Genomic DNA, 72,089 nt, shown 5'->3' with positions numbered 1-72,089 from the left:
AGCCATTTACCACTGCACTTCAGTAACTTATAAGTCACCTATATGTCTAACCTTCACCTGGTGAAGGTTGGGTGCTAAGTTACTTAGTGTGTGGGCACCCTGGCACTAGCCAAGGTGCCCCCACATCGTTCAGGGCAAATTTCCCGGACTTTGTGAGTGCGGGGACACCATTTCACGCGTGCACTATACATAGGTCACTACCTATGTATAGCGTCACAATGGTAACTCCGAACATGGCCATGTAACATGTCTAAGATCATGGAATTGTCACCCCAATGCCGTTCTGGCATTGGGGAGACAATTCCATGATCCCCCGAGTCTCTAGCACAGACCCGGGTACTGCCAAACTGCCTTTCTCGGGGTTTCACTGCAGCTGCTGCTGCTGCCAACCCCTCAGACAGGTTTCTGCCCTCCTGGGGTCCAGCCAGGCCTGGCCCAGGAAGGCAGAACAAAGGACTTCCTCAGAGAGAGGGTGTTACACCCTCTCACTTTGGAAAAAGGTGTCAGGGCTGGGGAGGAGTAGCCTCCCCCAGCCTCTAGAAATGCTTTGATTGGCACAGATGGTGCCCATCTCTGCATAAGCCAGTCTACACTGGTTCAGGGATCCCCCAGCCCTGCTCTGGTGCGAAACTGGACAAAGGAAAGGGGAGTGATCACTCCCCTGACCTGCACCTCCCAGGGGAGGTGCCCAGAGCTCCTCCAGTGTGCTCCAGACCTCTGCCATCTTGGAAACAGAGGTGCTGCTGGCACACTGGACTGCTCTGAGTGGCCAGTGCCAGCAGGTGACGTCAGAGACTCCTTCTGATGGGCTCTTACCTGTCTTGCTAGCCTATCCTCCTTCCTAAGTAGCTAAACCTCCTTTTCTGGCTATTTAGGGTCTCTGCTTTGGGGAATTCTTTAGATAACGAATGCAAGTGCTCATCAGAGTTCCTCTGCATCTCTCTTTTCACCTTCTGCCAAAGGATCGACCGCTGACTGCTCAGGACACCTGCAAAACCGCAACAAAGTAGCAAAGACGACTACTGCAAACTTGTATCGCTGATCCTGCCGCCTTCTCGACTTTTTCCTGGTGGTGCATGCTCTGGGGGTAGCCTGCCTCCTTCTTGCACCAGGAGCTCTGAAGAAATCTCCTGTGGGTCGACAGAATCTTCCCCCTGCAACCGCAGGCAACAAAAGACTGCATCACTGGTCCTCTGGGTCCCCTCTCAGCACGACGAGCGTGGTCCCTGGAACTCAGCAACTCTGTCCAAGTGACTCCCACAGTCCAGTGACTCTTCAGTCCAAGTTTGGTGGAGGTAAGTCCTTGCCTCCCCACGCTAGACTGCATTGCTGGGTACAGCGTGATTTGCAGCTGCTCCGGCTCCTGTGCACTCTTCCAGGATTTCCTTCATGCACAGCCAAGCCTGGGTCCCCGACACTCTAACCTGCAGTGCACAACCTCCTGAGTTGTCCTCCGGCGTCGTTGGACTCCCTTTTGTGTCTTCGGGTGAGCTCCGGTTCACTCCTCTTCTAAGTGCCTGTTCCTGTACTTCTGCGGGTGCTGCCTGCTTCTGTGAGGGCTCCCTGACTTGCTGGGCGCCCCCTCTGTCTCCTCATCCAAGTGGCGACATCCTGATCCCTCCTGAGCCACAGCAGTATCCAAAAACCCTAACCATGACCCTTGCAGCTAGCAAGGCTTGTTTGTGGTCTTTCTGCATGGGATCACCTCTGCAACCTTCTACACGATGTGGGACATCCATCCTCCAAAGGGGAAGTTTCTAGCCCTCTTAGTTCTTGCAGAATCTACAGCTTCTACCATCCGGTGGCAGCTTCTTTGCACCCTCAGCTGGCATTTCCTGGGCATCTGCCCACTCTCGACTTTGTCGCGACTCTTGGACTTGGTCCCCTTGTTCCACAGGTACTCTCATCCAGAAATCCACTTTGGTTGCATTGCTGGTGTTGGTCTTCCTTGCAGAATTCCCCTATCACGACTTCTGTGCTCTCTGGGGAATATAGGTGCACTTTACACCTACTTTTCAGGGTCTTGGGGTGGGCTATTTTTCTAACCCTCACTGTTTTCTTACAGTCCCAGCGACCCTCTACAAGTTCACATAGGTTTGGGGTCCATTCGTGGTTCGCATTCCACTTTTAGAGTATATGGTTTGTGTTGCCCCTATACCTATGTGCTCCTATTGCAATCTACTGTAACTTTACATTGCTTGCATTACTTCCTTTTGCTATTACTGCATATTTTTGGTATTGTGTAAATATATCTTATGTATATTTGGCATCCTCATACTGAGGGTACTCACTGAGATACTTTTGGCATATTGTCATAAAAATAAAGTACCTTTATTTTTAGTATATCTGTGTATTGTGTTTTTTTATGATATTGTGCATATGACACCAGTGGTATAGTAGGAGCTTTGCATGTCTTCTAGTTCAGCCTAAGCTGCTCTGCTATAGCTACCTTCTATCAGCCTAAGCTGCTAGAAACACCTCTTCTACACTAATAAGGGATAACTGGACCTGGTACAGAGTGTAAGTACCCCTTGGTACCCACTACAAGCCAGGCCAGCCTCCTACAATACCGTTTTAGCATAATGTTCTGGGCTTTTCCCAAAAATTTTTTTTTTTTTACTTTTCGCTGATGTTGTTTTCCAAGACTGGAGGTACACACAAGATAGCATGTCTCATTCGTTCAAAAATGTAAAAACTGATAAACCTACAAGCAAATAAACAATATTCCATTCTTATTAAATTAAGGGGCAGTTCTGGTAAAAATAGTTTAAAAATTTGAATTTAATTATTCTGTAAAATTGAATCCTAACAATTGATCTAAAGTTTGGGCAATTCTGTCACTGATACTGTGTCTTACAATATAATCAAATTTGTATTAACGTACACAAGTTAATTATTGTTTTCTACTTTAGGAGACATCACCTGCAAGGGCAGGAATGTACTTACTGGTACGGGATGCTTCCCTTAAATAGGAAATAATAAATGGACTAAAATAAAAAAATGAAAGCTCTCTCTGAACCAAATCTTTTTCCTTGGCCTTCACCCAGTTATACTACTTTAATACAAGACAGACACACGATTACTGCTATATGTCAGCGCATAGATAGGTATTACAAGACACAGAACCATTCAACGCTAAAAGGGAGGTCATTCTTCAATTGGGTGACAGAAAGTATCTGCATCTTCCTGAAAGGGGGTCACAGGGGATCACACTCACCTAGAAAATTGCTTCCTGATATTCCTGCTGCAAGGTTCAAGGTCATGGGAAGAGCTTTTAAAAGTACAGGAGTGGCTCATGACATATTTAATCAGGTCAAGCTGGGTTCCACCCTAGAATCTGAACAACAGTATAATGTTTACTATTATCATAATTTGCAATACATGTACAGCCAAAGAAGGGTTCCCTATAATTAGCCTACAGAGACCTTAAAAAGGCCTCTGGTGCAGTGGAGTCTAAGAAGCTGCGTAATGCTTGCACTCTGGAAGGTACACGGCCACGAATTATGGCTATCGGAGAATACAGAAAGAATTTGCTTTTGGACTCTGAGAAACTTCATGTGATTTTTCGGCACTAAAAGATATCTAACAAGGAATTGTGCTTCGTCCGATGCTGTTCTACCTATTAATTTGTTGAGGAGCTTCATTCGTTATTATTGGAATTGACAATCAATGTCACTGTAATGGATATACTCAGGTGCCAGTTTTCTGTTTGACAGCCCTGTGCTGTATATATTCACCAGGACAAGAGGAGCCTATTCAGAAGTTTCTACTCCCTGCATATAGGAAATACTTCCTTAAGATGCAAATCTGGGATTTTAGCATTGGATACTTTTGCAACATTGTGGAAGCCTGCGCTGCAGATTGATTACTCATATTCTGAAGGCTATTCAACTGATTGAAAGCAGGACTCTTGCTTGAGTGCCTTTATTAAAAGCGTATGAAGACAGGAAAATCCCAGGTTGTAGTACATGGTATTGGGATGTGCAGACAGATCTGTCCCTAGCGGGATCAACCAAAATCTCGATCACCTGATTTTCTGTAGCCCAATGGACTAGAAGGGCTTAGTAGCATCGTAGGAAGATCATCATGTGAGAACTACTGTAAATGGTGTCTTAACTGCTGCATTCATTTTCATACTGCACATTGGAATATCTAGTATGTTTTTAAGCTATGATGAATTTGGCATTGATGTTGATTTTTTAAATGATGTGTAATGTACGACCCTAAATTTTCACAGCAATTGTCCTGGACGGTTAATACCTTGGCTAATATGCACAAAAGGCTTATTAGATGTGAAATACTCAGAAAAACAGGATCTAGGGATTGGGGAAAGGGCAGTAGATAAGAAGACAAAATAAGAAAGACAGGAATAAGGAGATAGAAGACCAGAGAGATAGATAAAGACCTCAAAGAAAAATGAGACGAGAGATAAAGACTGAGAAAGGAGAGAAGGAAAACGAGGAAGGACAATACAAGTAGTCTATTTAAAAGAGTGTTGAAGAGGGGTAGGGAAATAAAGAAAGAACAGGTTAAGGAGGACGAAAGTGCAGTTACAAAATGAGAAAGGGGATAGAAAGCACATGCCAGAGAGAAGGAATGCATGCGGCAAGGGAACAAAGGAGAAGGGATAGGACGGAAAGTGGGCAGAGAATGAGAGAAATCAAAATGAGAGAGTTTAAGAGGGATAGAGACGAAAGAAAGGACAGAGAGAGAGAAAGGGTAAGAGAGAGAGCTAGCAAAAAAGAGTAGGCATCTTGAGTGAGAAAGGGATGAGAGCAGGAAACAAGCTTGTAATTTAAATGTGGGGTAAATAATTCCACATTGTCATGGAAACGAAGACACAAATATTGGCAGACGCTAGGCACAAACCTTTGTGAGAGTTTATGAATGAACCATGCCCGGGTATGTATCTGAGCGGAAGCGTACTGTGGCACCCTGTGCCCCTGAGCTATTCACTGAGCGTGTTGGGTCCAGGCATTTACTGCCAAGTTTTGTTCGTGTTTGTACAGGCAACTTGTTAATGCTGTTCTCAGGATTCAACACAATTGTACTTTCGCTTTTCTGGACGATCTTCTTTGTAGTGGCGACAATTGGCGTGTTTTTTTTTTTTAACAAAACAGGAAAAGCGAATCTTTCCCTTCAGCCAAAAGGCAACTTTCTGTTTCTTGCTCGCAAATACTGAGGGCCAGTTTACAGGGCCCTTGTGCCCCTTAGCGCCACATTTGCTGGGCAATTTTTGCCGTAAATATGACGGTAATGGGCCACTACCATAGCGCCATATTTACAAGCTGGCACAAAATTGGTTTGTGCCACCTTGTAAACCCTTTGTGCTACATCATGCATAATATATGCCTGATGTATGCAAAGGGGACCTTCCCCTGTTAGAGGGTCGCTAAAAAGTGTGCAATGGAATCTACAAGATTCCATTGCTCCATATCTAGCATCATTTTTTATTCAAAATGAGGCTCCCATTGATTTCAATGTGCCTCTTAACACTATACTGGATTACCATCCTTATTTTTTCGCTAATCCAGTATAATGTTACATTAGCGCCAAAAAATGAAACTATTGCCCGTAACATGCGCCATGGTGTGCCGTATTGTAAATACGCCGCTACCATGGTGGTGTTAGGGGACGTAAGGGGGCAGAATCGAAAGTGATGCACCACTTTCTTGTCAATATGGCCCTCAATATCCCATCCCCAGAGAAGGTGATCTAGGGTATTTGTTTTCGCAGCCACATACATTTTATCCAAATGGGGGCATTTCACTGTGTTGTAAAGAAGAGAAAATTGTTGCTTCTGCAGGACAGCCACACGTGTGGCAGATCGAGGCCACAGTGGTTAATGAGCAAAAGTACAACATGATCCTAAGCATGAATGCATGACCTCATCCACTCAGTAGACCTCTGTGTGCTATACCAGGATAGTGGTTACAAATAGGCAAGATACTCCAGGTTTAATTTACCTGTAACACAAGAAAAGAGTCCAACTGGTCAATCGGAATAGCAGGACACTTATTACAGATCGGTTTATTTAAAAAGCTTGTAGAGCTATGGAAGGGCTACAGATTGATCTTCACATATGACTGACTATTGCAAAGCCCTTACCAGACTTCCAGAGGAACCAGCCCAGCGGGAAGGATCCTCACATCCCTCAAGACTAGTCTACCCATGCAGATGATGTACAATATGGAAGCCTCGGTCAGAGCCAGTAGAATGAAGCTTTAACAACTTGGAATGGCTGGGGGATGAAGATATCCACTGTTATTCATACCTCTCTTTCGCTTAAAGAGGTCTTCTGTATATTTCAATGGTATCTGACCATCAGGTGACCCCGTCTCTATCTGGCAAGATTGCTTCTTACTTTTCTCCCATTATTGGAAAATAAATTGTCTTCTAAACAAGCAGATCGCTGGCAAGCACCACATCAGCTGCTTCTTAAGACACTTGGTTATTGTTCAGAGCTACATATGAGCAGCAGTCTCTCATGCTTCTGCTTTACTATCTTGTTGTTTTGAGGTGGTTGCGTCTTGGACTCACATAATGACATTTGACTTGGACAAGTTCAATGAAGATGCTGGAAATTCTTGCTGCTGTAGCCTATGAAATCTTCACTTACTTGGGGATGGTTCCTTGTGACTTGAATAAGACGCAAGTGACTCCACTTCTCAAAAACATCTCTGTAGGCCCCAGTGAGCTGGGCAACCATTACTTCTACTGATAAATTAGCATCAGAGTAAATAATCTGTTTGCTCTCACTCAGGCGCAGGGTTACATTAGGTAAAGGTACGGAATCGATTTTGATTAACCTAACAAATTAATTGTGGCATCTGGCTGACAACTATGGCCTCTGCCTCATAAGTCTCACAGATTCTTTGTGGTGTTCAACATCATTGATAATACCATCCTTTGCCACCACTGGCAAATGTGCAACGGAGATATGGTACACATTGTTTATTTCAGAATGTGTAGCGCTTCTGCTCTATTCCTCGTGGTCTTTCCCTTCCACATGCAGTGTTTTTCAATGATCTTTTCAGTTTATATTTCTAAAATATTGCTTCTATTATTTTCTCTGTAGTATGTAGTACTTTGCGTACACTGATAACACCCATATCTTTCTCAAGGTTGATGGAAATAATCTTTTATCTGTAACAAGAAGCATGATTGTCTCCCTTATAAACACAACTGAAATCTTTTGATGTTTAACGGAAGTAAAACAGAGGTTATCATTCATTGCGGCAACAAACAGCTCTTGTCCTCTGACCTGGGATATTTGGACCACTGGGCATATCTTTCCTTGTTTGTCATGTTTTTCATTGTGTCCTTGCTGTGCAGTTGTGCTACAATGTTGCTGCAGTCGGTGCCTTGCTACTTGGATTCTGGATTTTGTTTTGCAAAGAACAGCTGTGTCCTTGAGAGATGTTTGGAGGGCAGTTTGTGAATACAGAGAAATATTCTGAAAATCAAATCTTGTTGAGAAACAAACATTTAACTATTTTTGAAAAATTGACTTTAAGCACTGGTAAAGACTTTACAAGTTGCAGCATTTAAGCTTGTGGTTTGACTCTGAATAGGAACATACAAAGTTCTTTCGTAAAAATAATGTTTATACATGATATGGATACATGGTTTTGAGTAAGATACACGTTCTTAACAAGTTTTTTAGGCACTGATAACAATTGGAAAGCCAAAACATTAATACCTGTTCATTGGTACAACAGTCAAGTAGAAACCAAGCATATAGTTATGAAGTTTGAAGTAGGCATCTTACCAAATGTGGAGAAGTGGTGATAAATGTATATAAAGGTACTTATCTCTGGTAATGCTTTAGTTTCACGAATAGAAGCTTCATACCTGAATGTAGGGAGTTGGTTGCATAGAGAAACAGTTAAGGTATATCCCTTTCTCTGTTAAGGATAGATGCAGACCTTTCTAGTCAGGCTACTAAGATAAGTTCTATTGCTTATAGATACCCAGTTTGACCTGCAAACGTCAGTGCCCTGTACAGTGACTATTCAGAGTGGTGGTATCTGGTGTCTCTGTTTCTCTCATATCTCATTCCCCAATTTCCTGTTGCTATTATGGCCTCTCATGTTCTCATTGTATGTGGCCATTTGTGGAGGCAGTGAGAAGTGGCTCACTACTCCCGTTAGATCAAGAGTACAAGGCTAGTGCTTTCTGACAGATTACCTAGCTCACAGATCCTGACACTACACTGGTCCAGATATCATTAGGTCAGTTCAATTAGATCTAAGAGTAAGGCTCTGCATTGCAATCTAACTCAATGAAACAAGAGAGACCTAGTGTGTTCAAATCAGGGACTCAAAACACTAGTTAATTGCCTTTGCCCACTTATTCCACAAATATTGAATCGCCGGTGTTACCATCTCCCTTTAGAGACAGCAAGTTGTTTGAACATCCCTGCTCTTTGTTGATTTCCAATCATACCCCTTCCACCTCCGGAAAGGTTTTCTGGGGACCTAAAAAAACTTTATTTATTAATCAGTGTGTACATTTCTAATGTAAAGCTTCAGCCTATCCCGAAAATCAAACTAATGTAGCCTTACTTTTCTTTCATTTAATTGGGAATGCTGCAATTTGGAGCATTCCATTAGTGGGCATCATTAATCCCTTGTGATAAAATAGTCTGCCTTTGATCAGATGTGGAAATTGTTTGACAGGAAGTCACAGCCTCCTTCATTAGATAATGAGTTATGAATCTTGAAACAGGGCTATCAAGGTGTGTAAAGCTTTATTACTAGGTTCAATAGGATGGTGGTTGTTGGGGAAGAAGGAGAAATAATATCCTTATCGTGTCAAGAACTATGAAACAACTTGAAGCATGTCTTGGCAGAAGTAATACATTTCTCTACAAAGTGAGCTCCACTTATATATTTAGTTGTTCAATAGATCATGTTCTTATCTGGATACAGTTCAGAAAAAGACTGAAGCATTATCAGTCCAGCCTAAGAGGAAAATAGAGTCTCATAACCTTCTGAAACTGTGCAATTAGGCAGTGTAAAATAATCAAGTCTTGGTGACGTTATCAAGTGAAAGGCAGTGACATGCAGAAAACTAGATTTCTCAACAATTAAAGGAGCTGTTTTTTTAAGTGAAGAAAATAAGTCACTCCCCAAAAGGGCAGTGAAAACGGTGCAGGCAACTGTAGCTCATATGAAAGTTCACATGGGAATGTCAGAAGAAGGTGGTTTGTAGGATTTAAGATTCTGGAGCTTCAGCTAATTTTATAAACATTACATTTCTCAATCTGTTCAGATTCCTGCAATTAGGAAAATTATTCCTGAGAAGGGAAAGGCTGTGGGCCGTTCTACTCTGTTCTCAGGTCTGCTAGCATTTCAGACACACATGCTTTCTTTGGTCTGGAAATCATCATGATAAAACAGTTTGGTTTAATAGAATCTCCCCAGTTCAAAGTACTCATGGGAAAGGCTTGGTTCACTTTCTATAACCCTTATATTGATTAGGCTATAAGGGCAGTACAATTGAATTCTGAATATTGTCTGGTTAATTGTTTACCTACATGTCAATCTGTAAAGAGTCATCCTTCTAAATAGCTTGCAGGAAAACAGTATATGCCCAGTTATTGATTGTACAGTAACTGGTGACTCCTAGTTACTGGTCATTTACTTCAGTTTGGGCCTAAGACTTTGACTGATTTCCCATAACAACCAATAGAGCCCTATGCAGCTGGCTACATACATCAGTGCCCAGTACAGTGACAATTCTGAGTGGTGGTATCTAGTGTCTCTGTTTTCTCTCATATCTCATTCCCCCATCTCCTGTTGCTATTAAGGACTCTCATTTTCTCATTGTATGTGGCCATTTGTGGAGGCAGTGAGAAATGGCGTCTCCTTTTATTCTGTGGTTGAGGTTTTGTGATGAATTTGATAGAAAAATGCAAATGTGTTAAGCACATAGAAGTTAGAGTTGTAAAATCAATTTGGAATCGGGTGTACAAATAAGTCTCAGCTGAGGGTATGCTCAGTGAATCAAACACTAATGAGATGACATCCTGGTCGGTGAGTTCAGTAGTCTCTCACAGTTGCCGCCTTCTTTTGTTCGTTCCTTGGCAAGAGGTTGAATTGAGAACATAAGTAGATTATAGAGCCCTCAGACGACTCTCACTGGAGAATCATTACCCATTGACATTAATATCTGTTTCAGTAGATCAAATATAAAAGTAAAAATGTGCACAAAGCAGCTTACCATGTAGTCAGAGTTGGAGATGGTGGCAATAGAAAATCATATTCTGCACTAGGTTTGAGTTGTTCAAATACAGGTCATGCCTTTCGGGCTCTCTAACGCGCCTGAAGCTTTCAATAGTTTGTTGATAAAGATAACGTAATATGAGTTGTGTTTGATGTGTTCTATGTTGTCTCTTTGGATGATATTTTGATGTCTTCATGCTCCTTAGAAACTTACAGACCACATGTTAAGACTGTTCTACAACAATTGAGAAAGCATATCTTTTTGGTGACATGGATGCAAAGAAAGTGGTAGCAATTGTTCAGTCACCCACACCCACTTCTTGTAAATGTATTCAAAGTTATTTGGGCTTTATAATTTTTCTAGGAGGTTTACTCATCAGTTTTCTAAAATCAAAAGACCCATTTTCAAGTTATTATGTGGGGTAGCAGTTTTTGTTTGGTGAGAAGAGGACTTTTTGTTTCTTAAAGGCTTATTTTTCTAGTGCTCCTATTTTGTTATATCATATAGTGAATATCCTTTTTTTGTCAATACGGGTGCTTCGTCTCATGCTGTGTGGGGTGTTTTACTTCAGAAAACTCCAAACACTGGCCAGGTTCACTCAGTAGCTTATTTTTATAAAATAAATTCACGAGCAGATTTAAATTACACAATCACTGATATGGAATGTCTGTCCATTAAAAGGTCTTTGAAGGAATTGAGAAATTACTTGTTGGGGGCCAAAACACTATATAGGTAATTTCTGATCACAGAAATCTATAGCTCCAGAAATCAGCATGATCACTTACTCCTAGGCAACGCAGATCAACCTTGTTCTTTTCTGACTATGATTTTGTGGGAACTTACAGACCTGGTTCTAATAATGGTAAAGCTGTTGCTCTGTCTTGGCAGAATCAATTTGAAAGCGAGAGTCCACTTGACAGACGATCCACCATTAATTTGGTCTCCTAAGAATTCAAATAATTATGCTGTTGCTGTAAATAATGTGGAAGATTTGTTTTACAAAAGTGCCTATGGAAATTCAATCTATTGACAAGGAAATTTGGTTAAAGGGAGAAGAAGAAAAACATGAACAAAATGGTTTATTGTATTGAGGAAAAACTGTTTATTTGCTGTCAGTTAAGTTAAGACAACAGACTATGAATTGGTTTCATGATTCAATGGTGCTTGATATCCTGGGATGGAAAAGGCTTTCACAGCAGTCAGTAGATAATTTTGGTAATGAGGTCTATTTACTGATGTTGCGAGTTATGTGCAAACATGTTCTGTGCTCAGATTAAAAGCTCTCATAGTAAACCTGTGGGCATATTAAGTCCATTGCCTGAGGCACCTGCGTCTTGGCAGACCATGTCAATGGATTTTTTGGAAAAGTTACCCAAATGTCAGGTTTAATAGTCGTGAATTATTTGACTACGATATTTTTCTTCCTTGTCTGGGCTACCCGCTTCTAAAGGACTGTCACAAATGTCTGCACAACACATTGTTGGATTGCATAATGTCCCAATGGTTCTGCTTAGTGACATGGGCTATCGGTGTATTGCAAGATTTTGGTGTGTCTTTTGCAATGAGCTAGATGTAGAAATCCATCTGTCCTCCAGTTATCACCCTCAAATGTATAAAAAGATGAAAAGGCTGCACCAATGTCTTGAACAGTATTTAAAATATCAAGCCTTGTTCTAAGAGTCTGGTTGGGGGTACGATTTTGTGATTAGCAGAGATAACTTAACTAATTCTGAACATTCATGCAGGGGAATGTCACCTTTCTTTTGTATGTATGATCACTATCCTGCATATTATCCTTGGTCTCTTCCTTATTCACTTCAGTTTTGTTCAGTTCAAGAACTTATGAGTATATAATTCAACGCAGATCATAGGAGAAGTCCAGCATTCCAATCTGTTTTAGGTGAGAAAGTATGGTTACTCAGAAACATTGTACATTGGAGGAAATCTTCTCTCTTTCAACCCACATTTGTGGGTCCATTTATTATTTAGCAGAAGGTGGATTCAGTTACCATACAGTTATACATTTCTCAGTCTATGAAAACGCCTCCGGTATTCAATGTGTCTTTGTTGAAACCTTGTTTGTCAAAAACACAGCTTGCTTGGCAGTTCACATGAATGCTTAAAGTGAATATGAGATACATAATACTTTAGATGCAGAAATTATCAGAAGACAATTGTTATATCTACTGGATTGAATCTAATAGATTGAAAGGAGCTTAGTTCTGAGGACTGACTATGGGAACCAGCTTCAAATTTCCATGTCCTACTTTTATTATGTCAACAAACTAGGAGCTCTGACACCAAGACCAAGGTTTTTTTTAGGGGTGGAGGGCCTATGAAGCACTGTCAGGATGCTTATCAGGAAGCATGACAAACCGCTTAGAATTCAGCAGTAATGGGGATGCCATATTTCGAACCCACTTGTAACAAGTTCATTTCAGAGAAAAGAAGACTGGTGGTGTTTACAAAGTGCCACTGTTTGGCAAGAGGCATCATGTGTGTAGAGAAAGAAATGCAATGACGCCCTGATGACAAACTACATTTCTAAGCAGCCATCTTGGATGATGGGATATAACTTTCACTGTGTTTCACAGTATCCTTGCTGGATAAACATGCTTCAATGTTGTTGTAGCTAGGACCTTGCTACTTTTATACTTGATTCTGCTTTTCAAAGAGCAGTTGTGTCCTTGAGGGTTTGTTGGACAAGAGTTTGTGAATACTGTGAAGTTTTCTGAAAATCAAGTCATGTTAAGAAATTAACATAAGCATTGTTAAAGACTTTAGGAATTGTAGTACTTAAACTTGAGGTTTGATCCAGTAAACTAAAAGGAAGATTTATCGTGTCAAGACAGTGTTTACACCTGATATGTATATATGATTATGCACAAGATACAAAAAGTTCTTAGCAAGTGATTTATGTACTGATAATAATTGGAACCACAAATAATGAATGCATGTTATTTATTTTTTCAGTGACTCAAGAATCAAATAGAAACAAAAGCTATCTTGATCCGAAAGTACATAGGGATGGAACTTGAGGTAGTGATTTTACCAACAGAGGAGAAGTGTTGATGAACATACATACAGGTACTCAACTCCTGTTATGCTAGAATTTCAGGAATATCATCTCTATACCAGAACATATAGACTTGGCTCCATTGGAATACAATCAAGGAATATCATGTGTTTCATCTGTGAATTCAAGGATTCAATTTAAGTTACAGGGCACACTATGTTACTCCCCACTTTCACACTTTCATGTTCACTGATCCAAGATACGCCTCTCAAACTATAGCCATAGCTCTGCCTACAAGTGGGCAGGTTTTGCAACACAGATTGCAAACATTTGGAACCCTCTGCCTGCATTTCTACATGATATTGAAGATGACCTTACCTGACTTTCAATAAGTCGATAATGATTTTGCTGTTCAATAGACATGTTGGCAGTATTATTATTTTTGAGGTGTGAGTCAGTCAGATCCATGAAGTTGTACAGGCATTTTACAAAATGAGATGTAATAATATAACTAATGCATCCTCAGTTCCACCATGCTCTTTAAATGAGAGATGGAGGCAATGATGCCATGGGTGAAGGCAGTTGCATACATTGTCTAGACCAACAATTTCTGTGCATCATTTTTAGGTTTCGTCTGCTTATGAAATCTATTGTATTCAATATAAATCTTAATAGGGGCTTACATTCCACCCTTGCTTTTCAATGATTCCTGCCATTTACATTTCTTCCCTTTCTATTGGCTGTAGCATAGTTCCTGCATTTACCAATGCTTGTTCCTCGTGTGTTTGCTCTAATCAGTGTCCCGAGGCCCAACTACTGTGTTCATCCGCTTTGATGGAACTTCTCCTGTCACTACAAGATCGACATCCTTGCTTTGATGTAACAGTGCTGCCTGAGTGCCAGGGGCTCAATGCACATTGCTGGCCTCTATGTAGACCTCATAATCGCAGTTCTCCCTGCTTTGTGGGAAGGCAATACTCCCATCACAATGGCACTCACCCGGGGCAAAACGCACTCACCAGTCCCCCCAAGTCCGAAGCAGGGATCCACTCTAGTGATAAAGCCGCAGGCTGGCTCTTGTTCTTGAAGACAGTGCTTGTTTCAATGTACATCAGCCATGGCCCTTCCTAGTGATAATGGACGGAGCATTGAGCCTGACTTCCCAAAATGGCCATGACTTGCTCCACACAACATGGCAACATTGCGGGTTTTCAGCGGTTTACATGCACAGAACACACAGACATTCGTCCTGCATATACATTCCACACTCCATGAACCACACAGCCACCATGTCCATTCCTAATCCTAGCTTGGGCTGTGAAGAGATCAGAGCTGTACTTACTTTTCACAACCCTTACTGAACCATCTGAACTTGTAAATTGTGCCCCCTTAGTTACTACACAGGCATTTGTACTTCAGCTAATTATTGGCTCTCCAGCCACTTTGATAATTGAAACGATTACTGCACATTCTGCTTTGTTTTTCTCTGGGTAATTTCAGCTCACTCTGTCACCTTTATACCTTGCATAATTATTTTGTGCTGGTTTAGACCAGCAGCATGTCTGCCCCCCAGGTGGGACTGCCTTATTGACAAACTGTGTGCTTTCTCAACAGGCCACATCATGGACTCTGAAAGGCTGCCAGGGCAAGGAGAGAAGCAATTATATACATTGTTCCAACCCTGCCAGCTTTCAGATGCCCTAACCAAGTGGAAATCTCACCACTTTCTTATGAGCCAACGGGCATCTGCCTGTTGCAATTTGTGGTAATTTTCAAGTTTTTTTTTGTCCTCCACAATTTACCTAATCTCCATCATTATATTACCACCAGTTATGGCACAATGTATTGGCTTTCTCAATAAACAAGTCATAACACTTTTATGGAGTTTCGGTAACTTATATTGCACAACTGTTCACCAAGCTAAATCTTACACCAAAAACAATGTATATTAATCACATAGATGAGACCTAATGCATTTATCAATGCTTTTTGATTGTGCGGTTACAGTGAAGAAACAGTGTAATGATTACCAGGGCCACAATTTGGCATAGTGGCACCGTAACTAGTATGAATATGACTCCTGTTAGTTTCCATGCATACAGTATGTGTTCTAGGCAATACTAGTGCATCTAGTTGTTGGCTTGCAATTGAATTTTAAACCAGGTTTGTTCAGTGTATAGTTTTTCCATAGATTGAATATTAGTGAATTTGGTTCAATTTAGTGTAGGCCAACTTATGTTATTAAATTATTTTTTACTTAGTGCCGATATATACTCGTGGATGATAGTGTGCTTTACAAATGCACATAACATAGTGTCAGAAATTGGGTTTTTCGTTTGAGTAAGGTTTGAGCCCTGTTCAAACAACGACCACAATTATGGTCAAGGTAAGGCACAAGCAAACCCCAGATTAACACATGCTTGCCCTCTACTAGTTTGGCCTGGAGCAATCACACTTAACTTGAAGGTAATGTGTAAAGTATTTGTGTGACACTTCAAACATTAGAACACTGAAAACACCACAAAAAAGTATCCCATGCCAGGTTAGAAAAGTAGAACTTAATTTGATAAATGAAACAAGACCAAACTGACAAAAATCAATAAGTAAAACTGGAGCTCTTAATTTTTAAAGCATAAACTGTAAATCAGTGCTTAGAGGCCAGAAGGGACAACCGGGGATATGTGGTTGAGCTGGACAGGGACAAAGTCAAAAGTTCAGGCTTACCGCAATGGGGTACGGGCCGGCTATAGGCGCCCAGTTGGGCCACCTGAACCAAAGTACCTTAAATCCAGGTTGTGTTGCTTCCAAACCATGCAGTAGAGAGAGTGCATACATTTTCTCCATGTAACAGCCGTGGTGCATCAATGCCTAGATGTGATGAGTTTGTGGGGTGAGTTCCGATGCAACGATGTTGGGGATGTCAAGGCAATGCATAAGTTCCTATGGGCACAGAGGCTGCAGTACGGCGTTTCGTCGTTGTCGTCAAAGCTGTGGTCGACGGGGATGTGAGGTCCTTGTGCTGAGAAAAACACTGCAGTGTCTGTTCCTAAGGCGACGCACTGGTTTCACGATGTGAGTTATAGTGACAATGTATGTCTGGTTGTGCCGGTTCTGACCCATGAAGTAGAGATGATGGGTCGATTTTCTCCACCCAACAGTCGGTATGCGTCGACTCTGCTCCTGCAGCAGGGTCCAGGACTGGGGTGGCATCACTTGGCATGACAGACTCACAGGTGGCTGAGTCCAGGGGCAGGAGTGGGGTGGTTGGAAATCTGTTATGTCCCTGAGACTTCTAATCAGGAGGCCAGCCAAGTAACCCTTGGAGTTACTCTGGGTTTTGGATTGGAGAGATTCAGGTCCAGTTCTTCTCACTCCCAGGCAAGAGGGCGGCGCACAGGTCAGCACAACAAAGTAGCAATCCAGCAAACAGCAGTCCAGCAGAGTGGCAGGCCTTCAGCAAAACAGCAGTCCTTCTTCCTGGCAGACTATCCACAGGTCCAGATGTGTGCTGAGGTGATGATATCTGAGGTCCATTTCTTATACCCAATGGTGTCTTTGAAGTTGGAAAACTTCAAAGAGATGCCTCTGAGGTGCACAGTAGTGCTGCTTTTTCTGCCCTGGCTCAAGACTCACCACATGGGGTATGCAGCCCTTTGTGTGTGGACAGGACACAACCTATTCAGGTGTAAGTGAGGCTGTGTCTAGCTCCTCCCTCCAATCCTGCTTAGGATGGCCAATCAAGTAACACCTAAGCTCCCTTTGTGTGTGATTGTCTAGGAGAGGAGGAATACACAAAGCTCAGCTGTCCCCCATCCCAGACATGTGATCAAATATAAGCAATCAAATGGCTAAGGAGAAAAAAGGTCAACTTTCTAAAAGTGGTATTTTCAGAATCACAATTTTAAATTTGGTTTCACCATAAGTTGTGATTTTAAATTGTGATTCCACAGACACCAAACTCAAAAAGCCTATGGGGGTGATTCCAACCCTGGCGGGCGGCGGTAGCCGCCCACCAGGCGGGAACCGCCATTTGGCCGCCATGCGGCCAAAATACCGCTGCCCCCATTCCAACATTCCCGCTGGGCCGGCAGGCGCTAACCAAGTTAGCGCCCGCCGGCCCAGCGGGAATGAGGGCCGCAACACAGGAGCCGGCGGTGTTGCGGCCGTGCGACGGGTGCAGTTGCACCCGTTGCGCTTTTCACTGTCTGCTAGGCAGACAGTGAAAAGCTGGCCGGGGCCCTGTTAGGGGGCCCCTGCACTGCCCATGCCAGTGGCATGGGCAGTGCAGGGGCCCCCAGGGGCCCCAGGACACCCCTTACCGCCAGCCTCTTCCTGGCGGTGAAAACCGCCAGAAACAGGCTGGCGGTAAGGGGGTCAGAATCCCCAGGGCAGCGCTGCTTACAGCGCTGCCCTGGCGGATTCTCCCAGCCGGGGCAAAAACGGCGGGAAACCGCCGGCCCCGGCGGGACGACCACAGCTTTACCGCCGCAGTCAGAATGGCTGTTGAAGCACCGCCAGCCTGTTGGCGGTGCTTCCGTCATTCGTGACCCTGGCAGTCCAAGACCGCCAGGGTCAGAATGACCCCCTATATCTTCCAGATTGTGAAGTATGCTTATAAGATCTAATAAGGTAACCCCAATGTGAGAGGTAGGCCTTGCAGTGATGAAAAACGATTTTATTAGTTTTTCCCAATCAGAACATGTAACCCTTAAAAATACATATCCAACTTTTTGAATACACTGCACCCTGCCCTTGGGGCTCACTAAGGCCTACCTCAGGGGTGACTTATATGCTTTAAAAAGTAAGGTTGGGCCAGGTAGAAGTTGACTTTGCCAGATCGGCATGGCAGTTTAAAACTGCACACACACTCTGCAGTGGCAGGCCTGAGACAGGTTAAAAAGGCTACTTAAGTGGGTGGAATATGCAGTGCTCCAGGCCCACATGTAGCATTTAATTTATAGGCCCTGCCCCAGGTACATGTAGTGCACTCTACTAGGGACTTATACGTAAATTTCAATATGCCAATTGGGGATTAGCCAATGTTACCATATTTTAGGAAAAGAACACACGCACTTTAGCACTGGTTAGCAGGGGTAAAGTGTGCAGAATCCTAAGGCCAGCAAAAATGAAGTCAGCAAAAACAGGAGAGCTGAAGGCAAAAAGGGGAAACCAGAGCAAGGATGCCAGGTCCAACACATAGTAATTATGTCTTTATGTGCAGCGAAGGAGAAGAACATGTGAGGCAGGCTGATGGACTCTCTGAAGAAGAGAAAGCACTACTTACAGCAGGTAATTAGAATGATTTTATAGCCTACATGGGGAAATCCATCAAAAGTCACATATAGACTCCAAAGGTGACTAGACCACTAACTCTGCCCTTCACCACTGACAGTGGTAGATATAGGATTAAAGGTTGGCAGGAAGAGGTAACAGGGATTTCTCAGATCATACTAATGCAAAAACTGTGAGTCTCCAGGTATAATTCTGTATGCTGAGTGAGCAATTAATTGGTCTGAAGGTGGCAGGGGAGACATCTGGTATTGGGTTGCTATCTCAAATGCTTTGGTCAAACTTTAAAGGTGAAACACACATTGAAGTTTAAGCAATCTCAAATCAGTTTTTTGGGATCTCAAATGAGATCCATCGATTGCACAGTGTCAATAGCACCTCGATTGCTCGAAAGAGATGCTGCCATTTACGAGTAGCAATCTCAAATGAATTAGTGTGTGTGGGGAGTTAAAGTAGATGCACTAATTTCAGAACAATCAATCTCAAATATATCATTGGGGAAGTCGAGTGTGGTGCACCCATTGCAGAGTTAGTTAGCAATGTCATAATCATTGGTAGGGAGGTCAAAGACAATGCAAAGTACGCAGACTCAAATCTTTTGGCAAAGAAATCCAAGGAGATGGAGCCATTGCAGAGTGAGAAATATCAAATCATTTGAAAGAGAGGCTGAAGGAAATGTGTTGAGTGCAGGCTAATGTAATCTTAAATCTATTTATACGGTGGTCGAATGAGGTGCACCCATTGCAGAGTTAGCAATTTAAAATAAATTGGTAGAGAAATTGAAACAGCAAAGTAAGAAGTCTCAGCTGTAAAAAGATATGCAGCTGTTGTATAATGGGTAGCTCATACTCATTGATACGGAGCGTGCAAGGATACAATCTTTCCAGGATGGTGTGTCAATCCATTGCTAAAAGTGTTGCTCCCAATAGAGACCAACAAAGTCAAATCCATTGGTAGATAGATGATAGTGTGTGCATCTATTGCAGGGTGCTAGCTCAGTTCTTTTGGTATGGATTTTACAGAAGTTCCATCCATTGCAGAGAACTAGATCAATTATATTGGTGGGGATATCGAAGGAGATACACATACTGCTGTGTATGCAGTCTCTAATTAATTTGCAGAGAAAGCAAAGGATGTAACTTATTGCAGAATAGCTCAAATGCATTACACAGAAGAGAAGCACCAATTAAACAGTAACACTCTCAAACCTATTGTTAGGGTGGTCGAAGGAGGTCAACCCACTGCACAGTAAGCAAACTCAAATCCATTAATGGGGTAGTTGTAGAAGAGGCTTCCATTGAGAATGGAAGTTAACGTATTTCAAAAGGTAGAAAAGCTGAACCCAAAATTCACCGATGGCTTGACAGCAGTTGCTCCAGGATGCATAGAAATCTGATGGAGTCTTTAAATCAGGTCCCACAGTATAGGGGATTGGTGGCTTATTTAAGCCGCAATTAGAAATCGGCCCAAATCCCAAGGTAAAAGGCTTTAGTGAGTAATGCTTGGGACAAACTCTACAGAGCAAGTGTGTGTGGGTATCACTCTCTTTTGGAAAATGGTAAATGATCTGTTTCTAAATGAGTTGGATAACTTGCCTCTGGATGCCAATATCCATCCTCAACAGTGGGTTGAGTATTTTTCTTCTGTTTATTCCTGTGGTAAGGAGGTGGATGACATCACCTCTTGAGAATTCTTCAAGGGTTATTCTAAAGATCAGTCATTGGATTTTCCCACTTATGGTGAGGTGATGGCTGCTCTGAGTTGGTTCAAGAGGAATAATGCCCTGGGCCCCGACGGGGTCCCGATTGATATTTTTTGGGATAAACAAGACTTGTGGGCCTCACTTCTGACAAATGCCCTGCGAGCTGGGTCATGGTGTAGTGCTCACATCATACCTATTTTTAAAAAAGAAAATAGATTGGATCCTTTTTGTTACCGCCTGATTTCTCTTATTAATCCTTCTTGCAAATTAATTGGTAGAATCCTGCTAGAAAGGTTAGAGTGGTGGATGAGGAACAAAGGCTGTTTTTCAGATGTTCAGTACGGGTTCAGACACAGGCTGGGCACGGATGAACAATGCCTCAATCTGCATATCCTAATTTCAATGTATGTCCTTGGTGACAGAGGTAGTATCTATCTGGGTTTTACAGGTCTCTCAGCAGCTTTCGACCTGGTAGACACAGGCAAACTGTGGTCGATCATGTTAGATATGGGTTTTGATGCACCCCTTGCCTATTTCTTGTCTCAGATGCATGTTGGAGTAACGGCGAGGGTAAGGTACTGTACAAAGGATGAGCTTACTGATCAAATCAATATTAATTGCGGGGTCAGGCAAGGCTATGTCCTCACCCCGTTTTCATTCTGTTTGTATATTCATGATTTAGAAAAACAGTTGCTTGCAGTGGAGGCTGATGTTCCTAAAGTGGGCTCCAGGAAACTTCCTGCACTATTATATTAGATTATATGCACTATTATATGAGGATGATTGTGTTTTAATTGCCTGGGTCTACGAATACTTTTTTTGTGTTTTGAATGGCTTTGGGCTTGAAACCAACATTGCTAAATCACATGTGATGGTTGTGGGCCCCGCCTCCAAAACGACTAGATCTCCGTCTTTGGATGGGGTGAAACTGTCTAATATAAGTACCTTTACGCATTTAGGTATTCCATTTGAGTGTAGCAATTCGTGGTCGCACCTGGTTAAGAGCAGAAGGCCCAAATCGGAACAATCCACAGCAGCCCTTTTTAGGTTTGTTCTGAGTCTGGGTGGGAAACCTTTGGGCGTTATGCTGAGCATTTACTGTGCCAAATGTTTGGTAACTTTTGGTTTAGGAGTTTGGGGAGTCGGTAATGTTAAAAACTTACAAGTTGCCGAAAATATTTTTTTGCGGAAGCTTCTTTTGCTTCCCAATAGTCTTTCCAGTACAATTTGTCATTCTGAATTGGGACTGACTCCCTTTATGGATTATGCTTTTATGGAGAGCAATATGGGTGAAGGAGGAGACACCTACTCTGGTTTGTCTCCCTGATCTAAAGGGTTGAGTTAAGTTAAGGAATAGCTCTCCTTATTATGGGGAGAGGATTGTTATCATAACCCTACATTAATGTGCACCATCTCGAAAAAGCAGCTCAGTGATGATTTCTTTAAACTGAAAGAACAGTCTAGGTCGCTTGAACAGCTGGGGAAACACACCGTGGCCAGCTATTTTCCTCTGGTTATGACCTTTCAGATGGAATTTTACCTGTAATTCCCTCCAAGCCCTACACAGCAGCTTTACTTAATTAGGTTTAGGCTGTGAATTGCACACTTTTTGGTAGCCTATCCAAGTCATGTTTTTCATGATTCAGCTCTAGAGCCATGTCCTTGTGATTCGTACCCTGCCCAGACTTTATTACATTTTATGTTTTTTGTAAACTTTATGTTATCCCTCGGAAAAGTTTTTTAATCTCTCAGGTCTTTAAATATTCGGCAATGTAGACCTGCCCTTTTCTTCCTATGGTTACTACAACCTGACTTTATTTGTGTTCTGATATACAGATTTATTTCAGCTGCGATTCACCTTAGGAAAGTGGGGAAATAAGGTGTTCTTGAGATATCATTAACTCCTTGTTCCTGCTTTTTTCTGTGCTTCTTTCTGCTTTCACATAAGTGACTTTTTATGTGTTTTTAATTGTCTGATTTTATCTGTGCTTGTATGATTTAAAAAAATAAATAATAATAAAGCTTATTAAATGGAATGGGCAAGCAAATAATTGTTAAAAGGTAGCTTGAAAGGAATGCATCCACTGGTAGGAAATTAGAATCTAATATCAATTAATAGAGAGGCCAAAGTAAATGTATCTATTGCAAAGCAGAAATCTCAGATCAGTCTACAGCTGTGGAGGTGATGATTCCTGTGCAGAATAGTAATCTCGATTCAATCTGCAAGAGGTGGAAGAAGATACATACATTGCAGATTAGCAATCTCAAACGTCTTGCAGGGGGGCCAATGGAGAAATACCCTCACAGAGGAGACATCTCAAATCTATTGCTGGAGAGGTCAAAGAAATGTACTCATTTTGCCAGAGTAAATATGATCTCAGGGTATCTTTAAGTGAGGGAATAATTCAGTTTCAATAGCGTTATGAGAACAAAAAATACACTTTGAAGACCAGGGCCAGATATATCAAAGGGTTTTACCCATTCTGTGTCTATGGGAAAAAGCTTTAGTACATATGGCCCTAAAATCTGTGTACATTTTTATTTGTGAACCTGTAGAAAATATAAAGGGTTTATAATCAAAATTGCTCTGTGAAGAAAAGGGTGGATCAATTGAGGGATGAGGAGAAGGGGGGGAATTCCTGTTTGTAGGTAAAACACTCGTACCCACAGAGGCCAGTATTACTTAAAGGAAGGTGAAGGGGAAGTCATCACATTTCATATAAGTAATCATAGGATCGGTTATCAAAAATTAAATAAAGAATGCATTTTTTAATTAATCAGCGTGGAAATGGTTCTTTTTGTTTTTATTTTCTTGTCTTTATTTATATTATTTTTCTATTCTCATAAGAAGGGTACACACTTGAACGGCAAACACAGGTTTTGTGCCTTGTGACATGCAGGCCTGGGGCTTTTTCAAGGCTAACTTAAAATGATAATTTAAAGAGTTGTGAGACTGGTGCATACAATCCTAAGGTAGGACTGTGTCCCTATATGAGAAGCAAAAAACGTCATAAATTTAAGAGTGGAAAAGTGGGAGGGGTTTCAAAAGCCTTGCTTTCTTTGTTCTACTAGCCCAATACCTGTTTATGACTGCAACCCCATGATATTCCATGACTTTTTCAATGCTCTCTAGCAACGTCTTATCCCAAATTACATCAGATCTTTCAGAAACCTTTTCCACTTTTCCACGCTTGATTTTATAGGTTGTTGAACAATCAATGCATCCCGGTCTCACCCACCCTTTAAACTATCACTTTTAGTTTAGCCTTGAATTGGCCCCTGGCCTATTGGCACAAGGGGTGAAGCAGTGGTTGGCTGTTCTTGTGTATACCCTGCTTATCAGAATAAGAAAATAATATAAATAAAGGTGAGAAAAGCAAAAAGAACCAGATGTTGATTATTACAATAAAACATGTTCTTTAGTTCATTTCTGATGATCTAGTCTATGACCTATTGTATGAAATATATTGACTTTTCCTGCACCACCCCTTAAATAATTATAATCAAAATGTAACTTACTACTGAGAGTCACACAAAAAATTACCTCTTAGAGCCACATTTAAAGAAAATTGGCGCAGCATGGTGCTGCGCCAAAATTGGCAGCGCCACGCTGCGTCACTTTAGAAATGCAGGGATGCGCCGTATTTAAGGGAATACGGCACACCTCTGCGTTTCCCCCTGCCCTGGCGCTAAATTTAGCTGCCAGCGCAGGCATCCTTGCACCATCGTCCAAGGATGTCTGCGTTGAGGGGTGTGATTGTTTATGTGCGGAAATGTGTCCTTTCCTGCACATAAAAAATCACTAATGGTGCTTTGGCACTTCTGTGTGCTGCACAATGCAGCACACACAGAAGTACCAAAGCGTCATTTTCAACTGATTGTTTATGTGCAGGAAGGGACACCTTCCCACACATAAACAATAATTTCTGTCATTTTGCTTTTTCTATACGTGCAGCAGAATGCAGCACGCATAGAAAAAGCAAAAAATGAGGAGGAATAAAATTATTCCTCCTCGTTGTGCCCTGCTAACACCACCCCTGGGGGGTGGTGTTAGGTTTTGGCGCTGCCTCATGTTTACGAGATTTCATAAATCTGAGGTGTCTTAAAAATGCAATGAGTGTTGCTGTGGCACACCCACAGCAACACCCATTGCACGTTCCTTCCACACACAGTGCTGTGTGGGAAGGGGCTGTATTTACAAGGTGGCCTTAAGCCACAAAAAGTGGCTTAACGCCACCTTGTAAAAACGGCGGTGTGCTTAGAGCCACAGGAGCATCACTAAAAGTGACGCACCTGTGGCGCTAAGGGCCTATAAATATGGCCCTTAGTTTGGACTATAGTACATGCAAGTGCTGGAGGCCATCTTCAGACTTTGATAAGTCTCCCAGGGCATATAAGATCTTTTCTGTAAATAAAAGGAATATCCTTGTTGCTTGCCTTCAACAATTGTCTTATCTTTTTCAAGCTATCATTGAAGGAGACATCTCACACTGTTTTCGAAGATAGTGAATGTACCAAACAAGGCAGGGGATCTGTTGGCAAATGTACTCCAGAAACCCTGTTGAAATCCAACAATTACACAATCTCACGCAAAAGTTTTGAAATGCCACCAAAAGTACAACCTGATGTGCCATTAAATTAGGAACGGTTAAAATGTTGGTTGTGGATTACCTTTCTCTTTTATGGAAAATAGTTAAGCTCAATAATGTATGGAAGGGTTTGAAACAATCAGTCACGCGTTAGGTAGTGTCAACATGTCAAGCATTACTGTTCTCCACTGGAAGTGGAGTGGATAAGAGCAGCAGCAGCGAAGTCAAGACTCACTGTTAGGTTATGATTGTCTAGGCTTGAGAGTGCATGGCTAGTAGGACTGAAGTGAGTTAAGATAGAAATGTTTCATCTTCAGTTGACCTATCAATACAAGTTGTATTTAAAAACAACAATTAATGTAAATCGCTCACCTTGTTTTGCAATCTCACTTATCGCTGGTGAGAAGAAATAACTTTAGTACAAATGTCTTTGTAAGAACAATTGCTTTGCTTTTCAGTTGTTCCTATCCAGTTAAAAAGTGCTGCAAAAACTACACATGGACGTCAAGGCACCAACATTCCAGAATTTGCAGAAGGTACATCATGCACCCTTGGTCTCCAATGACAAAAGAGAGATGACTACCATTTGCCCCTCACTGGCCATCTAGCACTGTTGAAGGGCTACGCAAAGGGGAATGAATGGAGATTCCATAATTTAAACATAGAGGGCTCTTGCAGCCCTGTTCACTTTCAGTTCCTGTGGCTCCATTAGTTAGAGCCTGTATAGTCAGGGCAAAGCCAAGATTAGCAAAGAACAAGCAAGGGCAATTGCACCTCCTCTCATGGCTATTCATGTAACGTTATCGTCTCTGTTCTTCGTCCATCAAATGAATGGTGAGCTTTGACAATAACGTAGTGTGCACACTTCTCAATGGGTGTTTCAATTTCACTCAGTTAGCCCACTGAGTATGAGTCAGTGTTTGCCACGGATTGCACAAACAGTTTGGATTTGGGTTAACCTGTCTCTGTTTGAGGGACCACCTGTCCCTTAGGCTGCTGTGGTTTCTTCTGGTATGGTAAGTCAATGGACACTTGCCCTCTTGAGGCCTAAAATGTCTTCAAGCATGAGTAAAGCTACCAGCTCCAAGCCTCAGAGATTGCAGGAGGTTACCTCACAACAAACATGTAAACCAGTGTTACAGCTCACCGTTCCTGCAGTTGTTGCATCTACAAGATGGCAACCATTATAGAAAAGGGTCCATTCTGATTAGCTGTTATAGCTGTATTAAGGAGTGGCAGGGGTAATGTAGTAAGAAGATCTGCCCAGCAACAGGAAATGACATTACACCTGCTGTAGACCAACCACTTTGAACATACTTATCAATCGTTTACTTTAGTTCCAATGTAGGGCAGCTCCATGCCTATTGTTCAGGATCACCATTAACAATGTCCAACGGAGGTCCAGGTTCATTGTATAGAAATGTGTCATATGCAGATATCCAGAAATGTTGACATGGGCTCTGACCTCCAGGGCGTACTCTAGACACCTGATGTTTATAGCTATGAGAGACAGCTTAAGGTGACTTAAGAAAGAAGATATGTGATCACTTATTTTTTCTGAACTAACAAGGCCTTAACTATCCTTTCTAAACGGCAGTTATGGTTAATGCTTAGTTTGTATGTTGGGCTTGCTTATCACCCATCCCTGGACAGGACTGGAGTATGGACTGGAATCCACTGCCTTTGGAGTTACTTGCACTTCAGTCACGCTTCCATCATGTTGTGCCCTGTTGCCTGCATCATACATGGATACCACATATTAATGATAGCTTCTGGGCCCTTCCTCTAGTTTTATCCAGTAGTTGGACAAAGAGATGCATAGAACGAGCATGGGTGCCTATGTGTATAGACGCACTGCAAGAGCCAGTAGAGAAATCATGGTTATAAGAGATGACCAAGAGGACACAGGTATGTGTGGTTATCAGACAAGTGCTAAGTGCTATTAGACGTAAACCTTATGGATTTACCATTGCCATTGCAGCTCTGAGACACTTCATTCTATAACACAGCATATCATCACTTCAGACTTAAGCATATCAACCCATGCAGAATGTAATTTTGTTTTTTTAATATGTAAAGGGTGAGCTTCTAGTCTGCCTGTGGGCACTCTGGTGACATTGCTGGTCAGTAAGGTCCACTCCCTACCTGATGAGTAGGGACAGTCTGCATTAGACTATGATGATTGGTTTATTCACAAGAGAAGATCTGTATTTGAAGTTGCACATACTGCTTTGGGCTCTGCATTGTTGCAAAGTTTTTCTGCTCTTGACATGTTCAAGCATACTTCTTTAGGACGCGATGTTCAGACGGTGTGTTTGTGAGTCAGATGCCCTTCCACTGAAATTTGCAGATTGACTCACTGCTTTGGTTTTGTTATTGTGGTGGTTAGCTTGTGAGAGAAGTCCCTTGTTTAAGAGGCGTGCAGACACACTGTATCTGTATGAGGCTCTGGCCCCAGGGGATGGGAGGTGGGAGTCAGGGGGTGGATTGATAGTGATAGTTGAGCTCCATGCTTCTGAGGTGTGCAGATACCCTGCATTAGGGTCTGGAGTGTGTTAGTGATAGAGAAATTCTCTTACATGTACAAAAAAACTGTACTGGTGCTGCGGAAGATTTGTAAGTAAGATGGACCCCTCCCCCCACCCCCAGGTTTTGGAAGCTTGGGTTGGCAAATTTAGCAGTGAGAAATGTGCTGCGCAATTCCCCAAAATATGCAGAATTTTGCAATAGGCAAACAATTTCCTTACAGGAAAAATACTGCTTGGTCTGGGGTTCTGTCATTGCTGGACATTCTGTCAGTAACCTAGCAGAGTCTCCCGCAGCTGACAACTTGGAGTACGAGGATGTTCGCGCCAAAGAGTTAGAATTTCAATTCTTAAACTATGGACTCTCTGGCACTAGACAATCTGCTTTCAATTGCTCCAGGCAGCAGCAGAGGGTGCAGGGGGTACAGGAGACAGGGTGGTCGGAGAAAAAGCTGGTGGAAAGCCCGGTTAGTTGCGAGGGGAAGGTGGCCACAGGAGACAAGGTGGGGGAGCAGAGGAGTCATGAGCGGTGGAGGGAGGTGGACAGAGGAGATAAAGGGTTGTGATGGAGAAGGCGTCAAGAGACACAGGAATACCGATGGAGGGTATCCGGGGTGGCGGAGGTAACACGTTGCAGTGGAAGCACGGGGGAGGGAAGGGAGAGGGGTCCAGTGGTGCAGCAGGATTCATAGGAGGCACGGGTGCTGCAGGGAAAGGGTTGTCACAATGCAAAGGTTGCTCGTTGAAGCAGGTCTCAGGCTGTTCTGCACAGAAAGGGGGCGTTTGCATGTACAAGTGCTGTACAGGCAGGCAACACAGGAACTAAACACCACTTTTACATGCTGCTCACCCTCTTTTTATTGGACTTGTGGAAGCACAGAGCCAATACAAATAGGCCAGTCATTTCTTTTTTTTTTTTTTTAAATACAATTTTTGTGGGGACCTTTGTAAAACTGATGGGAATTTTACAAACGTTTACGATTTTCTTTTCCATATTGCAAAACCACATCTTGTGCATGCGTTGGGGAGATCCTGATGAGCGTAGTTCTCTATTTCTCTGAGGCAAGTAAACACTGCGTTAGGTGCCCTGAGAATACCTTAAGAATATTGTTTGTGATGGTGAAAGCCCCAAGTCAAGAAGTTCCAGCCGCAAAAGCTCCATTCAGATATCACCAAAAACGCAATGTTTAATACAAACTTTAATTTAAAAATAGTTCATAGAATAAATAAATAAATACATTTCTCTTTTTTTTTAAAAAAAAGATGCTCTTTGCTTCCTCTTGCTTGAAAATCCACCTGGGCTTAAATTCAAGCAATCTTAGAAAATAGACAGAATGGATAGCAGCTAGCATTAATAAATAAGTTGTAAAAGGAGAACGAGATCCTTTTGGAAACTGATGACAACTTAAATTACAAACATCAATCTAAGTGCGCTCAGCTTGGGGCCGGCCTTGAACTGAGCCTGTTCACAATAAGTGCAATGAGCGGACTTGAGGAAGCAAAATGCAACTGCTATCTTCTTTGGATCGAGAACAAGTCAGATAGTTCACAATTATTTTCCCAGAAAGCAATAATTGTTATAAGACCAGGTTTGCCTTTGAAATAGAAATGTTGATGGTTGCTATTATTAATGTATTATATATACCTACCCAATGTACCTATCAATTAACTCTTTTTTTTCTGCCTTAGGCCAGTCCCAGAACCCCCCGGGAGTATCTATACACCGTTCCAAAATGGCTGTCATGTCAACAGATTGCCTCGGTTCTGGCTTTTATTCTTTTGATGTATTTTAATGTGCCTTCATGTTAATGAGAGCACTCTGGTTAACTGCTGATAGTCCAAAGGCAATTGGCTAAATGATAATTTTAACACATTTGCAGATCTCATAAACTTACAGTTAGAACACGGTGGTCTATACATGCATCAATATTATGTAAAAGGTTTTCTTTGAAATATAAATAAAAATGTGCTTTCTCTCTAATACCCCTACAATTAAACAGTCAATGTAAGTTCCCCCTCTCACCTGAGTGAGACTCTTCGCTTTAAAACATAAGATGTGCGAAAACTTTGGTTTCGCCCTATAATACTGTCTAATGGATTGGAGGCATCACAATGCTTCATAATTAATAAATAACATTTATAAAATATGTCCATAAATACGATGTAGACCACACAAAAAGATCACTTTTTGGTGAGTTTTCACAGGTCGACTGGAAACCCATTAGTCTCACGGGTATTTTGAAATCTCTGGAGCCTCTGGTCCGTTTACAGTTTTTGGGAAAAAGTGAGAGAAACTCTGTCCTCTGATTTCCTGTAAGGATGTTTGAGAACTGGTGATAACCGTGGACACCCTCAACTTGGGAATCTGTGGCTTAGAGTGTTCTTCTCAGAAACAGCACTTTACAGTTGGATAGAGCCATATTCAGATAGGGACCGATTGTTCCCCTCAACAGCTCAGGGTGTGCTCCAAATGTTTGACAATGTTGTGGAGGCTCTTGTGAAACCTGTCCATTGCAACCTTCTCCATCGTGTACGGAGACTTGGCGTACTCCTCTGTCAGGTTCCACAGGGCGTCCCCTTCAATTCTCTTCTGAGTACTGCAGCCCAGCAGTAGGCTAAGAGACTGGAGGATGCGCCGAAGGTTCTCGATGTCGTTCAAGATCTGTTCCATGTTGCCCAGGGGGAGGCTTGAGAGGATTTGGTGGAAGATGTCTAGGGTCTCATCCATGGAGTCCAAGCTCTTCAGGGGATGCTCTCCAGGAATGAAATCAAGGCCACTAACTTTCAGGTTCATCGGGAAAAGGAACTGTGCAAGAGAAAAAGGACATTGCTGTTTCTTTTAGCTTAATAAGCATTTGGTTAGTAATAGAAAAAAAAACCTATTTCAAATGTTATTTCTAAGTATGACTTCCCATGGTCTGCAGGTTTAATCATAACAGAGGTTATTTTGCTACGTATAATGTCAGACTATGATACAAAGGATTTACCTGAAATGTAGATAATGTACCTATGCATTTCCATTCTTGGCATAAGTATTACATGTAATCTGTGTGGCAGTAAAATGTGTTTTTCTTATGTCAATTGTGCTGCAGTGGTAATAAACTCAGATTTGACAAATTTGACAATTGTACTGTAGTATTGAAGCAATGAATGCGTGTTTATTAGTGCAGTTGGTCTAAATAACTTATTTGTGCACATTTATTTTCATTTTTGTCATTGCCATGTCACAAAAAGTGTGTGTTTTCATGTTTGAATAAGTTACCACAATTGCTTTTCTTCACAAACTTTATGAAACTGACAAAATTGTTGAAATTAAAAAGAAAGACTTCATGAAGTTTGTGCAGTACAAAAGACAAAGAGTGAAAAAACGTGTTTATGATCAGCAAAACCATATAGAAGTGAACGGGAATTCAAAAGGCATAACAAGCTTTGTGGAAAATGTCTCTAACGGTATGTTTTTAGTTATTTGAGTGTCACAAATTTCCAAAGTGCAAAAGTTGTGAATCTGATTTGGGAGGTAGAATAATTTTAAATAAAAACGACTCTCTCTCTCTCTCCCCCCAAGAAAACTCTTTCTGATATCTTCAAATTATGCAAATTAAGTGGCAACCTATGCGACAAATATCTTAAATATATAACTATGAAGAAAAGAACGGGAGAGAAATCCTGTTGGGCTGAATTTCACAATTCCAGGACAGGGTAGTCATTGGCTGTCCTGTTCTGGTTTGCCTTTGAAGAATTTGAATGTCATTGCTATTCAATAGAGCCTTATTTCCCTGTCGTAGTAATCCTGATTGACCAAGAAGTTAAACATGCAATAATTGCTAGGAAAAATATATTGTGTGCAATACTGGGACATTTCGAAAGTGTAAAGATACATTAGAGACAGCCAAAATGCAAGACACTTGGGGCCAGATGTAGGTAGAAAGCAAATTGCGACTTGCAAATTGCGAGTCCTTCCGACTCGCAATTTGCTATGCAGAAAGGTGTCTCAGACACCTTCTGCGACTCGCTATGGGGTCGCAAAGACCCACCTCATTAATATTAATGAGGTGGGTCGCAGTTTGCGACCCCATAGCGAGTCTAGGCACTCACGGGGATGGTGGCCTGCTGGACACAGCAGACCACCATGCCTGTGACTGCTTTTAAATAAAGCAATTTTTTTTTCTATCTGCAGCCCGTTTTCCTTAAAGGAAAATGAGTTGCAAATAGAAAAAAATACCGAAACCTTTTGTTTCGTTTTTTTTCAGAGTAGGCAGTGGTCCTTAGGACCACTGCCTGCTCTGAAAAAATAATTTTGTGATCATTCACAAAGGGGAAGGGGTCCCATGGGGACCCCTTCCCGTTTGCGACTGAGTTACAATCCACTTCAAGTGGGTGGTAACTGCGTGTTGATTTGCGACCGTGAAACTTACATCGCGGTGCGAGTCGCAAATAGGAAGGGAACGCCCCTTCCTATTTGCGAGTCGGAAACACATCTTGCTAGTCGGTTCCGACTCGCAAAATGTGTTTCTGCATCGCGTGCGGGCATTAGCGCCTCGCAAACGGCGTTTTTCGCCGTTTGCGAGGCGCTAATGCCTTGCTACATCTGCCCCTTAATTAGTATGAGGTCTGCACCGAGCTCTGATGTAAATAGATGTGGTAATTTAAATTTATAAAGTGCACAAAGGGCAAGGGGGTTTAATACACACCTTGAGATGATTAAGCTCTGAAATGCTAAGGTCTTCAGGGGGAAGTACTCAGATAGGATGCTCTTTCATACTCTTCCTGCATGTCACCACAAACAGGGGTACACAATAGGAATCCCATCTTTGACCTGAATAGCTTGGATATTGGTTGATTGGTTTGTGTCATTGTGACCTGTGTTGTGTGTTTATGAATTTAATTTACTTATTGTGTTTTATAAAGCCTGAACATGACTGTCACGGTATCAGAGCGCTGTTCTGTACAGAGAGAGAGCTGCTGAGGGTTACATCGAAGTGAGAACAATTAGGATACATAGTTGAAAGAGTTCGACCAGTAAGATATAACACAATATGATACAATATAAAATATTGGCAGATAAAAGTTTCAAAATAGTTCTTTTATGCAACTTGCCTTTCTAGTAGTACAGCTTTGACTTCTTTCTTGAAAAGCTTGAGTGAGGCAATTGCTCTTGTTGAGGGTGGTAAGGAGTTTCAAATTTTTGGGGCAGATACAGCGAAAGTGCGACCATGGGTTTTCTTTTTATTTTAATCTGGGTGGTTCAAGTATGATGTAATTAGCACTTCTAGAATCCCCTATGCCTCCTGATAGTTAGATCTTACTAGCTACATACTTAGGGTATGAATTGTGAAGGGCTTTGTGTGCTAAGCAAGCCACATTCAGTTGGATTCTGGCTTCAACTGGGAGCCAGTTGAGTCCGGTCCTCAATAATTCTTTGCTGAATAAAGAACACCTGCCTTGCATGAGTCTAGAATATACTTCTGGAGGTAAGATAAAATAGAATTGTTGGAGTCTGACTTGAACAAAATGTGTCAATCATACCTTTAGGATTAAGAAGAACAATAATATCAATGATCAGCTCTTTACCTGGCAAGGGTGCTCATGCAGTCTGGCCATGATGGTCCTGGCGAGGTTTTTGGCATCCGTCCTAAGCTGGTTGACCACGATTGGCCGACAGTAGAATGCCGGGATCCACATCCAGAAGAATCCAAAAATCGGGAAGCCAGTGTAGCGCATTTTTCACAGGTGCTTCTGGGGAGGCCTAAGCATGGGGGAGGGAGAGGTTTAGTTAGGTATGTGGTATAGCACCACACAAAGAGATGAAGACGTGCTATATTTTACTGAGCCTATAGGAAGACTTGCTTATAGTAAGACATGGCATTCATCCCAGATAAATCTACGTTTTACAGGTAGTGATATGACCGCAACATGCAGTTTCATGATACATTTGTCTTACAAATGGTCTACAGAGGCTTATGTGTCAGAAGACCGAGTACATAAATATCAACACACAAAAAAGCGCCCAAAATATTAACAACCAGAATATCGAGAAGGTAAGTATATATCGGATGAAAAGATTTGGATGATGTGGCAAGTGGGAGAGAGGTGCAAATGGACAAAAGAGAAACAGGCAAAAATGATTGGAAAAAAGAGTTTGGAGGAAGAAGTGAATAGAAATATGGTAAGACAAATGTGTGGTATAGTTAACTAGACTGACAGAAAGCGAGAGCAACAGAAAAGGTAGAGAAAGGGATAGAGGAAAGGGAGTGATGGTATCGAGAGAGAAATGGCTATGAGGAAGCTAGGTGATACAGAGAGGTACAGAAAAGTGTGAAAAAAAACATGAAAGAACTAATGATGAGAGCGGGCAAAAAAATTAATTGAGAGCGTGAAAGCAAAATAAATTAGGGAGAGAAAGTACATTGCAAGAAATGAAAATAGAGATTCAGTAAGAGTGAGGAATTGCGAGTGTAAGAGAGGATATAAGAGCACTAGAGACAGTGAGAAACACATTGTGCTTCAAAGGGTTATAGCGAGAGAAGGGGAAATGAAGAGTGTGCTGGAGGGAAAGCAACGGTTAGGCGAGAAACAGCAAAACTTAATATGAAGTGAGAGATAAAGATAGTGGGAAAGAAAAAGAGGAGACTAAAAAATGTCTTAGACAGGGATGGATAGCTAGTAAGAGAAGCTGAGAGCCAGCAGAAGATGAAAAGAAGGGGACAGAGTAATTTACTCTTGACTTACTCTTGTATCACTCCTGTCTTACTCTTAAATTATTTCTGATATTCTTCTGACATACTGCTACATCTGCAGGAGTATCATAGACCTACTCATTGAAACCTATGAATCGGGCATGCGGGATGGTAATCAGAAGTGAGGTTTGCTGTTCATTTCTCTTTCCCTTCAACATATTACATTTCTCAGTCTAGTCCACAGACTTAGAATATTCCCTTTTGGTTTGTCACAGTGCATCCATTCAAAATTTGTGCATGATGTGCACAAGTGGAAATTACATTTATGTGCACAAGTATATATAAAGGATTCACAAAGTACACCAGGGATGCATAGACTATGCTTACATACATTCTGACTGGTCATGCATAGACTTTGCTTACATACATTCTGACTGGTAAAGGAAGATAGCAAGTGAGAGAACCCAGCTAGTGTCTGAGGAGTGGCCACGAACATGTGAGGTTTTTTAGAGATCACCCTCAAAGTTATAACTTTTAGGGCATTGAGTAAGGATTTGCATTAGGTACACTCAGAACTAACTTGCACCCTTATGCACAAGGCGAAGTAATGTAAAAAATAGGATAAAGTGCACTTATCTATTCAAATGTCTGTAGAAGGCGGGCATGTATGAGAAATTCACCTTTATGAAGGAAAATACTGTGAAATTAAAAAAAGTGTAACTTGCACACTTTTCCAAAACATACACATATGCAACGTGTACTCCATACAATATGCACTTTTCATTAGGGAAATTGTCATACATCACCAAACAATTTAAATTGTGACTATTTTGTCCAGCTTTGCACAACCCCATTGTTCCTGAACAGTTATATCAAAATATTGACTGCACAATCATTGTGCTCCAAGAATATTGTGACAAAAATATAAAAATATCAACTAACAAAATATATAAACAAAGAATAAATCCATACCCAGCAATGTAAATAAAGACTTACTACTCCTAATTCCACATCTCATACTCAGAAGATATATATTTTGTCAAGGTACATATATGTGGAATTAAGTGTGGTAAAAGTAAGGTTACAGGGACTTTATAGTTAAGTTCATCTTCTATCCACACAAAACCATAGATATTCACCAGTTATAGTCATACTATAGTTATACTTATTTTAAGAAACTATAACTTGCTACCTACAGTCACTTCCTGGCACTAGTTATATTTTCTTCAGATAAGTATAACTATAAGTCTAACTACAACTGGCGAATTTCTATGGCTTTCCGTGGGGAAAACGTGAACCTAACTATAGCGTCTCTTTAACCTTTGTTTTTTCCAATGAATTTCTATGTTTTTTAATGTAAAGCAATATATAAATATCATACGTTATTGCAATCTCTGTTGTGCACAGCCTCCAGCTGTGTGCGGTGGGGATTGGCTGCAGGGCCTGTGGCCAACCCTCGCACCATATGCACCTAACCCCATGCTGTGCACAGTCTTAGGCCGTGAGTGGCAGGGGTATGGTGTGAGAGTTTTTTTCCCACCTGGGCTTCGGATCTGCGGGTACCTTTGGATACCAATGGGTACTTGGAGATCCCCCAAGTGTACCTGTGGATCCGCAAAGGATCTGTGTCCCTAGATATCTATATTTTATTTGTTTAATAACTCCAAAACTATTGAACGGATTTGCACCAAATTAAAAAAATAGAGCCTTTTCTGGACCAATATCCACCTTTCTGCCAAATTTTAAAAAAATGTGATCAGTGATTCGGGCTGTAGTGGTGTTCAAAAGTTGCAAAAGCCCCATGAATATAACATGGGGAAAACGTGTTTTGAGTTTCCCCCTTTTTCCTGGCCCCTGTTTGACGATTCACCCCAAAACTTTCCTGACAGCAGCTAAACTAAATAGCGTATGAGTTTTGAAAATTTTGTGGATTCGTCAAACGGCGCCAAAGTTATTAGCAAAACAAAAAAAAGCATCATGTATGGGAAAAGTTGGCCCTAACTATAATTACCTACTGGCTGTCTCCAGTCCAGTAGATAATTATTGCTCCTATTTTTTTGAGGTATGATCTGTAATATTCCATTACCTTACTTCGACTGCTCGCTGCACCAGCATGTACCATGCCGACAACCTTTGAATTTCCACGGCTAATACACTAGAGACGCTGGTAAAAAGCCTTCATATGGGAAATGGTGGCAATGACATTGGACGTCTGGAGACCTTCAAGCCTCTTTTAACTCAACACAGCAAGCGCGCACTCAAATAAAAGGCACTTTGATGAAGGTGAACGTGGCTCACAATGAGATGCAATCCCTTTGTATTTCAATAGCTGAAACGTGAATGTACAAAATATGAGGAGCCAGGCTACCGTGAGAAGGAAAGTCTGCCTGTAATATTATATATTAGTTTGTGCATGTGAATGTACCTGTGCGTACCTATCCTTATGTATGAATTTACAGAAATGATAGATGTTAATATTTACCAACGACTAACATGTATCTCATCTTCATAAAACACAGAATTTTCACCGCTGAAAATACAGTATGTAATACATAAAGCATACCAAGGATAACCAATTAGTATATTTTACAATGCTATCTTTAAGGTGATGAAATGTCACTACTTAATTTTCAGTAGAATTATACTCTTTAGGTCCTGGTTAATCAATATGTTTTTATATTACAAATAAAAAAATCAAGCTTCCTGTTAGCTGAAATAATTTATTCGATTAGAACATATTTCTAGCTTCTGTTCTGATTCCAGAAATTTACACAAGTTTTCAGACTGCTGCTGTTTCTGCAATAATAGGTAAACTACCTATCTGTGCATAAGTATGTCTATCTATCATATTTGTATGACTCTGTATATCAGTCGCAGTCTTCTTATGTCCGCGATATCCTGTACAATGTATATCTTCATCTTTGGGGAATTTCTAAAAAATGTACCATGCCTGTGAAAACAATTAAATTAATCTGACTGTGATCTATGCGCCAAATTTAGCAAAATCTAATTTAGCATTTTTGTTTTTCACATTCAAAATGTCAATATAAAGCAAATTTGGGGCACCAATCCTGTAATTGTGTACTCACCCCTTTATTGATCTGCACCATATATGAGAAAAAAACATTTTCAACAGACAAAACTCAATCTTCGGAATGTCTGATGCAGATTGCTCAATGTGAGTCAAATACACACACTTCGTGTATATTATACGGTGACAATAGACACCAGGGCCCATATTTATGCTTTTTAGCGCCGCGTTTGCACTGTTTTTTTACGCAAAAACGGCGCAAACTTACAAAATACAATTGTATTTCGCAAGTTTCCGACACTTTTGCATCAAAAAATTATGCAAATGTGGCGGTAAAAAAAGTATAAATATGGGCCCGTGTACTTCTGTTTGAGACACTGCCTCTAATGAACAGGCGTTTTTTGATTTGCCTAGTGAAGGGGTGGGTGAAAATTTTATAATTTTCAAGTTTATTTCCCTTCGGAAATTTGTTGAAGGATAAAGCAAAACCTCTGAATGGATTTGCATCAAAGTTGGCAGTAATTTAGAACCTTATTCAGAATGCGTGCTTTTTTATGGTGTAAATCAATTCAGTAGTTTTTGAGATATAAACATTTGGAAAATGTGTCAGGTAGGCATTAAAGGAATTAACGCTCAGGTACATTTTGTCAGCTGAAAAAGCGTGTGTCAATTAGTTTATAACTTTGGCACCGTTTGATAAATATTCCTGAAATTTAGCAGTGATACCCAATGCAATTAGATTAGGTGTTGTGAAGATCCAACCGAAGGACTAAGTTAAAAGAGGGTCCAAAATATGTTCAATTTATTAATAACTAACATTGGTACCATTTGATGGTTATGCACACATTTTTGCAAGGACTCACACAAACTTGAGGATGTGCAAAATTTGCATAACTTGTTCTTGGGTAATTATATGGAAATTTAGACAAAATATGCAAAATAACGTGTAATTACATGAAATTCAAAACAAGCACTTGGTGTTGTACTTTAGCGTGAAATGCGTCCTCAACCCACTTCGGATGTGAGGATGCATTTAATGCAAAAAAGTCCAAACTAACAAAAGCAATGCAAGCAACAGCTGCATGCTTTCTGTTGTCTCCTTGTATTCTCAGTGTGCCACGAATAGTGTATTTGGGGGGTCACATTCTTTAAGTGAATAGTGTGCAATTATGTGATGTGTCGGAATATCATTGTTTTGGAAATTTTGCACAAGAGTGTCATTAAATTTTGCTCAGGTCATATTTATTCTTGTTTTGGTATTTTTGGGGTGTGGGCAAATCTACTGAGGGTGGGGCAAAGTAAAAAAGGGGTGTCAAAAATGTGTCCATTTGGTGATAACGTTGGCACTTTTTTATGAATCTACACAGAACTTTGCAAAAGCCTATAAGGTTTCTTTTTAATTGGTATAACAAGTTTTTGTGTAAACCCATCGGGGGGGCCAAAAGGAGGCAAAAACATTTGAAATTGCTTATAACTTTAGCTCTGTTGATGAATCTGCATCAAATGTGACAGACAGTAAGCAAGTTACACGAAGTGTAGCTATTTTAGGTTTTTCACATATCCAGATAGGGCGAGGAGTTATATTGGAGGGAGGAGAAATTCAATGTATTTTTGATTAACTATTAGCTTTGGCACAATTTGATTGATCTGCACAAAATGTGGCAGAGAGTTAGCATGTGTAGCTTACAACTGGTTGTCCCAATTCTATGCACACCAAACAAGGGGGAATGTAATTGTCATTCACAAATAGATCTACCAATCTATTAATACATTTGGCACGGATTGATACATTCACACAAACTTTGCTAGATGTTTAGTGGATTTTGCTTTCCATTGGTTATGTCTTATTTTGAGCACGTCTGATGGACGTAGAGAAACACAAATGAGATTGCAATGTCATTCACTAATAATTTTACACTATTCAATTAACCTGCATGAAATTTGCCATCTGGAAAATTGAGATGAGTGCAAGGCCAACAAGCCCTGCAACCAACCCCCTCTGCACACAGCCAAAGGTGGTTGGCCACTTGGCCTGGCTATAGGTTTTGCCTAATGCAGAATGAGTAAATGGCAGGCTGTGCAAAGTGGGGGTTGGATGGCCATGGCAAGCTAGGCACAGGACCTGGCTCTACATTCAGCCATTGGGGGGCACAGCCAAAGACCATGTGGAGCGTGTGTTGGCCGCTATGGTGGGTTGGGAGCACTGTTGAGAACTTTTGCTAATTATGTTTAAGGATGCACACATGACATAATTCAGGGTTGTCGGCCATGTTGTTCTTGGGTTAGGTTTCTTGTTTCTGTACTTACTATGACTATGACATATCGTATTGTGTGTGTGCTGAAACATAACAGTCAAACTTTAGTGGTTTTATGCGTTTGAGCTTCAAACATTTTTTCAGTATCTATCTATCTATCTTTTACATCATTTACATGTTTTGTGTGTATTTATTGCACAAACTGTAATGGTATAAAACTCCATTCGTCACAGAGATCCATGAAATAGGAAAAATATATCATAGGTCCCAGTAAATTATGGAAAATGGGTCACAGGTCACTGTAATATATGGGTTTCAGCTTCATAGAGACAATCCCAAATTACAGAGCAGCTTTACAGCTGCCCATTGTTTAATCAAAATTCTGTCCACAAAAGATAAAGAAAACCTGAACGTTCTAATCCTGATCTTTGTTGGGTGAGCCTTGCAGAGAACAGCTTCAACAATGATTACCCTTTACAGACAGAACGTGCTTTCTTATAAAAAAAAATATTTTTTAAAAAATCTCACATTATTATTCTCAATAAATATTCCCTGTTTGAAAAGAACTTTTAAAGCGACCTGCCGTGACTCAAACGTGATAATAAAATAAAGACTGGTTAAAATCTGTAATATGGTGTTATATTGCCATCTAGGGGATCTAGTGACATTTACAAAGAAAACTGAAACGTAAACGGTATGCAGCCTCTCTTCGTCTAACACACACCCACACACACTCTTACTCCTCATACCAAAGAAACTTCGCCCTCAAACACTCTTTTGCCCCCTGCCTCCGAGCTATATAATAAATCTAAAATTAAAGAACATGCAACATTTAGAAAACTCAGATACCCTTCTTAATACGCACAGCACTTATTGGTAGCATGCAACGCACTTCCTAACTGTTGCAGACAACGTGGTGCAGAGCATTGAAACCAAGTCATTGTTATCAAAGCCACACATTTTTTAATTGGGGTGGGGAGGGGCGAGATTCGGAAACTAACTCGCTTTGGACGAATGTTAGCAATTTCACAGCCAGACTAAATCGTCTAATTTGTCAAGCTTCAACTGGTTCTTTTCTCCTTAGAATTGTAATGGAATTTTAGGGAAATGTCTGTGGTTGTCGTGTCACTGTGTGTCTGTCAGACATTTCGTTGAACGTTATACGTGGGTGTTGCTGAACATCTGATTATTTGGCAAAAGAGGTGCCGCGGGGCTGTGAGAAAATTATTGAACCGCCTCGAAGTCCCTGGTGCCCCGTGTCGTTGCCGGGAAGGCCTAGTCTAGACGGTTCCCGAGGGCAGTCCTGCCTGTCAGCTCCAGTAGAGCTATAACTCACTGTCTGCCATGGTGCTTAGCAGCGTCTGACTGCTGAGTAATGCGCCCTGCGCCTTCTGGGAGCATCTTAGACGTTTCGTTGACTTTATATAGCGCCAACATAGCTCCTTCGGCGACGCAAGGCGTTTATTTCTTTCAAGAGTTTGTGTAGCGTCATCACGCGACACTTTGGAGGGCCTTGTGCCACTGTAAACGAAGAAAACTGCAAAAGGGACAGCAGAAACGTTGGCTGTAAGCAGGGAGTGCAATGTGTGACAAGGGCACGAGCAGGCCTAGTCATTGAAAAATTCTAACAGGGGCTTGAGAAATGCACAGATGGAAAGAAGTGCGTCGCTTGCAGTCAGTCCCTAAATCTCCTACACATCAAATACAAGAACTTTTTTTCTTCAAAAAAGGCCTATCAGTGATACGAGACGCACCATATCAGGAAGAGCTTTTGATGGAGGATGTCAGTGAACAGTCCCCTCCCTGTGCAGTTGGCACCCCCAAACGCTGCTCGCACCTCTCTGCATTGAAAAGAGGTGGCAGGTTTCAGAAGCAACCAAGGATGCTAGAGTTGTGTAACATTATCAAGCATATATCACCGCTCATGTGTTCACCCCAGCCTTACCACTGAAGCCCGGGCTAGGTCTAAGTGTGCCTAGAGTTACCAGATGAGGAACAGTTGCACAGATACAAGATGCGATTAGCCCAGGATCACACAGTGTAGTGATAGGCAAGCCAGACTGGATTATAAACCTTTTAAATTGGATGCACACTTGCTTACGGCAAGCTTGACTTACAAAGTTGTATGTTGCAAGTTTGATCTGTGTTTAGTTAGTTTTAAGTCACACCAAAGTTGTGATCCAATCACAATCACTTACAGAAAAAAACACAAAAGACCACGCCAGCTCTCATGGGGAGCAGCAATGCGGAGCCTGTGATGCTTGGGTGCCTGAAAAACACTGCCAGCACGGTAAAGAAAAGGAACGCATACACCTCCCAAAACTGCATGTCAAATTATTCAAAAGAGCAAACTTGGCATGTATGCAATCTGCACCTTTCCAGACAAATAATATGTGTTTCTTTCGTTTATTCTATCTATTTGTGAATCCCAAAGGTGTCCTCGGAGAGAAGGCCGCGCTCTGATACTGGAGAGTTGCTCTAAGTTTCCAGCACTTCCCGAGTTTCGAGCGCTAGAGGTGGTTCTTTGTGCTAGACAGTGTCCTTATGCACATGCTCCTGGCTCCCTGTTGGAGCTCGTGTTACGCTGAAGCGCCCACTTGAATCTCTCTGTAGTGCCATGGTGACCAGACTACGAGCCGAGGCTGAGCTGCGGAGGCGTAAAGCTTCCAGTTCAGGCACTGCAGGGAAAACTGGGAGAAAAATATAACGAGCCACTGTACGAGGTACACAGGAAGGCCAACAGGATAGAATATTCTGCCACAGCATGGGTACTCACATTTTCCCAGGGGCCAAAAGGTTTGGTGTGTGATGTGCCCGAGGGCTGCATCAATGCCAGTGGAATGGTGGTCGGGCGAGAGGGTTGGGAGGACTGGCGGTTAAGTATTGATAGGCGAAGCAAATGATATACATCTAGTGGCTGAATTGAGCAATATGGAACTAGAAAACCTGGGATTGATCTTGGCTTCCCTACTTTTGCAAATTGTGTGATCCTAGGCAATGGCTTAATATTAGGTACAGGGTCTGGATCGTACAAATCTGCTCCTGTGTTTGATTTAATAAACTATATTGCTGTCATCTATAATAGTAACCCAGATCATTCAAAAAGTGCACATAACATCTGACTTGCTTGTTTAATTCACTATTGGCGTATTTGTCAGTGTAGAGGTGAAAATTTGTTTCTAAATTCTTGTTTGAAAACTATCACATTAAATGAATACTTCTTATTGTACTGATAAAATAAATTATACTTAGGTGAAATGGACTGCATGTTAAATTGATACACTTTTTGAATTTTGAAGTGACTGTTATATTTTTTCACTTTTGCTGCAAGATGTCTAAAAATGAACTTGCTTCTAAAGTGAAGCTCAGCACTCCCTGGTTACTTCTTTTCGTTAACACCAGTTAACCTTGAAATAAACAATTGTCCCCATCGATTGAACATCAACCTGTTGCCCAGGGGGCCGCGTGTAAAGGTCAAGGGGGCCGCATGCGGCCCCCAGGCCCTATTTGAGTATCCATGTGCTACAGCCTGGTATTTGCATAGCGCTAACCTTGCTGAAAGGCAACGGGGCGCTACAGAATTTTGGGAGCAGAACAGTAGAGAAACATGTCAGACCCAGAAAAGTGGCTCATTTCTGTCATCACATGCATGCAAACTTGGCACATTGGATACACTAACCTGGAGAGAAGTGTCAGGGCCGGAAACCAGAGCGAATGAAAGAAACTGGTGAAGTCGTCATCTCATAGAATGAACTAACACAAACTGACAATTATGCTAAAAAAATGCAGCCCTAAAAAAATCAGTGAGGCAAGAACTAATTAAATGTTGGTCGTCAATAAATGACTGATTCTCCTTCCTGAATGTCACATGGTAAAATTGCAGACTTTATAATCAGCGATTTGCCCAACGTTGAATAAGAGTTGAGTAATGGTTTAAGCACAACAGGATTTAGCATAAACTCCAAGCACAGAAAAACCGTGATCTACGTGGACTAATGAGAGCACGTGCTGTTAACCAGGGAGGGTATTTATGCAAAACGTCAATATGTCCTGGTAGTGCAGTTGGTTTCGTCCCACCGACCCCATGAAAGCACAAAAGTGCACACGGTCAGACACGGAACCTGACAATGCATTTGTATGCAACTCTTGCAGTGAGCGGATCTGTTGCCTTACATCACCTTCAAAAACATAATACTGTCTGCGACTGATATGTCTCTTGTAAATCTAGGAAAGCGCCCATTACAGCAGCCAGCACCCAAGTCTAGCGCCACAAACGCTGCATAACTGGAATCTGAGTACCGGGAGCGGTTGATGAAAGTTGCTTTCGACCAGCGACAACGCAATGCGTTACCGTGAATGCCCGGGCTCCAGGCCCGTCTTGGCGCGCAGGCAAAATCTCCTCAGCTTCAGGCGCCAAGCCAAAGACGAGCAGGAAAGTTGTTTAGGTAAAGCATCTCTGGTTTTCAGATGTATTCAGCTTGTATATGATTGCAGTGGTGCAAAACATTTCCAAAGCAAATATTAACGCATTTCGTAATCTATTAAAATGATCATGTATTCTACAAAAATCGTTTTGACGTTCTCTGCTTCAACTCAGGCCTGCAGCCCATAAAAAGTGAGTGTGTACCTATTGTTAACATGTGAAAACATCAGATGAGGGTTTTTTCCTTCTACCAAAGCAAATAATCCCCCCTTCCCCCGCCCCCAACCCACCAACACCACAAGTCACGTTAATGCAACTCACATCTTGGTCGTATTAAACATGGACACTAATAGAGCAATAAATCAATACACAGGCCAGTCATTTCCTTTCAAATATAATGCAAATAATTCATAACGACGTTGCTAAACAACACTTGGATAAATACAGCATATCCTAAACTAACAACCGGTGAGGTCACTGAGACCTGAATTCAACGACCAGACTTTAGAAGCAAAGGCCCAGAAACCAAGCCTTTACAATCACATTCAGACAACACATGTCAACTGGCATGCTCCTTGCTCGAAAAAGTCTGGTTCTCGCATCTAGGCTTGTGTGTCAGTGTGGATAAGGAGGTTGGACCACCTTGCATTTATTACCCTCTTGTGTCCATCTCATCGGGTCATTTAAGCACCGAGCTTCCAGTGTCCCTAAAGTACAACATGTCTTTTTGTGACAATATTTTTGCAGGCAAACAAATGCTGGCCATATTAATTCCAATCATTTTAAGACAATTGTCACATTCAACAAATCCCACAGACATACATTATCATTTGGCACTACATGGACACCCCTTTGACCATATCAGCAGAGGTGCCAAGGACAGAATGGGCATGGTTTTACAGCGATAGGTAGGTAGCACGGGGAAGATGAGATGCTGTGGAGGATTTCAGGCACAGTGCCCTCCTCCAGCTCTGCCCACTGCCTCTGGAATCACAGCCAGGAGTCTCCCAAGAGCCCACGCATCTTACAATGAGCGCCGTCGGTCCCATTTCCAAACTTTTATTTACCCGAAGCAAATATGCTTTACTCCTGGAATTTCAAGAGTACGCCACACCTTGGTTAATAATAAGACACAACTACTCACACAAAGATTTTGTGAATTGGACACCAACAACTTCATCTCTCACTCACCTCCGATGAGACAGCTCACTATTTCGGAAGTCGGCAGAAGCAAACGACAAACAAATATTGCAGTTTCTCCAAAACCGAAAATGCAGTTACCATTAGGCTTCTTCACAGCACATACTTCACATTTTGTTAAATTACACATTCTGATAAAAACCGGCACGCATTTTGTTAGCAGGTCACACGGCTGCCACCCACCCTCGGTTGCAGGCCAGTCCTGTTTTACACAACCCAAAGAGCCCAGTGGTTCATTGCCCTATCTGCTTGAGAATGGGAGCGGGAGAACAACAAGTCCCAGAAAGCACTGCTGCCGAGCTAAACCAGGAATGGTTCTCAGACTTACTGACGGCGAAGGACTGACTAGGCGCTCGCACGTGTCCCAGGCGTGAATGCCCGAAGCACATGGCAGCCTGCCCCAGGCAATGCAGCCTGACTCAGGGCACGAGGCAGTCAGGCCTTTCCTGGCAGACTGACACACAAAAAGGGCAGCATGGAAAAGGTACAATTCAGTCCCTGTCAGATAGGCGAGGAGTGTCTTACCTTGAACTCACTGGCTTTCCTTCTGTCACATCCCCATGACTTTGCTGCCTTTTTATAGGAAGGGGTTGCCATTGCACAAGAATAGAGGCTTACTCATGCAGGCTGTCAGTTCCTGCTTCATGCAGGTAGTCACCAGGCCCCACTGCTGCAGTACCCTCCCCCAACCCCCAGGAGACAAACTGATGCCTAATTCTGCTTTCTCATACTAGTCTTGTGAAGATAGTGTTAAAATGATGCTTCTGAAAAAAAGAAAGAAAACTCCTGGCAGGAAGAGTAGGTTAACGTCTGCGGCCAGTCCACTTGGGAGTTGTAAAAACTTTTCCTGATTTTCAACTTTTTATAACTTCCAGCTCTTGTCTTTTGGATGTTGTGGCAACGGTTGCTACTGCTGTCAGGGATCCTGTACTGTACTTTCGTTTTCCCCGAGACAAAGTTCCAAAGTATTACATAGATTTTGCTAGACGTCTGTTCGGGATGGGATGGGTTTTTTGTGCATTAAATGGAGGCAAATGGCGAGAAACTTAGAGATAAAGAGAGAAAGAATGCAGATTAAGGATAAATGGCCAGCTAAAATAAAGAATACAAGGGTAATATAGGAGCGGAAATAAAAAACAAACGAGAGGAAGGAAAAATCAAGTAAGAAGGTCAGATATGAGTAAGCAGAAACAGTTTAGATGAGTAATCATTAAAAAACTAAAACTAATTTCGAAAAGATTAAATATTTTTCAGGACTTAGGAAAATAAATACAAATAAATATTGAACCGTGTTGAAAAAAATATACATATAGATTAAGCAAGACAATTAAAAAAAATTGAGAATGAATGCGAATGAAAATGTAGGGAAGAAATAAAGAAAAGGTAGGCGAGAAAATGAAGATAACAAAAACGAGGCAATTAAAGAAATGACAAACTACAAAAAGTAGCCTACGAGCAAATGGAGTGGACCACGAATCGTCGAAGGGGGATAAGAAGAAAGAGAGAATGTACAGAAGAAATAGAAAGAGCAATAAAGCAACAAGGTAAGCATTGGACTTGGAAAGAGAACGTGAAGTCAGAAAAAATTAATAAAAATATAGACACGAATAAATAAGGCAACAGTGCAAACAGGAGAATTACATGAAAGAAACAGAAGAAGGAAAAGAAATGCTAACAGTTGTGTTCCAAATCATTCAAGTGTATTATTAGCAATGGATATTTAGGCGAACCAAACTGCAGCCTTAAGCCATCAACTCTGAAAACAAATTCTGGAGTAAAGTGACACAGCCTTCTTAGTTGTGTATCTTTCAGGACAGAAACGTGATTTAATTCTGAGTTATACAAATATTTGAAACAGTTAACAGGTGAAAGGCAGTGGAAAGCCCATCTTAGAGACAAAATCGGTGTACATATTGTTGATGCAGAAGAATTGTTAATACTTATGTTTATTCTTTAATTCATAAGGTTTGTGTATTTTCATTTTAATATATGCAAGGGATGGAACTGTACACTTTTCATAAAGCAGTGAATGTGAGCTGAATATCGTGAAAAGTCTCTTGATACGAATATATTTGAAATAAATAAATATGTTGCAAGCAAAAACGTAGAACAATGTTTTTATTTTCAATATGTATTTTATGTCCATATTTGAGCAAAATGGAACATCTTAACGAAGAAAGCTTTCTTACCAACAGAAACGTAGTGACACTTTCATGAACAGATTAGTGGTAAGCATATATATGTTTATGGCTTTGATGAACTGCGAGTAAAGATTGAGAAACAATACAAAGGCTTAACAAACATGTATTAGATTAACATACATACATAATTACTTTATGGGATAATGAGGAAGGCAAAGGTGTGTGACAGAGGGGCAACATTTGATTAGTTGTGGCTTTCTCTATTGCGTAGGTGAATCTTGAGAGAACAGTTTTCAAAGAGTTATAAGTGGGAATATTGACTACAAAATATTGCAATACCATAATATTATTGTAAAAATTTCAACACCCAACAAAAAGGAGGAGGTAAGTAGATTTCCCATTCTTAACACCACAAAATGTTACAGGGACATTATAGTTAGGAAATAGAGTTAAACATAGAAATTCACTTTACTTATAAAACCAAAGGTTACAGGGACATTACAGTTAGGCTCACATTTTAAATGTACAAAACTATAGAAATTCAGCAGTGATAGCTCTTTCAAGTAACTATAACTCATGCTCCAAGGTAGCTTAAACTCGCATCCCGGCCATGCACAGTTTTCTCATCAATAATTTTACTGCAAATATTACACTGATATTATCAAACATGTCATGAGTGTTGTTATAGTTACCTTAGGGTATGAAATAACTCTAACTGTAACTGCTGAATTGCACCCTCGCATACATTAAAGACCATTTGCCCCAGGGAGGTGGTGGTCCCCGGGGTGCGGGCGGGCTGTGCGGTTCCCCCTGCATACATTTAACAGCATTTGCCCCAGAAAAGTGTCCGTCCCCGTGGTGTGGGCGGGCCAAGCAGGCTCACCGCATACATAACAAATGAGTCTCAAAATGGTTGTCAATATTGCCTGATTGAAGTGCTGGCAGCCAATCAGATCTCTGCACGAGATTGGGGGTATTCACAAAGCCTTTGCACCTCCAGACACACACATTTGGTTTTATTTTAATATTTTGAAAACTACTGAACGAATTTACACCAAGTAAGAAAAAGGTTGCTTTCTGGACCAAAAGCTACCTTTCTGCCAAATTTGATGCAATTCTTTCCAGCAGTTCAGGCTGTAGTCATGTTCAAAATCCCTATGGGAATTAAAATTGGAAATACACTTTTTTTGATCCCCCCCTTTTTCTTGGCCTCCGCTTGATGGATCATTCCGAAACTTCCCATGCACAACAAAATTCTTGGGCGAACTTTTTTTGGGGAAATTTTGTGAAGATTTGTCAAAAGGGGCAAATGATATAGGCAAGTAAAAAAAAAAACTTTTTCAATGGAAACTAGGTGATTTGGGAACCAGTGGCTGTGATGTGGCACAAACAGATTGAAAAAGTGTAAACACGAGGCAGCAAAGGGGGGGGGTTGGAAGTGGCAATACAGTTTAGATTTGCTGAGTTAAGGTTGCATGGGGGTACACATCTTTTTAACATTTAAGATAGGTACTTAGAGGTTCTACTGTTAACAGTCTTAAAACCAATACAATATCTGTTGCTCTGTTTTTTGCAAAACGTTGGCCAATTTGGTGATGAAAGTGGCAACGTTTTCAACCTTGCTCAGTGGTAACAACTAGTGGTGAGTAAAACCAACCAGTAATCTGTTGCAATTATCTAACTAGCGCAAGACAAGTGCAGAGAGTGGCGGATTAGTCATGCAAACTAGGATGTTGGGGAATCCTGAACGCTTAGGGCCATATTTATACTTTTTGACGCACAACTGCGCCAACGCAGTTGTGCGTCAAAAAAGATAACGCCGGCTAACGCCATTCCAAAGCGCCATGCGGGCGCCTTATTTATGGAATGACGTTAGCCGGCGCAGCTGACTGGTGTGCGTCAAAAAAAATGACCCACACCAGGCAGCGCCGGCGTAGGGGAAAATGGAGCTTGGGCGTCAAAAAATGGGGCAAGTCAGGGCTGAGGCAAAATATTGGCCTCAACCCGATTTGCGCCATTTTTTTGACTCCCAACCCCCATTGAAATGACTCCTGTCTTAGCAGAGACAGGAGTATTGCCCCCTTGCCCAATGGCCATGCCCAGGGGACTTATGTCCCCCTGGGCATGGTCATTGGGCATAGTGGCATGTAGGGGGGCACAAATCAGGCCCCCCTATGCCACAAAAAAATATAATAAAAATTACTTACCTGAACTTACCTTAAGTTCCCTAGGATGGGCAAGGGTGGCAGGGGGTGTCCCTGGGGGCATGGGAGGGCACCTCTGGGCTCCTTCCGAGCCCACAGGTCCCTTAACGCCTGCCCTGACCAGGCGCTAAAAAATGACGCAAAAGCGGCTGGACGTCATTTTTTTTTACCCGCCCACTCCCGTGCGCCATTTTTGCACGGGAGTTTAAATAAGGCGCACATGCCTTGGAGTCATTTTTTAGACGGGAACGCCTACCTTGCATATCATTAACGCAAGGTAGGTGTCCACGCAAAAAAATGACGCTAACTCCAAGATCTTTGGCGCTAGACGGGTCTAACGCCAAAGTATAAATATGGAGTTAGCTTTGCGTCTGATTTGCATTAAAAAAAACGACGCAATTCCGGCGCAAACAGAGTATAAATATGCCCCTTGGTATCTGGCAACATTAGCTGTGGAGTTAATGAAAAATGTCACGCTCCTGGTTAGATTGAAGTTTGCACCATGGTTTTTGGCTGATAGTATTGGGATGAGAATTTGCCAAAGAAAAGAGATTAGGAATCAGAAGATGAGAGTACAGAATTTGCAACATAACATTTGATTGAAGTTTGCACCATGTTTTTTGGCTGATAGTATTGGGATGAGAATTTGCCAAAGAAAAGAGATTAGGAATCAGAAGATGAGAGTACAGAATTTGCAACATAACATTTGATTTCAGTCTTAGAAAGGTAACATAAGGAAACACATTGACATACAGTGGTGAATAGCTGTGAGACAGTCTAAAACTTTGGATTGCACAAGATAGAATGGTGGAAAGTCACTGGCATAAATCTAAATTACTTTTGGCTCACACGGCCTGCCAGGCACATTCCAGCAGCTACAAATGAGCTTGCACCAGAGCAAAGAAGGCTCTTATTCGAGATCATTATGAAGTTGGCATCTCAGACTTTGTCAGCTTGCTTGCTCCCCCCTTCAACTGACCTCTCTGATAACCTGTCATTCCTCACCCCCAAAAATTGACACCTCAATGGCTGGCCTCAGCACTGTCACCCGATGAGCCATAGAGCCTGTCTCCTGCTCTATCACATCAACCTGGACAAGCCCCTTCTGAGAGTTAGCACCTGCCTCTGAAGCCAACATGAACAATATTCTGTCCTCTTTAAAAAAAACTACACAATTATGGTATAGCTGCTAAGCAAAGACTTGAAGCTGCACCTCAAAGTACTGACACTGATCATCACTAATCCATTCAACCTCAAGCTCCCTACTGGAGTCCTCCCACCTACCCGCAAACACGATATTATCACCCCAATCCTGAAAACTCACACAGGAACCCAGACACACTGTCCAACCAAAGGCCCATCTTTGACTTGCCATATGTGGCAGAGGCACCTGAAGTAGTTTTCACATGTCAACGGTCATTTAATCTGATAGCAAAGAGGCTCCTTAGAAAATTTCAATCAGTTTCTGACACCACTGATCCACGTAAATCACTCTTCAAAATGTTAGAGAAGAACTTCTCAACTCCAGTGTCCAGGTGTATCCCTGCAAATTGATTCTCTTGACCCTCCTGGCAACCTTTTATTCTATGAGCCACCAGATATGAAGATTGTCTCCCTTGTTTCACATTTGGGGCACAGGATTTTCATTGTTTGAGTCCTTTACAATGAACTGCACCCAACAAGTAAAATGTGGTCCATTACCGTCCAGGAGAACTCTCTTGTGTTCATCGGTGAATGGCGAGCAATTGACTTTGGCTCAAAGGTGTCAAAACAGGGCCTGTGAGAGTTTCAACCTACTCTTTATTTTGTCCTATTAAATAATCTCTCCTCCAGCCCCTGTGTACAAAGCTCAGAATTTGGAGTCCTCTTTCACAGTGAACATCATCCAAATAATCCATCCCCCAAATAAATGTGGCTTCTAAAACCACATTCCACCACTTAATGCTTTCTAAGAGGGCTTTTGCCTTAGCACCACTCCTCACAGAAGATCTCAATAAGTATCACTGTAGTTATGTTCCAGCTGATCTATTGCAGCAGTTTGCAAGCAAGCCTACACCGTCTCTCCCTCGAAATTTCAGAGAATTCACAACTTTGCCTGTTTGTTATTTGGGTTACAACGACAAGACCACATTACATGTGCCATGAGAACCCTCAGCTGCCTCGAAGTAAAAGGAAGTGCAACCAGACAACCTGAAGATCTTTGCATACTACATGCCTATCACCTAGCTACCTCTTAAACCTGTTTATCCCTTACATTCAACCAGAAGCCTAAGGTCTGTAAACAGAGGGCTTTTGGCCACCTTCACAGACAGATACCAGAAGAATAGTGGATAAACTTTGTAAATGCTGGACTCCTATTTGTGGAACTTCTTACTCCTACACTTGAGACTGGAAGATGACCACATGGAAATCTGGAAACACTTAAAGGCCCACATTTTCTCCTTGTAATTTGGCTAATTATTTTCTCGTCAATCTTCCTGTCTGCTAATTTTGAATGCCAATGTTGTCAGAAACCTAAAACCATCAGAGTTTGAGCCCACCCACTCACACTAGGGGTAGTAGGTGAGGATCTGATGATGTAACATGCCACGGGTGGCACCTGCGGGTGAGGATCTTTACAAATACTCTAAACTATTCCTAGGGTCCCACAATTCACCACTCTCCAGGGAAAGAATAAGGTAGGATAACCCTCTCAATTTGATAGGACTTGTTTTTGGAAAAGACATTATACAATAAGTTAAAGGACAGAATTATGTATTCTGGGGAATGGTGTTAGGTTAGAAAAGCAGCGGGCTCATATCCAAGCTCTCAAGAGCTCTCCATGACAGAAGGACAGAACTATGGGGAGTTATGAAGAGATACGATAAAGAAAGACTGATCAGATACATTGAAAGAAAAGAAGGTGAGTGCTTGGTTGACAACACCCAAACGACATAGTGTAAAAATGAGAATAGTATGATAAATGTTGTCCAATGCATTAGAGAGGTTATAGTGATTTACCGTAAACAACAATGTACTGTGATGATCAGACATATTATAGTCAGTATGACAAAGTACAGTGCCAGTGGAGCGTGAAGTTTACAATTATTTGTTCTGGGGTGTAAATCTGGTATTTGAGTAAGAAAAGTACAGCACATCTCTTCTCTCTGTACACAATCTTCTCTAAGTCACATGCGTCTGTCAACGTACATCTTGGGAGCGGAAGGCCAGTGACTAAGTAGTTCAAGGAGTGTTAAAGTATAAAAGCAAACAGGAGCAAGACATAAGGGAATAATAGGCGCTCCAAAAGACGTTTGTGTACAAAAATAAGGGGATGAATTGCAGCTACAGCAAACCAAGGAAGCCATGTAGAGGCATTATAACATAGCTATTTTGTAGTGCAAACACACAACAACCAAAGATGAACAATGAACACAGAATAGTGAATGCAAATGTATAATAATCATTTGCTAGTTTTGTGGTTTAAAAAACACTTAAGCTCAGTAGCTAAGATGCCTTTAGAAAAAAATTGAAAATAATTGGCCTGTTTCTCACTTGTTTGAAGCAAACTTTTTTAATCTTAATATATTTTATGCTGGTTCCAAATGTAATTATTTTACCAATAATTTATTTCATGAAATTCTCCAACTCAACGAAAAAACAAGTAGATAAGGGTAATAGTAGTTAAAGGGGAAAATAATGGTTGTACAGGTGCTTTCTTTTGGTTTGGTAAATAGGAGAGCAAAGGAAAAAAAGAGATACAGGAGGGGAAGACATCTCCCTGAATCATTCAACTGGTGGAATAAATGCCATGAAATTATATGTACACATTTTTTTCAGCTCCATAAAACATGGATATGGCAATTGATCAAAGATGCTTATAAGTGATGGGCTTATCACAAAGTTCTTACTCACGACTCTTATGATGCACATGGGCAAGTCTGCAGTGATCACCATTTGCTTATTTACTCAAGACAGTATGGTAGGCGACCCAGGATTACAGGATTCGTTTGTGACCAGAGTACTGTACAGGCACACTGATGAAGCCTGATAGAAGCTCTTCATTAGTTATAAGTAGAAATTAATGTCTCTCTGTCCTCATAAATCCTGAAGGTGATGTTTTAATGGTTGTTCTTAGTATTTGACATAACTGGATCATTGATAGGAGATCTGCTGCCACCAGCAAAGCCATTGTTCCTGGATCAATGTAGATATAAGATCTGGGGGAGATCAACCTGTCCTTTTGTATTGATTATGGGACTGTAGACCAAATAGACAATCATTACATGGAAATGTAATATACAAGCAGGTCTTGTGAACAGGAGATAAATACATGATGCACTGCACAGTGCTATTTGTAAATTCCAGATGTAGACTGAATTATGTATATAAATCCACTTGTTTGAATTCCACAGACCAAATAAAAAAAAAAGATTTACTTCAGCAGTGAAAATGAAGTGGGCTCCTCATAAAGCCAGTATTTTCCTCAAAATCAGCAGCTCCTTGCTAACAAAGTCTTAATTGAATTTCTGTGTCGAGCCCTCTCACCATCTGCCTCGCATCAGTTTCTGGACCTACGCCGCAGGAATGCAAGCTGAAAGGTGCAATGTCAAACTAGTGGCATTCAAAATGGATCCACTTTCCTTTATAATTAAAACTGGAAACCAAACGAGGATGAAAATAAGAATACATTTGCTCCAGCATTTACAGCATCTCCTTTTCAGTGTTTGAATTATTTTTTTACTGTCTTTTGGTCTTGAGGCCACTGTTTCCTTTATCAGTAGCCTAATGCTTGTGTTATTTCCCTATTTATGTGTCCAGCCACTACTTTAACCCTCCAGCCACTGAGCTGATCAGCTGTCTTCTCGAAGCTGTGGTCTAGTAGTAGAATAGCAGAGTACAGACTGTTCACCTGACTCTAGTACATACCAAAAGTACTTAAAATTGCACTATGTTCACATGTAGCCTATCTTCGTCCTGCAGTCTTCCTTCCTCAAATTGCGCACTATCTAAATATGCATTCTATATATTTAAAAAATCTGGCATGACCTTTACTCAAAATGCCTAATTGTTGCCTCTCATCTTTTATATATGAAATGGTATTTTCCTTTACATGTCTTCTCTCTGTGTCCACAACCTTCTCAAAGTCACATGCATGTTTACATTAGTCTCTATTTGTGTATTTCTACAAATTGCCCACAACTCATTGTAAAGCTCACCTCTCTTTCTCAAATGTCACAACTCTGAAACCTAACAATACCTAATATCCTCTCGCTCAGCTACTATGCCCACCAAACATCTGCATGAATTCACACAACTCCCTCACTCATGTTCATTTAAACTACCACAAAAACGTCACTGAATGCATGGAATCTATTTTGCTTGAGTAACCAATTCTAATCCGAATAGCCATCAATACATAGTAATAGTGGACTTACCCCTAACCTTGGGCTTCGGAGCAGCGTGCTGGGCGGTGTAAAAAGCTTCAATGCCTCATTAGGTGTAGTAAGCAATAAATATATAAAATTACTATAAAATATAAAAGTCTCGAGGCTGACATAAAAGAGCGAAAGAACTGAATTCTTTCAGTCTTTCAAAGTTGTAGATGTGTGACTTGCACAAATTTTCTTATGGCAGCAGCTGCGTGTTTTGCTGAAGATACTCAAATTAAGTGGTGGATCTCTTATAGGAGCCTTATCACTGCATGTGAAATTGGAAATGGGAGTGGACATCAAATACTCAGCTGAATGCAGACACCCATGGAGGAAGCAAAGTCCAATAAATTGGTGCTGTTTCACAAAAACACCAGAAAATTATTAATTCCCATCACAAACTGCTCAAATCACAAAGTGGCTCAAAGTAGATCAGCTGCGCCGCTTCCAGAGTAAAGTCTTCCAAAACTTCATTTCCTAGGCACTGCTGAGTACTGGGATTCTGCAGATGAGGTGCAGAGGAATCAGTGGTGTAACCAATGCTTCACTTGTAAAAGAAAGAGTGCTGGTGCCTGAAGCTCTGCTCAAAAAGTGCAATAAAACGTCAGCATGCCGAGGCTGCATAGTTTAAAACATATATGATGCCTCTTAAATCCACCACAGACACTCCCTGCCCTTTTATCTCACTGTTGCAGGTTTCCCTTTCTCCCTTTGTGACGTCTTTACGCTCTTCTCTTCCTACTTCTTTTTGATTTGTGCAGTTTTCCCTCCCTTGCTCTCTGCTGTGGCAAAGTAAGTGCCGGTCACCAAAGATAAGTGGCGGTGGTCCCCACCCACAAACACCGGAGTAAATTAAGCACTGGTCATAATACAATAGAAGGCGCCCCCCTGTGTAGAATGTGATGAGGGGCCCCTGGCTCTCCCATGTCTCACAGGTAGGATGTAGGAAACATTTTTGTCCTACATATTTGTCTATATGCCTGACAGCGGTTAGCAAACGTGCCAACGGACCCAATGCAGGCAAGAAAAATGGCCCCTCCATTCCCCTAGTCTGGTAGGAAAAACAGTTATGATTGGGGTGCCGTAGGCCACTTAGAGCTCCAGGTTGGTGCCACTATACCTGCTGCTCGGCTGCGCTCCTGAGATCTGATCAGCAACTGGGAAGGTTACTGCTGGTATCCATGTTACTGCCTTATACACAAATGCCAGCGGCCAGTACCCTGGTAGCCCTGTACTACACAGCTATGTGGCCATTTCATTGTAGATCATTCACAACTGAGAGGGCATCTCGCGGCCCCGCCAGGGTAGGGCACCAGTTGCTCAATTAAAATATTGCCAGACCGCATGCCCATATTGGCATAATATAGGAAGCTCGTGCCTGGCACTTTGTTTTCTACTAGACAATTTACTCCTAAGAAATTATTGCATACATGTCGGTTCTGTGTCCTGATACTAGACTGCGTCAAATCGTTTTGAAAACTAGTAAGGCCATCTTTTTCACTAGTTGATTAAGGTAAATCTGCCGCAATCATTTCTCAGTCTCAGTGCAGGATCTGTTATCACCAGGGTTATCGTGGCTGTCGCCAGACTCGTTGAGTACACTCAGGTAACCCCCCTGAGAGTAACTTTTGAGCCTGCTGTTTCCTCAAGATATTTTCTGCTAGTACAATCAAGCAATTGGCAAGGATAATGGAAAGTGACGCCTGACTTGTGTAAAGTCGACTCCTATAAGCGAAGTCACACTGCCCCTATTCATAAAATGTGTCACGTGCTCAACTTCACGCCTCCCTGCCAATTTAGTTCTAGTATGGCCAAACTGAACTGACGTCATTTCAGCTGCCATCCTCCCAGCCCTTTTGTGCGATACGGAAATACTTTGTAAATTTATAGAGCACAGCGCGTGGCACACTTCTCGTGCAATCATTATCGCAATTTAAAAGCCGTCCCGTGTTATCAGCCCGAGAGCTGTGAATCAACTCTCGAGGAATCTGAGCTTCCCTAAACATCCCGCAACGGCTGAACTGAACAGTAAATTTACCTAACCGGGCCTGCCTTAGGATGTGTGTTTGAGATGGTGAGCTATTATGCCAAGCAGCCTCGGGACGTGGGTGACTTCTTCAGAGAGACGCTAAGTGGAAGGCATTTAGGAGACTGGAATGTCACGTTCTCTCCGGAAGTGCTCTGTGTTTGTTGATGGGTGTGTGTCTCGATTCAAGGCATTCCAGACTGACAACTTGTTACGCGAAACGCTTCCCTTTTTGGAATGGAGCCTAGAATGTGGGGAGGGAAGCACAGAAGGCTGATCCTGTCACGGTCATCTTCTCCGAGAAGATGACCCCTTCCAGGATCTCCTATGATGGCTAAGTTGCACAGACAACCAGTGGGGGCAGTACAAGTAACCCAAGTTACATTCAAATGGCCATTCAGTACGGAGAAAACGCTTTCTTTTCACCCAACCCTGCATCTCTAACAATCACCGACAATTAAGCAATATTAACTACCCTGGTCAATAACTAACGGGGTGCGTCCTCCAGTGCTTTAAATGGGCTGGTACTCAACGGTACTCAGTGCCAGCACTTCTTAGTGTTCTCCCCTTGAGTACCCGAACTTCTCCTTGTGCTAGCAGAGTACCAGTACCCCCAGTGGCAGTTGGGCTCCGGCTGCGTACGTGCAGCCGAAGTGCAACATAAAACAAGGCTTTCAGAGTGGAGCGTGTCTCTGAGCCTCTCTGAATGTCAATAGTCCGTGTATTCGGGTGCGCAATTGCTGCTGCAGACTTACATTGTAATTGGCGGTGCCGCAGGAACGTGTAGATGTGGTCTAATGGCCAGAGCTCCTGACATTGAAACTATCGCGCTCACAGCTAGAGTGTAAGGCTGCAGCTGCATCCCAGCGATGGAATGCACTACTATTGACTGCCAGAAGGTCTACCGCCATGCAACCAAGCTTGACTCATAAGTGAAGTACGTAATTGGCACTTTTTGCACTTTTATATAGTGCAAACTTAACCCAAGGGCATTAAAGCACTTTACATCGAAAGCACACGTTCTGCATGTTTTTATGACACAGGGAGAACAAATCCCAGCCTAGGCTCAACATCCTGTGATTCTGGGCAAATCACTTAATCTCCCCAAGACATAAAAACAAAAAAAGAATGCTTTCATGTGAACGTTCTGCTTCTTGTGTAAAGCGCTTTAATGTCCTGGGGCAGTTTACGAACTTGGCTGAAGCACTCTACGGCACTTTACATGGAAGAACAAAATGCTGATGTTGTTAAATGCTTTGCTCAGAACCACGCCCCCCAGACATGCCCCTACCAGACCCTCAAGACCCACCCAGTCAATTTGGTGAGTAATGGCACTTCTCTTTCTTTAATTAAAGCATTGCGTTGGCTAATATCGCTATTTTAAATCAGACACTTAAACCTAGGGGTGAAATTCACGAAGTTGTTTGTTAGATGGTGTGTTTTTCATGAGACTATTTAGGTGGAAGGATACAAGGTATAACTGGTCCCATTTTATATATCAGGCTCACTGTTCATATTTGTACCATGGCACACCTTTAAGTAGGTGCACCAGCAGCAAACGAACAGTGTGCCAGATTACACTGAATGCACTGCCCGCAGGGCAGACACGAACTCGGACCTCTCCTGGGGCAGAGCACTTAGTGAAATATGAAGCCACTGCTATAATCAGCAGCTCAGTGTTTCACTGTGCAGGTGGCACCTGCCTGCACTTTAGAGATAGAACAGAGACCACCTTGCAAGGGGTGCAGTAAGTTACTGCGCCCTCTTGCAGGAGGGTGTCTGGGGGGTCCATGGAACCCCCTTTGGCTCCACAGGTGGTCCTCAGACAGTGCAACAACTTTTTGTGGTGCTCAGTCAGTACACCTCTTGACAGCTTCTTTGTCTTTGCTGCATGTCTATAATATGGTGCAGGCGCAAGGGCAAAGACATTTCCTCACACACCCATGCAAATTTGTGAGTGCCCTCTCAAGATAGCAGTGGTTCTACATGTGTGCCAGAGCTCTCAGTATTACGGAAGAGGTTGCATAAATGTCTATGGCCCATTCTGTAATACCAAAGTGCCCTGAGGGCATGCAAAGCAGGTGCACAAGTCTATTGCACACCCAGTGCACTTGTGTAATTCAGCCCCTTTTGCCATTTTTTGGTGATAAGGCTCTGTTATTTTCTTCCCATTAAAATGCACTGTAGTGAATGTCTGTCTTTGAGAGTTGCAAAGAGGAGCACATATAAAGGGTAATAATAGATTTGTAATAAAGGAGAACATCTGGAAGGGTCATTTCACAGACGTATAAGTTACTTCACTGGGAAATACAAGCAAAGTAGAGGAATGAAAGCTCACAAGGAGAGCTAGAGTACTGGTGAAAATAGAAACATGAACTTCGGTCTTCCTTATATAACCTGATGTTTATTGTGAAAAGTTTCTGGAAAGATCAATAGCATTGTCAAATACATAGACATCAGTAGAAAGGCACAAATGGATTCCTTGCTGAGGTATGACAAGGAGTTCAGAGCAGGGCTGCAAGTACATCTTGAAAAACCATGACAGGAGGTGGACAGTGAACTCTGGCTGCAGTGGATACCACCAATTAGACTGGCACTTACATTGCATACAGCAAGTAGATTGCCAGTGGCTTGTAGGCCTTTTCTTGGGCATCTCACTCCAGAAGGAATAGGGAATTGGGACAAAGAATAGGGGGTTAATGCAAGTGCTTTCTAAGGCTTCCACAGGGGTTCCATCACCAAGAACCCATGTAGGTACATACATGAGTGCTCTAAATGCAGAGACAAACACACAATACTTCAATGTTTGGGCAACATCACAGAGCCAGGACAATGGCAGCCAGGGTGGGGACAAGGACAGTAGCAACAGTATCCAGGAAAAGGCTTTTACACTAGTTAAAACTGAATTGTTGCATTTTTAGTCTGGCAAGGACACTGTGCTGTTAATGGAACGGGGTTTCAAAGAAGGGTTCAGATTGGGTAGCAAGGTCCTGAAGTGAGAACATTTGCACATAATTTGAGTTCACCTAAAGGAAATCCAGTGGTTGTGTGAGGGAAGCTGCATAAGGAGGTGACAGAAGGCAGGATGGTGGGGCCCTGTGCGCATCGACCATTGGAAGACCTAATGAAATCACCACAACCTGAGGTTCCTCACACGAACAAGAGTGAGTTTAGGATTATTCATGATTTGTTGTGTCAGGAGGGGAAATCAGTGAACCAGTTTGCACCAGTGGCTGAGGCAATCGACTTGGTGTGGACCAGTGAAGAAGGTACAGAATTATCAAAGCGTAACATCAAGTTGGCCTTCAGGTTCCTTCCAGTTCATCTAGTGAATTTTGGGTTGTTAGATATTCAGCTTGATGGTCCGGTGTTTGTTCATGAAGTGCTGCCAATGGGATGTGCAACCTCTTGCAAAGTGTTAGAGACATTCTGTACATTTCGTCAATGGTGGTTTGCATTTAGTCCTGGATACAAGTTAGTGACACATTTTCTGGATGATTTTCTGTTTACAGGGAATGGTAGTGTGATGGCAGAACAGGCACCTGTCACACTTGTTCAGACTATGGCGGGGAGCCTGGGACTCCTTTAGCCCCAGAAAATGCAGAGAGCTTGGATACTGCATTAACTTTTCCAGGCATTGAGTTGGATACTGAAGTAAGGGAGACGATTGCCACAGAGAAAGTTTGATTTGAAGAGTTGGTCATCTTGCTTGAGGAGGCAGTGTTAATGAACAGACTTGAGCTGCACAAAGTGCAGAGACTGCTAGGCCATTTGAATTTTGCTTGTAAAGTGGAAAGGGCGAGGCGTCCTTTTTGCAGACATCTAGAGTTTCCAGTTTAGGGGTGAAACTAACTTCCACACCATAGACTGCAGATGTCAGCAGGTGTCAGTGAAGACCTGAAGTTGGTTTTTGGGAGGCAATTTAATGGTATGTGTTAGAAATGTGCTGTTGCTGTAGAGTCATCCTGATTTTTTGTCCTTTTTGCTGAACTCTATTTTTGCTGGCTATGGAAATCTGTGCACTTTACTCCTGCTAACCAATAATGTGCGTGTGCTCCTCCTTTCAACCTGGTAAAATTGGTATGTTTAATTTACCTATAAGTCCTTAGTATATTGTATCCACAGTGTAGTCAGGGCTTGTAAGTTAAATATCACCTGTGGTCTGTAGCACTCACCGTGCCACCAACAGCAGTGACAATGCAAACATGATTGTCCGCCTGCCACTGGTAGCCTCACTGTACAGGTTTAAAATTGCAAATTTGCCATGTCAAAATAATCTCTTTTGACATGCCTAAAACTCTGCTTTTACATATATGTGACACTCCTAAGTAAGCCTTCCTGCCATTAAGGCAGGGTACATGGTATTTAAAAGTAGGACATGTAAAGATTTAATGTTAAGCATGTCCTTACAGTAAAAAGGCCCCAAAAGCTGTTTTCACTATAGCAGGCTAAGCTGTTTCATAAAGAATGCAATGGGATGCAATATTTTGCTTAATACTTGTTATCTCTGCCTAGGAAACAACTAAAGAAACATTCCAAATAGTATTTGTAATAGTTAAACACAATCCAATTTAATAGTAAAGTCAAAGTTTGTCTATTACAGAAAAGGTACTTCAGAAATGTTAAGTTTTAGCCTGTCCATAAGGTCTTTGGATGCCTTTCTGTAAGTATTCTATGGTCACCTGGCAGTTTGATGGCCCCTGTGGTCAGGTGTGAACTGCTCCCAGGACAGGGATAATGGTTCTTGGGTGTTGTAAAGAGTTGTCCTCCCGTTGACAGAATGGTCTGGTGGCTGTGCCTACCCTCTTGGTATACTTGAAAGGGGACTCCCTGTCATAGGCAGATTTAGTCACACCGGGGCCTGACCCCTTTTTGTCCTTCTAGTCAGTCATAATCCAATCACAGAGGGACTCTCTTTAACATTACAATATCATAGCCAGTTTGACAGATCTGCTGGGTTTACATATAACTTTTGGAGTAAGCTTCAAACAAGGTTAACAGAATGCCAAAACACTTTTGTACGTATCCAGTGACTGACAGCTGAAAGTTCAGCTTTATTATACCAGACTCTGTCACTGAGGTTGTTGTGGGTACAGGGACTGAATACAACTGGATTATGGTGTTAGATGTGTGAGGACACTTGGATTAAAATAGTACACTCCCCTACACACACACACGCATTCACACACACACCATCACACACATACACACACAGAGCCCTCAGATCCTAGGTTTAGTGGGGTTGAAGACTTCAGCCATCCTGAAAATGCCCTAAGTGGCTAGGGATACCTTCAGGAGCCTTTACCCCATTGACTAGAAAGCCATTTTCACCCACTAGCTCGTGCCAGGCATAAATGAGGCACCTCCAGGCACCCGTCTCAGAATACTCCTGGAACTGATGAAGATGAGAAGAAGACTCAAACTGCTGTTTGCATACTGAAGCCCTGAAGGACTGGACCTGCTCTCTTTCTTGTACTCAGGACAAAGAAGCAGACTTCAAGGGTCATAAGGCTGACCACCTGTTAAACCTGTAGGGATACAACAAGCTAAAAGAGGTATTTTCCTGCAACTGCCCTATTGACCAATGACAACTGGACCTGGAATGTACACTCCTGTTGGTCTCTTCCTGACACCCTGTGAGTCTCTAAGTGCCTTCCCTGAGGTCTGTGGAACTTCAGAAGTTTATTGCTGTGGTTGATTTGGACTTGGAGGACTAAAGTCAGAAGGTAAAATCTAGGGGTGACTGGTGGAATTAGAGTAATTCAATATTTTGGTGTTTCTTATGTAATGCAGAATTACTAATCAATTCTGCCATTCTACCAGAAGGAAAAAAGGCCAACCCTGTTTGGTTTTAAAGAGGGTTGAAAGAGGGAGCAGTCCCTCTATTTTTTAAAAACACTGCATATTAAACTTTATCCTGCAAAGACTTTTTAAACAACCCTGTTTAAACTACTGCAGTGTGGTGTAGACCTCTTGGCGCCCTTACATAAATATGTAAGGGCGCTGAGTGGTATGCACTGAAGTGGATACCCCTTGAAGCCCTTACATGCTTATACAGTCACACTACAGTACAAGTAAGGGCACTGAGGGGTATGAACTGCAGTGCACTGCATACCCTTTGGGTTCCCTTACATAAGTATGCAAGGGCACCAATTAGTTTGCACTGTATCCAACCCGCACTCCATCGTGGGCAGAGTCAAATTACATCGAGGTCCTGTTCTACCATGACGATTGACTATCATTGGCACTTTGTGCTTCTTGATGCTATTTCTATTTATACTTTAAAAATTCATACCTCCGGTTCCCCTTACTAAATTTCTGTCATTGTGATGTTAATTTGTCAATTAATTGCTACTCTAATTTTCAAAATAATTTATTATTATGTAGATCAGCTTTATTACTGTTTTAATACTGCATCGATATCTTAAACATTGTAAGTTAAGGCTGTCTTCTCTGTGTCACAGCTACAGGGGGGTTGAGCTAAGGTTTATTTAGTGACTTTAGTGGTTCTCCCTGAGATGGATTGTAATTATAACTTGAGGTGGGTAATTACCCTCCTCAACTAATATCACAATCTCTAATAGTTTGACTAAGTGGTGAATAGACATGGATTTCCTGTATCAACCACATATTGCTTGGATTCAGCAATTACTGATGGTTTTGGTCTGTTGGGAGGAGGCGGGTGGTGCTCCCAATGATGACATTTGAAGTGGTGAACTAAAGGGAGGAGCATTGCCTTTCTTAAGTTCTTTCCCCTCCCAGTTGGATTGGTGGTGTGTGGGTCAGATATGGTGGACAAAAAGTTTGGTTTATTGTCAGACAGCACTGGCTGTAGTAAAATCTGAGAAGGAGAAAAACATGTAGTAACAATGGTTGCTGCAGTGTTAATGCTAACCTGCTTGCAATACAACATATTGTTTAGGGCCAGAAACATGCCAGTTGTGTGGACAATTACATAGCTGATGTTTTGTCTCATTTACAGTGGCAGATATTCTGTGGGTTGACACCAGGAGCAAGAGCCACATTAGAATCCATTTTGTATTTGCTACACCCAAGTCACACCTGAGTTGGAGGATTGACAAGAACCCAGACAGTAGAGATTCATTTTAGGGCTCCTCCAGGACATTCCTGGGATCCTTTGCAAGTCGTCAATCTTTTGCGCGTAGAGGAAAGAGGCAGAAGGACATTCCTGGACAGTTGTTCACTGGAAGAGCTATCCATACAGGTCAACAGGTACTTAAGTTGGATAGCCTCCCTTTTTTGTACTCATGTTTTGGATCTCTCCTGCTTTGAGACTCCTAACCCTACCCCATTTTCCTGCTAGTGCCTTATAACAAAGACTTTGGCTACACCAGTCTTAGTAAAATAAGCTAAAGGGCAGAACTGTCCTGACTGGTCTCAGAGGAGACTGCTGAAATACATATTAGATGTGGCAGGGATTTCCATGCAGGGTGCCAAGACTTCCCTACCAGAAACTGAAGTCCTAAAACAGTGGCAACCTAGAAATTTTGAGCTCCAGGGTTCGGGTAGTCATCTTTAATTACCCCTGCCAGGTTTACACCAGAACCTGGGAAGTTTGGCAGCCTGCCACTAGAAGTTGCCTTGGAGTGTGTCTTGAAGGAAGGCACTGACTGACTGCTGAGGGGGTGCATTAGAGGTGTTCTTGTATAAAGAAGATGCATCCTGGAAAAGGAGAACAGCACCAGGACTGAGAAGGAGATGAACTATGCTGGGTGCTGTAGCCTAGGAAACACCTGCACCACTCACAAAGACGGTTGAGTGATGGGAGGCCAGAGTGCCCTGGCTTGGAAGTACAGTCCTCAAAGATGATCAAGTGACTCAAACACAGGTATTTGGAGGGTAAGGGTGAAAAAACAGTGGATGTTAGGGCTAGTAAATGTCTCTCCTTGGGTGGAATAGGTAAAAGTTGAGTTTGATGCAACAGATTCACAAGGTTATGGGTGCAGTCACATACCTGTAATATGAGCAACGATGTGAAGTAATAATGGTGGCATTTTAAAAGCCGCAGCAGGTATGGAAGCACAGATTGATATATGATCAAATATGACCATATAGAGGATATCTTTGACAAACACTCAGAAGTAAGTTTGCTTACAAACATGCATATACACACCGACACAGACACACACATATAAACACATGGATGAATACACACATCTTGCAGTATTAGTGGCAATGCATGATACCGTCTATGCAAGTGCATATTGCTTTTGACAAATACATGCCACTTGGGATAAAGGAGATCATGGGCTTGCAATATCTTCAGCAAGCACCTTCTCATGGATCACGGCAGTAACAGCAACAGTTGTGTTCCTTTTGTAGGTGGAAGTGTCCTCTCCCCCTCTGAATATGTATTGAAGAGAGACTCTTGAGCATCTCATCATTGCCAAGTTTATGCTGTGGGGGATGATTCTGACTAGTATGCACAAGTTGTATTGGCTGGCAACTCCAACCATCACCCCCTGGGAGTTAACCCTGTGATTTAAACTGCTCGTGTAAGTCAGGCCAGGCCTTTACCCATTATATCTGGCCTTTTCTACACCTCCTGTGTGCTAACTGGAGTGAGCTGGCCAAGTGAGGTAGTCTTAAGCCCCGGGATCTGAGAAGGTGATGTGGAGTCAGACGTTGGGAGACTCTCAAAGGTTTTCAGTACTCCTTAAATCCGTGTAACAGCTTGCAAGTGTCTGACCAACCCTTACCTGTGAAAGTGTCAGTGACACATCCTTGAGTTAGTGTCAATCACCTGTGCATGGTGGCTGATCTATGACATCAGTGTTGTGGTGCTGTTGTCACCTATAGAAGGAAGTGAGAGGTAAGAGTGGTCGGATTAGTTTTCAGAGCTACAGCATCTTCTATTTGTGGTCTGCTCATCTAGATTAACACATTTTTTAGGTCTTGTTTAGACAGCAAATGCTTACTACTTCCTCCTTTGGCTCTTTTGTAGCCTCCCAAGAGGACTGCCTCTGTTACATGTGCTGTTACTTTTGACGTTATTTATTACACTTTGTACGGACTCTTTTTTTTGTTATTGAGTTAGCTTGCTTTGGAAGCCACAAGAGAAACAAACTTCTCTGACTATAATGTTTTTTTAAAAATGTATTCCTTCCTCCTCCATGCTGTCTTACTCGTTTGTTTACATTGCGGGTTTAATTATTGTTTCACTTTGGAGGCTGTGCACTGTTAGTGATGCACTCGCTTTCATTTTCACCATCGTGGGTTGTTTCCTGTTCGTGGCAGCTTGGTCTCCCTGTGTCATGTCTCATGTTTCGGTCGGCATTTGCATCGCGGGTTTTGTGCCTTTTAATGACGTTCCTACTTTCATTTTTACCATCACAGATTGTTTCTTGCTTGTGGAAGCCTGCTCTCCCTGTGCCCTCTCTCATTTTATTGGTGTTTGTAATTGTCACTCCTTTGTGTGTTTTGTTCCCTCCCATGGCGATTTCATTATTGGTTCCATTTGGTCATCCCGAAGGAGGAGGCAGTGCCCTGCGGGTGGGGGCCATGCAGGGGCTGGGCTTCACACTCCGCTCTTCAGTGCTCAATTCAATGTGTTTGAGTTTTGTTGGCCATCCTCTCCCAGATCACTAGTGCAGCCATTTGCCATGCCAATACTTAATCTCCCTGGGCCATCCCCCCCAACCATCTCACCCCTCCCACAACACTGCTTGCCCACCCACAACACCCCTCCAATGTCTCTGCTTGTTTTTTTCTATTCATTTGAAATAACTTACTGCTTCATTTGCAGTGCCATCACTTAATCTCCCTGTTCCATCTCACCCGCCCCCTCACACCTCACACAAAACTGCCTTCCTGCCTGCCCCCTCACCCCTCCCACAACACTGCTTGTTTCATGTATGTTCTTTCCTGTGCACTTTTTTAGGTTTGCTCCTTGGCTCGTGTATCAGCACAAGGTGCGATTCCGTGCTTAGCTGACAGCATTATTCCATTTCATTTGCTGAAAACCACCACTTCAGCAAACGGCTATTACCCTTTGTTTCATCTCCTTTCCTTTATTTGTTGCCCTGTGAAATGGATCATAAAGGAAAAGAAACACTTTGGGGGTCATTCTGACCCCGGCGGTCTTAGACCGCCGGGGCCCGGGTCGGCGGGAGCACCGCCGACAGGCCGGCGGTGCCCCGCAGGGCATTCTGACCGCGGCGGTAAAGCCTCGGTCAGACCGGCAACACTGGCGGTCTCCCGCCAGTGTACCGCCGCCCTTCGGAATCCTCCAAGGCGGCGCAGCTAGCTGCGCCGCCGAGGGGATTCCGACCCCCCCTACCGCCATCCAGTTCCCGGCGGTCCGCCCGCCGGGAACCGGATGGCGGTAGGGGGGGTCGCGGGGCCCCTGGGGGCCCCTGCAGTGCCCATGCCACTGGCATGGGCACTGCAGGGGCCCCCGTAAGAGGGCCCCTACAAGTATTTCACTGTCTGCTTGGCAGACAGTGAAATACGCGACGGGTGCAACAGCACCCGTCGCACCTTCCCACTCCGCCGGCTCGATTACGAGCCGGCATCCTCGTGGGAAGGGAGTTTTTCCCTGGGCTGGCGGGCGGTCTTTTGGCGACTGCCCGCCAGCCCAGGGAAAAACTCAGAATACCCTCCGCGGTCTACTGACCGCGGTGCGGTATTTCGGAGGGGGGAACTCTGGCGGGCGGCCTCCGCCGCCCGCCAGAGTTAGAATGACCCCCTTTGTCTGCAAATGTCGACTTTTTCTGACATTTTTCTACTACAAATTGCAGCACTGGGACGGAGAGAAAAAAAGGCTCAAAATACAAACAAAAAAATAAAAATAAACACAGCACGACAGAGTGGTCACAAAGAGGGCAGATTGGCTTTTTTCACAATCACACACAATAAGGCCACTTTACAGTGTTTGCCAGTGAAGAACTATTTTAGTTTTCTCATCTTTCTTTGAACAACATTGTTTTCCCCAGCTGGGGACGTGCACCATTCCTTGAGGTACTGCAGTAGCTGGTTGATGCATACAGTGGAAACGTTTAACTTTGCTTCTCGGCTCTTCTTTGGTCCACTCCTAATAAATCCAACTGATCACATGAATTTATGTGCCTTACCACAGTGTAGGGGCCCCCTTCTGAATATGATGAACCCCACTCCTCTCCCCTCACCACACTCATCTCACACTGCCCATCTCCCTACAGTGTTCAGTTCTGCTCTGCCTCTGGCAGCTGCCCCATCTCTTTCTTCCTCTATCTCTTATTCCCTCTCTTTCTGTCTCTGTCTCCCTCCTCCTCACTTGCTGAAAACCACAACTTCAACAAATGGCTCTTACCCTTTCTTTCCTCTCCTTTCCTTCATTTGTTCCCCTTTGAAATGGATCCAGAAAAGAAAGGAACACTTTGGGTGCAAATATCATCTTTTTCAGACATTTTTCTATTCTAAAGTGCAGCCTCGGGAGGAGAGAAAAAAAAGTTCCAGATACAGAAAAATACTGAGCAAAGCACGACAGGGTAGTCACAAAGTGGGCAGATTGGTTTTATTCACAACTACACACAGTAGCGCCACTTTACAGAGTTTGCCATTGAGCGCTACTTTCATTCTCCTCTTTCTTTGATCAACACTGGGGCTTATTGACAAGCCCCTTGCGCCACTGGTACGTCACTTTTTCCCATATTAAAAGTGATGCACTGGCGGCACAAGGGGCTTGTAAAGAACCCCACTGTTTTCCCCAGGTGGAGAATTGTACCATTCCTGGAGGTACTGCAATAACTGGCTGATGCGTAAAGTGAAAAATATTTAACATTATTCTTAACAGCTGTTCTCCTTATTTCAGTTTATAAAATGTGTACCATGGCTCTGTGTTTAGGGATGTGGTCTTTTTAAACCATACTGCTTACGTTTTGTAAGGATATAAGCAATAAACATTGAAACAGGTCCCTTCCGGGCCCTACAGTTCTTCACTTTTGAGGCACAAACACTAATTGATTTCTGCATAATAAGTGTCCAGCTGTTAAGGCACCCATGTTGTTCCTGCTTTCATTTCACATGCCTTACCTAATCCTGCATTCCCTATTGGTGTTTGCGTTTTCCAGGATATTGTTGCTTTTTTTTTCAGCCAGCGTATTACTTTTGTTCCCCTTCCCTCATGACCTATTTCCATATTTATGGTTCTCCAGCTCTGCAAGGTCATACGAATGGCAATAGCTCTATGCAAATATTATCAGTCCACTGCATAAAAAAATCGAAACTAAAAAACATTGTCACTTTCAACGCCAAGAGTTCTAACTTACACAAATGTGAGAATGATTGCATTGCAAATGCTTGTTTTTAGTTGTGGCCTTGCATTGTTGCCAAGACCGTTATGTTAGTCATGATGACTGCATCATATCACAAACCCGGGAAGCAGTTTGATTATGTGTTAACCTACCAAGTGGATATTGAGGCAGGTGTACTCTTTGCAGAAGAAGTACATGAAGAGAGGTGTAGGAGACTTTTGATGTTTGTGTGCTTGTAATGCATAGTCCATTTGGGGAGGGATAGTCACTGATACCAGAGAAGATATTTGTGCTTGGAGCATTTGCTGTGGATTTCTGGAAAAAAGTGACATGACCTTTCAAGATTGGGGCAGGGCTTGAGTGCATTGGTGAAGACTTGCCATTCAACCTTGCAGTCTTAAGGTTGAAAAATGCTGATCATGTCTCCGTGACTCTTTTTAGGGGCTCAATGTAAGTGCAGTCCTAGACGTATTTCAGTGCCACACTATCTATGCTCACCCTATTCTTTTATCTTATTCCAAAGGTTTTTCCTTATACATGTGGTGGATTCGACACAGCCACAGTTCTACAGATTTAGGGATCTCATGCAGGTTCAACAGGTCACCATATGACTTTGTCTAAGGTTTTACAGTGTGGTGTTAACTATGCTTTTTTAAGTGTTGCAGGTGAGTCCCCAGATTCCGTGAAATTCTTCAATCTATTGTGGTGATGTTGGAGGTGTCTCCACTTCGAGTCTTGTTCTACTTTGTGCTCTGCAAAGAGCGATATGATTGTTCGTACCATATTTTGGCATTCGTTATTAGTTTTGCTCACAATAAAGAAACACTTGTGATTTCATTTGTAGATCACACTGAGTGTGGATGGATGCATTGTGAGTATGCGCTTTATCAGTTTTGCAGCGGTCTGTGTCATTATGTGGTAATGCAATTCAAGCATTAGCGTATTTGGGCAATTTTTATGATTGAGGTCTTCATGTCCTGAGGTGATGATAGTCATTCAGGTCCCAGGCCCAGCTCTCCTGTGCTGCTGCAACTCTCTGCGTCCTCCCAGTTTACTAAGTGCTCTCTTCTGCTTTTCCCTCTTTTTTTACTGTTCTCTCCTTCCTTTCCCCCTGTTTTCTGAATGCTTTCTCCTGTTTTTCCCTCTTTTTTCACAGCTTTGTCATTCCATTCCCACCATTTACTGAGTGATTTTTCCTGCTTTGCCCTCATTTTTCATTGATCTCCCCCACATGTCCCCCCATTTTCTAAGTTTTTTCCCATTTTTTCCTTTTTGTTACTGCTTTCTACTTCCTTTCCCCCATTTTCTGAGTGCTGTTTCCTGCTTTTTCCTCATTTGTAATGCTTGCTCCTTGCTTTTCCCTCACTTTCACCACTTCTCCTTGTTTTTCCATCATTTGCCACTCCCACCTGCTGCCCATTTTCCCACTTACTGCCTAGCCCCACCCACTGACTTCCAGCACCCTTCCCTCCTCCAAGAACCTACTTAATGGATGCTGCAGCTCAGCCGCAGAGCAGATGCATGAAGCAAATGAGCTGCTGGTGTGCCAAAGGCAAGCCATCTGCACCGGTCTGGGCCTGAACCTCTCTCAGTGTCAGGAACCCTGGTTCTTCCGCCCTTCACAGCCACACCACTGCAGGCCTCCGAGCCCTGGACCACGGGCACATCGACAACAACTGATGCCACGCATCTCCACTCACCACCAGATGACCATTTTCCTGCCAACATTGTCACTTCAGTTACAACACCGAAGCAACCAACAACGCTAGAGAGACTGGAAACATAACTGCACCCACCATGCCGACCAAGACTACAATTGAACAACTCCAGTGCATTCTACTCAATGCACAATCACTCAGGAAACGTGCCATAGAGATGTGGGACACAATCTAATCCCTCACCCGGATGTCATCTTCCTCACAGAAACCTGGCTGAACCCCGCCTCCACACCAGACATCGCCATCAGCACCGAATTGGAATACAGGGAAATGCCCTTAAATGGATCACCTCAGACCTCACCATTAGAGACCTGAAAATCTGTCCTCTACCATTCACCTCAGAACCCAAGACGTCACCTGTGGCGTCCGACAAGGATCATCCCTCAGCCTCACCCTCTTCAACATGTACATGACTCCCCTGGGCCAATACTGTCAGATCGCGCCGACTCAACATCATCTCATATGCCGGTGACAACCAGCTCATCCTCTTGCTCTCAGATGAACCCTCCACCACCAGAACCAACTTCCACAGATGATGAATGTCACCAAATGGATGAAGGACAACTGTCTCAAGCTCAACATGGACAATATGGAAGTCCTCATCTTTGGGAACAACACCTTGCCATGGAATAACACTTGATGGCCTGCTGAACTCGTTCTCTTACCAACCCCAACAGACCACACACGTAACCTCAGCATCATCTTGGACAGCAAGTTATCTATGCAGAAACAGGTAAATGCAGTCTTGTCCACTTGCTTTCACACCCTACCCATACTTCATAAGATCTTCAGGTGGCTCCCAATCAACACCAGAAGGACCGTCACTCAAGCCCTCATCATCAGCAGTCTGGACAATGGTATTACTCTAAATGTAGGAATCACTGCGTGCCTGGTGAAGAGACTACAGACAATATAAAACTCAGTGGCAAGACTCGTCCTTGACCTCGCCAGACAGACTACCATCACCCCGCACCTAGAGAAGCTGCACTGGCTCCCGATTCAGAAGAGATGCCAGTTCCAGATGCTGACCCAAGCATAAAAAATGTCTGAGCAATAAATGACCAGCATCCATCTACAAATGAATGACCTTCCACCAATCAATCAGACACCTTCAATCTGCCTCCCTCGAACTCACAGACACCCCTCCGGATCCACTGATCCATCAGCGGAGGACGCTTCTTCTCTCACCTGGCTGCCAAAGCCAGGAACAAACTTCACCTGCACCTCAAGAACGCTGCATGGGTCTGGGAATTCAGAAAAGGACTCAAGACATGGCTGTTTGAATTAACAGAGTACCACCATGCACCAATCAACCCCAGTGCCTTGAGACACTCACGGGTGATTTGCCACGCTTTATAAATCCTGATTGATTGATGGATTGATTCAGTCATCTTGATA

General features: G+C 42.4%; 1 protein-coding gene across 1 annotated transcript; it reads right to left on the bottom strand.

The window, feature by feature from the left end:
• Positions 1-28,532: 28,532 nt before the first annotated feature.
• Positions 28,533-45,604, bottom strand: LEP (leptin). The gene is made up of 3 exons (XM_069229376.1): positions 45,463-45,604; positions 32,923-33,097; positions 28,533-30,157 (listed from the first exon to the last, which is right to left on the bottom strand). The coding sequence occupies exons 2-3, from the start codon at positions 33,070-33,072 to the stop codon at positions 29,798-29,800; spliced, it is 510 nt and encodes a 169-aa protein (XP_069085477.1). The 5' UTR covers positions 33,073-33,097; positions 45,463-45,604; the 3' UTR covers positions 28,533-29,797.
• Between the last annotated feature and the right edge of the window lie 26,485 nt (positions 45,605-72,089).

The sequence above is a fragment of the Pleurodeles waltl genome, chromosome 4_1 (genome assembly GCF_031143425.1).
Source record: "Pleurodeles waltl isolate 20211129_DDA chromosome 4_1, aPleWal1.hap1.20221129, whole genome shotgun sequence".
Taxonomy (NCBI): Eukaryota; Metazoa; Chordata; class Amphibia; order Caudata; family Salamandridae; genus Pleurodeles; species Pleurodeles waltl.
This window is presented reverse-complemented; position numbering and strand designations above follow the sequence as displayed.

What these genes read in the sequence shown, in the direction of transcription:
- LEP (XM_069229376.1), bottom strand. Translation starts at nt 33,072, where the DNA reads ATGCGCTACACTGGCTTCCCGATTTTTGGATTCTTCTGGATGTGGATC. An exon ending in TGCATGAGCACCCTTGCCAG is followed by an intron (nt 30,158 to 32,922) that starts GTAAAGAGCTGA and finishes TCTCTTGCACAG; the next exon opens with TTCCTTTTCCCGATGAACCT.